Source organism: Diceros bicornis, chromosome X (assembly GCF_020826845.1).
Source record: "Diceros bicornis minor isolate mBicDic1 chromosome X, mDicBic1.mat.cur, whole genome shotgun sequence".
Taxonomy (NCBI): Eukaryota; Metazoa; Chordata; class Mammalia; order Perissodactyla; family Rhinocerotidae; genus Diceros; species Diceros bicornis.
In genome coordinates this window covers 133487955-133560043 of record NC_080781.1, presented here as the reverse complement: position 1 = coordinate 133560043, position 72089 = coordinate 133487955, and positions in this window count along the sequence as shown.

Below are 72089 nucleotides of genomic sequence, written 5' to 3'. Positions count from 1 at the left end.
ATTTGTGAGTCATTGATCTCTCCTCATTCCAGTTACTGAGGATCAATCAGGGATTTATTTACATGTGCCCCACCCGCTTTACACATGCTTTTCAGGTGGCCAGGTCCAAACAGCTCAGTGTTTGTAGGGACATTAGAGGTTATGTGGTCCAACCCGTATCTAATGTCTGAATACCTGGCAATTTTCATCAAGCTTCTGTTTGAATATATCAAATGACAGAGAATTTACTACCTCATCAAGTATGGATTCCATTGTTGCACATCTCTAAATGCCGTGTTTCTTTTGTTGACTTAAGATCTGTGTGATGTAATGAAAAGACCATTGGCTGTAGAAGAGGACAGAATTAAAGTCAAGATTCAGTCTCCTCTCACTTGACTCTTGACAAGTCACTTTGTCTCTCTGAGCCTCAGTTCTACCAATTTTAAAACAAGGATAATACCTTCTTTTTCATGTCTGACCCTACTTCATGGGATGATCTCGAGGATTAAATGAGACCATATGTGATGAGTGTATGTCCATTGTGTGGCAAGTGAAAGGAGCTCAACAATACTTGATTTAAAATGTTTTAAATGTAGTTTTAACTTTTCTTTTGGGAGTCTAGTGACTACATATAATCCATGCTCCTTGTCATATCTCCACTAAAATAACTGAAAATACTAGCTGTGCCCATCTGGAGTCATTGCCTCACCAGCTAAAACCCTGGCCATCCTTAAAGGCTTTCCCATGCTGTGAGTTTAGACCCTTCATGTCTCTGATTGACATTCTCAGTACTTGCTCTATGTTGTCAAAGCAACCCTGAAAATGTGGGTCCCAGCCACAGTCTCCATGCATCATGCAGAAAAGCCTACCCATTAGCCAGTGTCCCTCAGCCCCAGCCCTAACTTATGAGACAACCCCTCTGCAGAGCCCCCATTGCCTTGTTAAAAAGCTCTTCAGCCATATTATGGCCTGATAACAAAGAAGATGGCCTGGATCCTCAAGGGATAGACCACTTGCCAGCATATCTTTAATTTTAATACTTCAATTATCCTCTAGTGCCTCTTTATGGTTGCCATCACTTTCTGCTAATTTCTTGATTATTCTGCCCAGGCAGTAGTAGAAGCAAATCTTCTTCCAAGTTCCCAATTTTCATATTCCTTAACTGTAATTAGCCTTTATCAGACTCCAGATACTTCTCATCAGAATCCAGTCTTTAAATTGCAGACCTATTGGAAAATGAGGGGCATGGTTTAAGCAGCCCAGGATCTGGAGGCCCTGTGGAAATGAGCTATTCACCAGTGGAAACCTGGCTGATTTTATGCCAGTCAGTCCTTAAAAAGGGCATGAGGCTGGTGGAAAAACCTGAGACCAGGGGCTAGGCCACTTTCCTCTGTCCTTGGCTGGTTGGGTAACCTTAGGTAAGAAACTTCTCTCTCTATGGAAGTGAGGATAACACCTGCCTTACCTGTTTAAGATTTTCTATGAAGGCAAAAATGAATTCATGGATGAAGAATTGCTTTGAAAAGCACAAGTTCTATATTTATGCCAGGCTTGCATTACCATTAATAATCACCATTCTAGCATTTGATGGGCTGGTTGTGAGTGCGATTATAATCTTTCTTCATATAAATGGGCCACTAGCCATGAGGCTGTGGCTCAGGGCCTCAGCTCATCTGGATCTGCCAGTGTTGCTGTGAGTCTAGAGTTCCAGGCACAGACACCTTGGCAAGGGCTTGCCCACTCAGCCTTCACCTTACCCATCCTGCCTCACCAGTGTGTTTGAGGTAATTACCTGAGCTCTAATCCTTCCTGTACACACCACTGTTAACCTGCCACTGGCCCTACCCAGGGCAGAGCCACTCCTACTGTGTTCAGAGCTGGAGCTCTGGATATCCTCCACCCACTGCCAGGACTCCATTTCTCTGGCTTCTCCATAAGTGGTCAACAACTTCTCTCTGATTTCCTCATGTCCTGGTCCATCCTGCATCCAACACACCTCTCCAGCTTCATGATACACCCAGACACCCCAGAAATAATGTTTAACCAGATATCTGGGCACCCTCTAGCCCAATCAAGTTGACACATAAAATTAGCCATCACAAGTCCTCCCCTTGTCAACTTGGCACCCATTCACATATTTATAAACCATACTTATTCTCCAAATAAAGACAATAACAAAGTCATAAATCCATCTAACATGATATAACTATTCTGCGTACAACGTAAAACACACTAACCCCTTCCCTAAAAGAGGAGATAAAGTCCTTGAGTGGTGTTTACTCTTCTCCTTTATCCTTTAACTTAAATACTATGATGTAAAATTATAACTGTGGTAACCTGTGCAATTTCAGAGCTTCCACATGACATCTGTATACCATGAAGCACTTGATGCTCTACCAAGTGTCTTCACTTAGGGCATTTCAAGTGTGAAACATCTAGTACTCTTCAGAAGTAGCCAGAATGCCAACTTCTAGAGAAGGCTTTTGGTAATGCAAATGTCAAATTCTCCTTGCCTTTTAATAAGCTGGACAGGTCGCATTAGAAGGTTCCCATAGGACCAACAGATACTGCGCTGATGATTGCAAAGAAGAACCACAATGCCCCCAGAGATGTTTGTTACACTTACCTCAAATCAGACTGAATAACAAACAAAATGGATTTTAATGACCAACTCAGAGTCTCTGGGTTTCGGGAGGGCTTGTCTATCTGTTCACAGATGGGGAAGGGGAGGCTATATCAGCAAATGGGCTACAAAAAGCAGGTCTGTGATATAATTTCATTCCCTAACTCTTTGTTTCAGTATGATCTGTGACCGATTTTGTTGTTGACATGTTTTGTTTGTCACGAACCTAGCTATTGTAAAATTCTCTGAGGTCAGAAAAGTGCAAGATAATAAAACCTTAGGGAAAAAGTGGGCCACTGGCTCAGAGAATGGGTGTGTGAAGCGCATTCTAGAGCCTTTGCTACTTTAAGTCACACAACTTGACCTTTAACACAGCTCTCATGGGTGGGGAGGCATCATCTTCCACATAGGTTCCCACTGGGAATGTGGTCTTCTTCCTAATCCTGAGTCTGGTTTGGGGGCAGGTTATAGGCCTGGGATGGCCATGCCTCAATTGAGAAGATTGAGGCTTGTGTCAAGTTGCCATGACAGAGCTGTGAGCTTGCAGAGCTTCTAAACTTGGTCTGCAGTAGCAATGCCTTTGCCTCAACCCAGAGATTCATAATCCCCAGAGGAGTTTTCAGATCTCCAGGTAATTTTGAGCATTCTTTGATACCGAAAAGTAATGCATGTTACATATTCTTCCCCAGAATCTATTATTTATGCAAAGTGCAATTCTTGGTATAGCAGAGGGAACATTATCATACAATGAGATTTTTTGTGGCCCTTTTGTGGCTGGTAACATATAAAATTTCTCCTTGAGCCCAGATTCAAACTCTAACTTAATTTACACATTATTGAAAACATTACAAAGCATAAATCAGTTCAATTTTTAAAGTTCCTGTATGATATTTTGAAAGCAGCCAAATTCCCCTGCTTGTCTGGACTCTTTCCCACCGCCTGCCACAGCTCGTGGCAGGTTAAATAACTGGTGAGAAAAAGCAGGTTTTCAGCTGTGGCTCAGATTACTCTGTCACCCTTCCTGCGTGGCAGACAGATCCCTGCTGACATGGAGAATGAAGACAAGAAAATTACTTCATTATAGTGTGTCCTGATCAATTACAAACATCTAGGAGTTGGGTCTGTCCATCTGCTGCTGTGGTCTGGCCCTGGACATAGCTCTGGGTTATGAAAACAAGGATTGTGTTGCCTTAGCACCCAGGAATTAGCAAGCGAGAGGTTTTCAAATCCCCAATCAGAGTCGTTCTTCTGCAGTATGTTCCTGTTGCAGTCAAGGTGCTCAAGCTGGACAGCCTTTAGAAATCATCTAATTTACCTCTTCACGTTCCAAAGGTTCAGAGAGGGAAAGTGGCTTGCTCGAGGTCTGGCTTGTGCAAGGTCACAGCATAAGTTGATAGTGGAATTAAGTCTACTTATCTCCCAAAGAACATGCTAGGCCTCAAACACTGTAGCCCCAAGTGATAGCAGTGATGTTTAGTTATACCAGTAAATGCTTCCTTTCACTTTCTTCCAGCATCCAGGATCACCAGACCCTGTAGAGCTCACCTCTTTGATAATGGCTGATAGTTCTTAGGGTATAGGAGCCTGGTTTCCTGGGAGTCCGGGTTTATCCCAGTTGTTCCCAGGTCATTCTTCATAACATCAAGCACCTTCTAAGCACTTTATGTTTATTTGCTCACTTAACTTTGACAACAACCCAATGAAGTAGGTGCCATTATTTTCATCAGTGCTTAGAGAGGTGAAGTAAGTTACCAGAGGTCACACAGCTATTAGGTGGTATAGCTGGGATTAGAATCAGGCTGTCTTATTTCAGAGCCCACATTTTTAACCACTATGCTACACATGTCAGCCATTCCTTACCTGAAACCCTTGGAACCATGTGTGGTTCAGACTTTTAAAAATTTCCAATATTAGCAAGACAATATATTGTAATATATCATATATTACATAGTACTAGAGCAGCAGCCCATAATCAAACAAATGGTGTTTCTGCAGTGAAACATGAATATTTACATTATGTAGGATAAATAAAGACTATAAATCCCCCTTGCCCTCGGTTCAAGTCAGGTTTTGCCACAAAATGAGTTAAGGACAAATGTTCCATGCTCAGATCTTTTTGAATTGTGGCAATGCAGCAGGCAACTAAGGACTCATACTGCTGTTCTCAGCACAGCTCTCAGATTGCTCCTCTCTTGTTTGTCCCTACAGCTGGCTGCCTGAGTCAGGGTCACCATCACCTCTCACCTGGATATTGCAATAGCGTGTCCTTGGACAACAAAGCTGACAATGAGAGGGCTTCTTGAAGATAGGAGACTGGCTGGCATTACCAGGGGCTTTCTGGCCTTTGGCTATGTTGAGTTGATGACTTAGACCCAGGTTTTCCCAGGTCCTATGCTTTTCCTTTAGAGAATCATTATTCCTGTATTCCAGAGTGTCAGTTGCCAACCATGTTTCATCACTGGACAAAAGGAGACTATCAACTTAGCCACTATCTGATTTAGTTTGCTCTTGAGCCATTGAATTGCCATTCACCTGCTTCAAGTGAGACGGGTCTGTACCACAAGTGGCTACAGGGCGAAGGAGGCTGGGTCATATTCATCTGGCTTAGTGAGTCATCAAACGCATCAAAAGGCCCTGACTCTGAGCAAGAGAAACCTTTGCAGGACCCAGAACCTGTGATCTGAGAGGGGTGTACAGCACTCTATATTTAGCAGCATGGTGGTGTCTTTCTTGATGCCGCCATCTTTGGCCTTCTGAAGTTGAAAGTTTAATTCCTCTTGCTGATAGTATGAGTGGCATGAGTGAAAAAGATTGTTCACATGTGGACAGCACTGTCCAGAGCACAAAGACTGTCCCTTCATGGCTGCATGTAATCCTGACAACAGCCCTGAGATGGACACAGGCTCCAGCAACCACAGTGCAGCCTGGCTGGATGGCTGTGGAGTGCACTCAGAAATATTATATTATTCATAGAACAAAAAAATTAAACTGTCGTAGCTAAAATCTTATATTCTTTAGTGTGTACTGTAGTGTTTTGTTAAATTATGTCCTACAGAAGACCTACTAAATTCAGGAAATTCAATGTGTGGTTGAATAATGGTTACATTTTTTAATAGCAGATGAAATGATGTGGATATTAAAAGATTACAAATAGATTAAAAATATTATTATGGAGATGACAAAAAACATAAACATCTGTAAACAGATAAAAAAAAAATGTGTGCAGAAATGCTTCTATTTTACTAAAACCAGAGTGAAAACTAACAAAAGCTAAATGCAAAGTAGACAACTACAAAGAACAAAGTATTCCTGGGCAGCCTACACAGGAAGAAATATAAATATATGATGAATAAATATACATAGAAAGGTGACTCAACAGGTGAAGCAGATATAATATCAAAGTATTGCAACATTTAAAGCATTTTTATATATTCAAAAATAAGAGTATAGTTTAAATAAATGCAGCTTATTATATATCAATTATACCCAATTATAACACATGAGAAGAAAATTATAGAGATGGTCATCCAAAGAGGCTCTCTGTGGACACTTTGGTAAGAGGGGACCATACGAGGAGAGAAGTTAACACATGACATTCTAGCCTTCAAGAAGGCCCAGGGGATCCTACCCATGAACCACCCACCACTTATAAATGACATCCTCTGCAACCCATGGCATTTTAATTCTCAAGAAAATTTCTCTGAGGGCATAGTAGTTCAAGGCTGAAGTAACTATTTTTACAAGGTCTGTATCCCATGTCTTGTACATATTTGCAACTGAATAGTAGCTAAACTAGGTCCTTCGGTTCTCCCCTCACCTAGGAAGTCCTGGAGGCAATGAGTGACTTTCCCAAGGCCCTGAGGCCAGCCCATGCAGAACTGAGACATACCTTTCTTACCCTCTCCAGTACCAGCCTCATTACTACAGCCCCAGGCATCCATGTTATGCCTTCACTTTTGTCAACACTCTTTCACCTCTGTGAAGTCTACTCTTAACGTGGTGATGACCCTGTGAGGTATAAGACTGACATTATTATTCCCATGCTACAGATTAGGAAATTGAGGTCTGGAGGAGTTAAGGCACTTGCCCAAGATCTGACCAGTCAATGTCTAATATGAATACTAGACTAAAGCCCTTTGCATTCTACCACATTGCTTTGATTTGCAGTGCAGCACATGTGTCTCTGATCTCTGAGGGCAGAGCAGGACTATGACAGTCTCTTAGGGGCATTAGCTTACACAGTGTCGCCTTGCATACTGTAGGTACTCAACCATTTTTCTTTTTCTTTGTGCTTGAGAGGAGAGTTGAAATGTTTCAATGCTTGCTCATTACAGCCATTCCTCTTTTATTTCATAAAATAACAAACCATCCCAACAAGGTTACATCTTTCTTGCCTTTAGGGTTATTCGTATAACTGGAACACTTTTTAAAATATTTTTTTTCCTGATCACTTCACAGTAATGTCAGCCTTTCAAAATGTCTTCATTGTCTCCTCAGGCTGACACTTCCAAATTTACCATTTATACCATCCAGCTGTCATTTGCTTTTGATGAAATGACTTGACTGCAAAAACAAAAATTAAATTAAAAAGATTGTTATACATTTTGATTGAAACCAAAGAAATGGGTTCCTTTGGTGAGCAGAAATCTTCTATTACTGATGCATTCATTCATTTGTACTCTTTACCCTAGGAGGTTCACTGGGGACCCTGAATTCTGTGCAGACTTCCTCTGCCTGCTAATGACTACTTCCAGAAGTTTGAGCAGCTGAACCATGACAGAAAATACCACAATCCGACTAGGGAGAGGAACATCTATTTCCAACTCTCCTGTGGGAGTCTATTGTCATGGCTCCCTCCTTGCCCTCTCTCTGAGAAGCAGTGTGGAAAGCGGTGAAAGAGCACAGACTTTAGAGTAAAATTGATTTGGGTTCCAATCCCTGCCCTTCCTCTTGCTAATTGTGTTATCTGAAATGAGTTACTGAATCTCTTCAAGCCTCAGTTTCCACGTGAGTATAATGAGGTTAATACCACTATTGACTTTATGGGATTAAAGGAAATAAATGTGAGTAGAGAATTTGATCCAGTACCTGGTGCTAATGGATGGTGCCCTTATTCATAGTATGAACAAGGTCGTGTTGAGTTTGTCTAGTTAGGCGTTAGGGCCATGGATAGGGCTGGACTGTGTAAGCCTCTGCTTGGGTGGTACTATGTGTGAGTTTATTTCCAGCAGTGTGAAATTGCTGAGTCAAGGGTATGTGAGTTTTAAAGTGCCATAGATAGTGCCAAGTTGATCCCTAGGAAGATGGCATCTATTTACACTCTCACCAACACTATATGAGAGTCCTGTTTTCTCTCATCTTAATGAGCACCAGGTATAACATAGCTTTGTGTTTTGCCAATCTACTAAGCAGAAAATGGAATTGCATTGCTTTGATATACATTTCTGTATTTATGAGTGAGACCATGTTTTCTTATGCCCACTTTAAGAGAACCATCCATCTGGGTACTGTGGTTGTTGGGTTGGGTTGCATTCAGATGACGCCCTATAGGGTTAAGTGTGGGGGATGCCAGACAAAGGTGGTCTTTGGATCATTGCATTCCTCTGTGCACAGGGACGTCAAAGGCCTGAGAGAACTGTTTCCCACCTCAGTTGGGCTGAGTGTTCTGCAATCCTGTCAGAGCGTGTGCCAGCTCTCCCGCCTCTGGTCCCAGGTGGAAGGTGGAGAGGCAAGGGAGAGTTTAAAATCACTCAGCTAAGAAGTCACACAAATGACCTGAATTCCCAACTCTGCAATTTACTCACCATGGGACTGTGGGCAAGTCACCTACACTTTCTTAACCAAGCCATACATTTCTTTTTTGGTGGGATCAAGAAGGGGTTAGAACTTCTCATATTGGAGTCCCGCTATATTTAGAGTTGTCAGATAAAATACATGATGTTCAGTTAAATTTGAATTTCAAATAAATAATGAATATTTTTTTTAGCATAAGTATGTCTCATGCAATATGCTTTTTTTTTTCTAAATTTGGAAACACTGGCTACAGTGCCATTTCTATATATACATTTTGCATCCTCATATCAGTTTCTCTGAGCCTCAGTCTCCGCCTCTAGAAAATGGGGCTAATAACATCAGCCCTGAAACCCTCACAGGGCTGTTGTGGGGATCATATGGGATGATGCATATGACATTGTTTGGCAAATTATAAAATACTAGTCAAATATTAGATGGTAGTATCAGTATTCATATATATAATATGTAGAACTGGCATTACAGAGGGGTTCCTCAAATGAGAACCCCTCTTCCTTTCTTTGCCCCCACCAAAATACATCGGGAGGTGGTTGAGAAAGTTTGGATTGCATCTCAGGGACTGTGGTGTCATAGAATGAGTCACCATTATCCTCTCCAACACAAACATAACAATGTTTCATATTTTGCACTAAATAAGCACTTGGGTTTAAATATAACTCTTTCTGTTAAATCGATATTTTAAAAAAATGTCTGCATGGGGTAATTATTTTCCCTAAAGAGCACCAGGAATACATTGCAGCCTCCTTCCTGCTTAACAGTGTGTAGTAATAAAAGGTCTATCACCCTCAGAATGCTTATTATGGTGACAAATCACTAGAAGAAGGGGGAAATGATTTAGTACCTGCTCAATTCCGTTTATTTAGATCCTGTACATTCTGAATCTGAGGCATGCAGCCCTGTTTGGAGGGCAAGCAGGAAGCAATGGTTTGGGGCAATGATACTGGGTCAGTTTTCCACCTGGATATCGTTTTCAAATTGTAGCCGAGCAATTAAATTTTTTATTACTGAAGTTCGATCACCCCCCCTCCCGCCACCACCTCTCCCCAAATAGCAATTCTCTTGTCTTCTCCTCGAAGTGAGCCCTGCTATAACTTTAAGAGCATGAAAGCAAACCTTGGGAGGAGGTCAGTGTGCAGGGCACCCAGCAGGTTTGATGTGTCAGTGGATAAATGATGGGATCACATCTGGAACAGTTTGGTGAATAAATAAAATGTGAAACCTCATATATCACTGCCCACCTTCCAATCTGTAAGGGAAAGAGCAAATAAATTCTCTAATGACCTTGTAAAGCACATAAAAGATATTGAATAAACTCTAGAAATTTTGTGGCCAAAAGTGTCCATATTAAATAACAAATTTAAGAGTGAGAAAATGCTTGAAATATAGGATGAGCCTTCCTCATAAAGTGCTATTTTATTTTATGTGTTATTTATTAGCCCACACTTGTATAGCTCTGAATAAAATAATTTAGATTTCAACTCAGTGTTGTAGAAACACTCTTCCTTTAGATATGTTCCCAGAGGAGTGTTACATTTACACCTAGGGAAGGTTCTCGATTTTTATGGCTCTGCCTGCCACGAGATTCTGCCATCTTCAGCCATTCTTAATTTATGCATACTTCCAGTGCCATTAACTTTATGAAATTTTTGGGACAACATTGTACAGGTAATTCCATCTGCCAAATATTAATCAGAATTGAGGTGCAGCTGAGGGCTCCTCAGGACAGATTTGGAAGGGGGAGGAGGCCGGAAGTGACATGTCTTGGCTCTGTCAAGGATCCATCACATATAGTATTTACTTAAAGGGATCATCTATGTGCATTTCATATTAAACAGCAGTTGGCGAGCAGGTGGTGTCCTGGCCCCTGCCCCAGGAGACCTGGATTCTAATGTCAGTTCTGCCCCTAACTTTCTGTGTGACCTCAGACAAGATTCTTCTCTCCCTACCTTTACTTCCTCATCTGCGAAATAAATGAGGGTGGGCCTATGTGCTTGTCAAGGGCCCTCCCAGCTCTGGCATTTCTCAATTCTCTGATTTGTCAGGTGGGACAGGCAGCAGCTGTCTGACCAACAAGTAAGTTTGATGAGGATACTGAGAGACAGAGGCAAGTGAAGTCCTTCCACAGTCCTTTGGTGACCATAAAAGGGAAGAGGAAGATTGTTTGAGCCAAACCTTGGGCTCTGTCATCATTTTTAAATATCACACGCTTCCACACAGCTCTGTGGGTAGATCCAGCAATTCAGAGCAATGGACACATTTCAATCAGTGTGAAGCATTGTTAATGAAGGTGGGGTTGCTCTGGAGGATCTGACTGAAATATACATGTGTCGGATCAGTATTGTCTCACAACAGGCCTGAGGACATGGGGAGCCAGCTGCCCTCTCTCTCTCCTTCCCCAGCTGATACCTTGGGGCCACTTCTCTTACAGTAAGTGTGCCCAGTTGAGGCTGACCACCCCAGAAGCCTGGCTCAGGCCCTTGGAGGAGAACACAGTTTGCTCTCTTTCTCTCACTCTGTTCCTCCTTGTCCCACTAGGATGGCTGATCTAGGGGAAAGCTGCTGACTTGTAGGTCTCCTCTTGGTTGTTGTAGAAGGATTTGATAATGTGATAATGAGGCCCTTGGTCACGGCCCCAAGTGGCCTTCTCTTTCGCATGTGTTGAACACATCTGCAAATACTCAGTTAAGGATGCAATTAGGCAGTTGTTTCCCCAGATGACAGATGGTCAGCTAACTCCCATAATTGCACCAGCAGTTGAGTATTTACAGGTGTATTCTGGACATCTCTAGCATGAGACTGCTGTGGGAACCACAGTTATACTCAGAGAGAAAATTTGTCAGGGTCCTGTAAACTATGTCGCTAGTTACACTGTTGCTCACTTCTGTGCTTCCAAGTGGGAAATTTTTAGAATCCTGTCCAATTGACTTTGCCTCTCTGAGGTCCCAGTAATTGTGTGCCCCAAGAGTCTTGGAATGGGAACATACACTCTGTTGAAGTTGGGTTCGAGGGGGAAAAGCCGGCTCTCTGCCTTCCAAAGGGATTTGTAGGTAGCACAAGGTCTCTCCTTGTCTCTCAGCCTTCGTTGGCTCATTAGGATCTTTCATCTGTGTTCAATTGGGAAAGGGAAAGGAAGTAAAGCTGAAATCCATTTGTTGGGAGAACTGATTTCCAGGTCTATCTTTGGGCATGTCACTAGACCTGCATTTGGAGAGAGTGCCATCCATTACTGAGACAGGAGTATTGTTACTGTCCTCTCACCCAGCACTTTCTTAAGAGTGTGAATAAACTGGAGCTGTTGGGTGGTGTGAAGAGCCTTGGTGAGAAACCTAAGTCCAAGTGCTAGCTCTGCTTCTGGCTGCCTGTGTGACCTTGGGCAAGGCACATGACCTTATTTCCTTGTCTATCTAAAGTGGAGATAATACTGCCTCCTCGACAGAGTTGTGGAGATTAACTGAGATGATGTCTGTGAAGTGCTGTGCAAACTGTGAAGTACTGTTCCAGTACTTTACACATGGCCACTCCTTTACAGGGCGGTATTGCTACATCCTGACCCTGTGGGCATTTCTCTCATGAAAATTATAGTGTTTTCTGTCCAGATGAGGAAATAGTGTATGTAAACACAGATCCTGGTACCTTTGCACATAGGAATCCACATGTTGAATTAATGCACGAACAAAGCATTATTTCTTGGATTAAAAATAAGTAGTTGGACGCGAGTGGAGATCAGATAGAATGCACATTTTTCACAATTTTAAGTTGATCTCAGGGCAATGCCCACTATGTGTGGCATCTCTCCCAGTGTGACCAATCACAATGTGCACAGACTCAGCGAAAGGGAGAGGAGGGGGCAGTAAGGGACAGGGTGATGGTGCAAGTGAGAAATGTTCTTCAAGTATTCAGAGTTAGATGCATCACCCCCACCAACCCCCAATGTCCAACATTGGTGGAAAAGTTTTACAGGGCATGGATTGATGTGTATTTGGCAAGTTATTTTGATGTTATGCTCTTTGCACAAATCCAGGGCCAATAATTTCTTCCTAGCATGAAGAAGCAAGACTTGCTTTGTCCTTGCCCACTAAGGGGCAGAACTCAGTCTACACAGGCCAATGACACCACAACCCATGAAATCAAGTAGCAAATATTGTGTAGGGTTACTAAGAAGGGACTGAACGTTTGGCTGAGGTTTGGTGTTGACTGATGACACGATTCCAGTTCTTTCAGCATTGCTGCAGCTGCTTCTTTGAGCTAAGCCCGCGAGTGGCCTGCTGTGTCAAAATACCTCTGAATTGTGCTGCTATGGTGATGAGTTTGTGTTGAACTGTTCACCCTCAGAGGTTAGCCTTGCCTGTCATGAGAGTGCCTTTATTGTGGGGTAGGAGGTCTTAACCTGGATTATGCCCTGGCCCCTTTGGTGGTCTGCTGAAGCCTATATCAGGCCCATATCAGAAAACAGTCTTTAAATGCATAAAATACATGAGATTACAAAGAGAACCAATAATACTGAAATTAAGTTATAAAATGTTTTAAAAAAAATTCCTGATACAGTAGCATATGTACTTCTTTATGAAAGAGTTGTGAACAACTACTATAATTGTAGAGTAGTGAGTATAAATGGCCTTTGGAGATATCTTCAACAACTCTAATGTGATTTGCAAATATCTCTAATCTCTGTTAGAAACATGTCACAAGTACTTACTGCTAATACTACTGTGGCTGATTACCTACATTCATTAATTGAGGGAAATTCTAAATTCTACTTAGAAGTTGGTGAAATTAACAGTGTAACTTTTGTCCAGTCCAGGTTCCCAGTTCACAAATCAAGAACCCGTGGTAGCCCTGGGCCAGGGGGCAGGAGCCTAGGCTACTAGTTCCCTCTTCTCCCTCTTCTGAGCAATATGGCCTTGGGGAGGAGGGCTGGTTTCTTAGGAAGGGTCCCTCCTGGGCCTGCCAACTTTTGTTCCTGTTCCAGCTCTGCCAATCATTTTCTCTGTCACCTAGGTCAAACCATTTACCCAGTTTAAACTTCAGTGTTCTCCTTTCTGATGAGAGATGGGTGGATTAGATCATCTCTTGAGATCCCTTCCAGTTATGATATCTCTATGATTCAATGATGCCATTGAAAAATTTCAGTCATACGAATTCTGGGGAAAGTGGATTATAGGAAAGAACATGGAGTCTGGCATCCACAGTCCTGGGTTAGAAGCACAGATTTTCTAATTACTAACTGTGTGATCTTGGGCAAATTACTTGACCTGCCTCTGCCTTAGTTTCCTTATCCATAAAATGGGAACAATTGTAGTATCTACTTCATAGGGTTAATGTGAAGCATCAACCAGAGAATGTTTTTATTTGTTTGTTTATTTCTCAGCTGGTTCCATAAAGGTCCTGAGAGGACTTGATAATGCATACTCAGTTCAGCATGTGATGCATAGTAGGCCCTCAGAAAATGTCCAGCCAGAAAACAGCTGGCCAATGATGTCCCATTTGTTGCCTCAAATACCTCTTTTAGAGTAGGAGTCATGGATCCAGCTGCCTCTGTGTAAGGGCACCATACATCGGCTCCAATAAGCACCACCACCTATGTTAACACCCTCATTTTATAAGTGAAACAATTGAGGCTCTGAGGCTGAAGGACTCATCTCTCTGTCTCTCTCTCTCTCTTTTGTGCTCTAACAAAAATGGGCACTCTGACATTTTTCTTCAATTTCTTAATTTCATGAAAAAATGCTAAAGCTAATTTTATTCTCTTCATTTCCTTTAAAGGTATCATAAAGCATTAATTTTTTTGAAAAAGGCATAAAAGTTGGGGTAACCATCTCACTTTTTCATTTCCTGCAACCCTAGAAGCCAATAGTGAAATTTTGAGCTTCCTCATGGCTTCCTTGCTCTGGTAAAGAGTGAAAATAGCTATCAAATGAGACGAGTGATGATTTTATTAGTGAAATTGTTATCAAAGGCATCACAAAAGATTTAGTGATTAATTTTTAAAAATTAAAAAGAATGCCCTCTAAGATCATGACAGTTAATGAGTTGTCTCATTTTCAGATCCTGGTGTCAGGGGTACTCATTCGTTTAAAAAAAAATAAAAGCATGCAAATAGAAGAAAATACAAATACTTAATAAGGAAGTTCTGATTCAGCTACTGCCATGCTGACCTGAGAAAAAGAACCAAGGAAGGCCAGGGACCTTTTGCTTTCATGTCTTGTTGGCTTTTAAAAGTCTCAGGAGGTACCTGTGATTTCCAGTGCTCCCTTCCATTGCAGAGCAAGCTAGTTACAGGAAATCTACAGCTGCTCTTGAACTCCTGGCTTTGGGAGCCCTGGGCCAGATTGCACATTGCCTGTGTTTCCAGATGGATTGCAGAGGCTCACAGTTCATAGGTTCTCCACCCCCACAGCCCAGGAGAAAGGCCTCTCTGGCCTAAGTACGACCATCCCCACCACAATCACTGTCACCATCACTGAACCGTCGTTGGACCATAAGCTGCAGCTCCTCTCATCCTCATGGCCAGCCCCATGCTAAGTTCTTCTTTCTCCTAGCAGCTCATGGGTTTACTATTTGGCAGAAAAGTGGCATCTTCAAGGGTCTCTGGAATTGTCAACACAGGCGGAGAATGTTTCATGCACACTCACATGTCTCAAAGCAGCAGGGGAATTGATAGAAATATGAACAATGAAATCAAGTCTCTTTTGCTCTCTTAAAAAGTGTGGCTGGGGAAGGAGAATGATTATCCTCATGAGAATCGTCCTTGTTAGGTTCTATTACAGTAGAAACATTGTCCTGGTCAGGGGCCTGTTTCTAAAACATTCCCAAGACTTTAAATTTTGAAACCAAAAAAAAAAAAAAAAGGAAAAGTTTCCTATTAGAGTCTGCCAAGGCAAACACATGGCCAGTCCTCCAGAAACTAGAAATCACAGGATCATGCAGCCGGTCTCAAGGGGATCATCACAGGCCCTAAATGGAAAATGATTTTTCATGCAGAATATGAGAATATGGAAAGCAAATGTGGTACCTTCCCCCAAGGCCTCCCAACCTCCTTGATTGGGATGATTTATTAAAGCATCAGGCAGGGAAGGACAAAATTGCCTTTAGGGACCAGGTAATTTCATGTTTTAGTTGCTGGTAAATAAGTCAGTCCCAGATAAATGTACCCATCCTGTGCTGTGAAGGTTTCATTTGTGGAGGAATAAACACCAATTCTTTAAAATATTCAGGAGACTTCCATGCCAAGTCCACTTGCTCTCTGTATCTGGGCATCTGAGCTGTCTGAGATAGTCTCCACAGTTTATGGCCCCTTTGGAATAACTTTGAGAAAGTCTTGCCTGAGCGGACCTGCTCAAGTACTTGTCATCATCCACAAAGGAGCCACTATAGAAAGGCATCCTTTTTCTACCATGTGTAGCAATTGGGCCATTCAACTAATGCTCATGCCCACTACCCCCCACCCTATATCCAGCTGTAATCTCTGGCTGGGGTCATCTTGGAGAGTTTTGCTTGGCCCATGAAGAAGAGATGGCTGCAGGACTGCCACCATCACTCTGTTGATGTTACTCATTCTGGTTCTTGCTTAATAACAGGCTCTTTTAATCTACTTTGCTCATCTCAAAAGCCACATTCTTCCTCATTGGTCCTGGACCAGTAAGATATGCCTCACTGGGCCAGAATGATGTTTTTTCTTCCCATCCCCTGTTGTTTTTTTTTTATGTTTTTATTTTATTGCGGTCATATTGGCTTTTAACATTGTGTAAATTTCAGCTATACATTATTATATTTCAGTTTCTGTATAGATTGCATGGTGTTCACTCCCAATAGTCTAGTTTTTATCTGTCACCATACACATGTGCCCCTTTACCACTTTAACCCTCCCCCCACCCCCTTTTCCTCTGGTAGCTACTAATCTGTTCTCTTTATCTATGTGTCTTTTTGTTTATCTTCCACATATGAGTGAAATCATATGGTATTTGTCTTTCTCTGTCTGACTTATTTCACTTAGTGTAATACCCTCAAAGTTCCTCCATGTTGTTGCAAATGGGACGATTTTGTCTTTTTTTATGGCTGAGTAGTATTCCATTGAATCCTTATACCACATCTTCTTTATCCATTCCAGCCATCCATTGATGGGCATTTGGGTTGCTTCCATTTCTTCGCTATTGTGAATAATGCTGCGATGAATACAGGGATGGGTAAATATTTTTGAATTGTTGATTTCATGTAATTTGCATAAATAGCCAGTAGTGTAATAGCTGGATCATATTGTATTTCTATTTTTAGTTTTTTGAGAACTCTCCATACTGTTTTCCATAGTAACTACACCAGTTTGCATTCCCACCAGCAGTGTATGAGGGTTCTCTTTTCTCCACATCCTCTCCAACACTTGTTATTTCTTGTCTTGTTAACTATAGCCAGCCACATGCAAAAGAATGAAAGTAGACTGTTATCTTACACCATACGCAAAAATTAACTCAAAATGGATTAAAGACTTGAATATAAGACCTGAAACTATAAAACTCTTAGAAGAAAATATAGGCAGTACATTCTTTGACATTAGTCTTAGCCATATCTTTTTGAATACCATGTCTCACCACGCAAGGGAAACAAAAGAAAAAATAAACAGATGTGACTACATCAGATTAAAAAGCTTCTGCACAGCAAAGGAAACCATCAACAAAATGAAAAGACAACCCACCAACTGGGAGAATATATTTGCAAATCATATATCTGTCAGTGGATTAATTTCTAAAATATATAAAGAACTCATACAGCTCAACAACAAAAAAATGAACAACCCGATCAAAAAATGGGCAGAGGATATGAACAGACATTTTTCCAAAGAAGATATACAGATGGCCAACAGGCACAGGAAAAGATATTCAACATCACTAATTATTAGGGAAATGCAAATAAAAACTACAATGAGATATCACCTCACACCCACCAGAATGGTCATAATTAACCAGTCCCTGTTTTCTGACATGAGTACTATGTAGGTCCAGAGTTGCTGGACAGTTGTGTAGATTGTACACTGCACCACCCTAAGGGACGCCCTTCCCTTAGTAGATAGCAAAGATTTATATATTTCTTAGAGGAATTTTCCAACTTATGTAAATAAAGTGTCTAGTTCAAGGGGTGCCTTTTTTCTTATTTGCACAAAGACTAACAGCAGCCTTAGGGTAGGCCATTCCCCCATAACTCAACTGTGTACTCCAAGATGCCCATCAAACCATTCAACATTAGGAAAAAAGGGCTTAGTAGGGAAAACAGAGTCATAGAGTGGAGAAGGGAATTGCCCAAAGTTGCACAGCAGAGCTGAGTTGGAACCCTAACCTGGCTTCCTGTCCTCTGCCCTTTCCAGTGCACCCATTTGGCCCCTCTCACCTGCACCTTCTGTGTGGTTGGTCTATACCAGGGAAATGTATGTCATAGGTTTGACCCCAAACCAGCCCCTCTCATGTGAGTATTCCAGGATGCAGCCAACATCCTTTCTACATCCTCTGTAATTTGATAAATGTCTACACAGTTTTAGACTGCAGACTATAATGTTTTCCTTAGAACTTTTTCTCCCATCCTTGGTGCCTACAGACCGAAGATTCCCAATTATGCAGGCTGTTATCCCATGACAGTCTGTCCATCAACCAAAGCACAGCTCTTCTCATATCTCCCCATTGACCATGGGTTAACATCCATTTTCTTATCTTGACAAATATGGCCCTATGTGATCTGACTGCCGCCTACTTTCTATCCTCACTCATAGAAAAATTAGATGTCTCTGAGAGTGGCCAGCTAGCCTGTTTGCTTTCCCCTGAACATTTTCCATTATTTCCTGGTTCCATGACTTCAGCTACTCGATCTTACAGAAACGTCCTTCCTAACCCTTATTTGTCTGCTAAAGGATTACTGGACCTCCATGGCTAAGTTCCAATCCTTTCCTCACCATGGAGCCTTCACCTTTCTTTCTCTTCAGCATGTGCCACCCTCCCCCAAAGAGCACTCTGCGTCCCTCCTGGAGCACTTATTATACCAGAATTCTTTATGTACCTGTCTGTGTCCCCACTAGACTAGGCAGTGGGCTCAAATGGGGACAGGGACCATGCCCGTCTTACTCACCACTCTTAGGACAAAGCTTATCATAGACCATGCCCTCAGTAAGTGGCAACTAGACTAAGAGGAATCGATCAATTTGCTTTCATCTATTTATTATTTTATTCAAACTGTTTATCAAGTACTTATTCTGTGCCAGACACTAGGGAGTCAATGGTGAGCAAGGCAGATGTGCTGCCTGCCCATTTGAGCTCATAGATTATGGGAAAGACAGGAAAGTACCACTTACCAAAGAGTTTGACAAGTGTCACTATAGAGTGTGCACAGGATGCCGAGGAGTACATAAACCTACACTTCCTAGAGAAAGTGACATTTAAATTGAGATCTGAATGATGAGTAAGAAGTAGCTAGATGAGGAAGGTAGGAAGAGAGAGTGTTGAAAGCAAAAGGAACAGCATGTAAGAAAGGCTTGAAAGTGAGAGAGAGCACAACTCATTCAAGGACTTGAGAGGAGGAGCTCTGAGCCAGCACACTGGGTGGTGGGAAGGTATGAGGCTGGCAAGGTGGGCAGGGTCCAAAACATTCAGGGCCTTTTAAGCCATGGGGTGGAGTCAGAATTTGTCCTAAGAGCAAATGGGAACCTTTGAAGGGTTTTATGTAGAGAAGTGACACTCAGATTGGCCTGTGATTGCTTCTTCCCCCATTACCTCTTCCATGTGGCACAGTGGAGGGAGCTAGGCCCAGTCTGGACACTCCCTGGGTTTATTTGATGGTCAACACCTGTGTTCTCTGGGCCCACTTCCTGTTTCTGAAGCCAACTACCTTTGATTTTCTTACCATTACCATGAGAAGCCATTTCCCTCCACTCCACCTGGTCTCTCCTAATGAAACAGCTTAGAAAAGGCCTCTTCCCCTATGGTTGAATTCTAATTCTCCTTGCTGAACCTCACTGCCTCTGCTTCCCTAGTCTTTCCTTCCCCTGAGTGGCGCTTGGCTCTGGCCTCCTTTCATTATGATTGCTTCTCCAACTCTGGCCTGCCCCAGACCTGCCTCCTGTCAAAACCTCCGATGGCGCCGATTCCATCTTCAGACTCCTTGTGACTGTCAGCCTGGGCCACTTTGCTCTTTGTTCCCACATCTAATTAGAATGTTTTGAATTGTAACCTCTTCGGGCAAGGACTGGCTTTTGGTACTTGAAAGTTGTGTTTACATCTATTCCAATCTCTAAATAAGTGCTCCCAGCAATATGCATAGCAATTCCCACAGTTAACATTGAAAAATCGTTGCCCAGGCCCCTCTCTGTCTTTGTTTCCTGTATTTGCAGGGGCACAAAGCACAATTTATGGGTCCTGAGGCACTGTCTTTGTGGCTGGACTGCTCTGGCTCATGAAAGCCTTACTGGCAGCAAGCCTGACTTTGACCAATTATGCTCTCAGAAGAACTTCTTCAGCTCTTACAGACCTCGAGTTTAAAGTTTCCTGTTGATGTTCAAAAAATACAAACCATTAAAAGATACTCATTGTTATCTATATAGCAAAGCTTTGGGAATAGATACACCACCCAACAGTGGAGAAATGGTTTGATGCATTTTGGCACATCCACTTAAGATAGCACACTACCTTAAAAAATGATGATAGTGATGATATAGAAACAGGCAAGCAAATCCATGATAAGAGCAAGGGGCAAGCAATGAACTTGTGTGTACAACTATCATAGCTGGGAAAGGTTATATACTTGTGGACAAGAGCTGGAAGAGAATATAAAAGAAAAAATAATTATAACCAAAGTACCCAGTAAATTACAGTTTTGAGATAGATACTTTTATGCACATTATTTCATTTAATGCTCACAAAACCCTGGGAGATCGGCACAATTATCTTGCTCATTCTGCAAACGAGCACAACTGAAGCTTAGTGAAGCTGAGCAGCTGCAGATCACATTTCTAGGGAGTGGCAGATTCAGGACTCAAAAACTGTTGTTTTTCAATTATGACATCCTGTTTGATTTGTTTAGCTGGTGGAATCACAGGTAAATTATTTTGCTTTCGACTTCTATCATATTATTGGCACAACAGTAATAATAACAAATGGTAAGTTAACCAAATAACCAGAAAAAAGGAGTTCAAGGACATCCTTTATCAAGGAAGTCAGTGACTGTAACCAAGCAACCATGACTATGAGAATACCTTGTGACCTTTAGTTTTCCTCCCATGTTGGATATTTCTTATACACTACCCCCTCATCTATTTCCCTGTAGCAATTAGCAAGAAAGCCATTACTTTAAAAAGAAAGGAAGAAAAGAAGGAAAGAGGGAAGGAAAGAAAGTAAAATGGATGCAAGAACTTGTGATTCCCATCCTTCTTTACCTGTCCCCTTTCAGACTCACTCACCAGTTTAGCAAGTTGGGAGGAGCTCTCCCACCAGGCCTCTGGTCCTGTGTCTCAGGTAATCTGCCCCTTCTGCTTTCTTCCTTTCTCCCAGGACTTGTCCTCATAGATTTGAGGACTCTGCAGTCCCCTGTAGTCCCCAATACAACTGCAACCATGAAAATAAATAGCTAGACCACCAAAGTCCTATCGGAGACTGTTTCCAGCTTTGAAATATCTGCATTTCTTTCCAACCAAGGCTCATTAAGTGTCAGGCCCCATGCTATGCTGTGCTGTGAGAGTTGCAAAGCTGAAACCTATAGGGCCTGTGGCCTGTAAAGGAACATCAGGGCTGAAAAGCCATAGGTTGAAATCCAGGCTCACTTCCTAGCCATATGGTCCAGGTTATATGGGGAGGTAGTGATGGAGCTAGGCTAGAAAGCATCTGTCAAGTAAGCGACTTTTTTAAAAAAACTGAAGACTATCCTTTTCCAAACTTTAAAAAATAACATTTTATATATAAAATATATTTTTAATGTAAACCAGTCAAAAATTATCTCTATATTAATTTGCCTGAGTAAAGTGCCTAGTAGGAAAGGAGACCTTTTCCTATTTGACTCAGTGCCACAGTCCTTTTTGCCCCTGCACTGGATGACCTCAGATTGCATGATTCTTCTTCTTCTCCTTGATTGCCAGCTATAGTATGGGGTACAGATGCTGAGCACACAGGCTGGGGCTCAGACTATCACTCATTCAGACTCCAGTTCTGAGGCTTTTTCACTGTGTATTTTTGGGCAGTTCATCTAATATCTCTAAGCCTCAAATTCCTCAACCCTTAAAAAGTATGGAGATGGAGGAAGATGGTGGAATAGGAAGCCCCAGATCTTGTTCCCCTACAGAGACACCAAGTTAACAACAATATATGATCCAAAAAGCCTTTATGAGAATTCCAGAAACAAGTTAAGAAATTACAGTACACCAAGGCAAGCACAAAGCCAAGAATAGCCACATTTAAATGGGTAAGAAAAGCCACTGCATTTTAGCTGTGATAGCCCTTTCCTAGGCTGGCACAGATCATCAGGATCAAGAGAAAAATCCCAACTCCTAGCTTCTGCATTGGGAGGGAAAGAGAAGAGTGAAACATATATTCCATGTTCCAGCTTTTGGGGAGCTGCCTGAAGGACTGGTTTCTATTTCATCTGACTCAGAGCAGTGATAGAGAACTGGCATACTTTGGATGTCTGAGAGCTGCTGAGAATGAAGGAGAGCTCAGTAGCTTGTTGCAGCAACAGAGAACCTGCAGTACTGCAGACAGACACCAGAGGCAGCAAGAGATTATGAGCTCCTTAAAAAGAAACCCATAAACCTCTCTAATTGGGAAATTACATGCACACCCTCAGATAAAATGCATCCCGGAAAAGGTTTGAGAGAACACCAAAATCTCTAGCCAGGCTGATTGATGAAGATCTTCCCCTATAGGAAGCCAGTTCATGAAGACTTGGAGAGGTGGTTGTTTTTTCAAATGCACAAATCCCAGCAAAAAATAACAAGGCATATGAAGAAACAGAGAAACATGGCCCAATCAAAGGAACACAATAAATCTCCAGAAACTGACCCTAAAGAAAGATATGTATGAATAACCTGTCAAAGAATTCAAAACAATCATCTTAAGGAAACTCAATGAACTACAAGAGAACACAGAGAGACAATTAAACAAAATCAAGAATGCATGAAGAAAATGAGAATATCAGCAAAAAGATAGAAACTATAAAAAAGAACTAAACAGAAATTCTGGAGCTAAAGAATACAATAACTGAATTGAAAATGCACTAGAAGGATTTAACAACAGACTTGATCAAGCAGAAGAGAAATCAGCAAACTTAAAGACAAGTCATTTGAAATTATAAATCAGAGGAACAGAATGAGAAATGAATGAAGAAAAGTGAAGAAAGCTTAAGGGACTTATGGGACATTATCAAATGGGCCAATACCACATTAAGGGAATCCAGGAAAAAGAAGAGAGAGAGAAAGGAACAGAGAGCTTACTTGAAATAATGGCTGAAATTTCCCAAATCTGAGGAAGGAAATGCACATCTAAATTCAAGAAATTCAACTGACTACAAATAGGATGGACACAAAGAGGCCCACACCAAGACACATTATAATACAATTGTCAAAAGTCACAAAGAAAGAATTTTGAAAGCAGTAAGAGAAAAGTGATTCATCATATACAAGGGAGCTTCCATAATACTGTTAAAGAATTTCTCAACAGAAACCTTATAAGCCTGCAGGGTGTGAGGTAATATTTTCAAGGTGCTGAATGGAAAAAAAGATGACAGCCAAGAATATTATATCCAGCAAAAATGTCCTTCAGAAATGAAGGAGAAATAAAGACCTTCCAGATAAAAGCCAAGTGAGTTCATCACCACTAGAACTGCTTTACAAGAAATACTAACGGAAGTCCCTCAAGTTGAAAGAAAAGGATGCTAGACAATAACAAAAATAATACAAAATGTAAAGCTCTCTGTTAAAAGTAAATATATAGACAAATACAGAATCCTGTAATACTATAATAATAGAGCATAAATCACTTTTAATCTTGGCATAGAATTTAAAATATAAAAGCATAAAAAATAACCTAAAATATAAACATATGTTAATGGGTACAAAATATAAGAAAATGTAATTTGTAACATCGATAATGAAGTGGGAAGATGTAAAGAAGTAGAGATTTTGTATGTGATTGAAGTTAAATTGCTATCGATTTAAAATAGATTGTTATAACTGTAAGGTGTTTTACATAATCCCCATGGTAACCACAAAGAAAAATACCTATAGGAGATGCACAAAAGAAACGAGAAAGGAAACAAACCCTGTCACTACAAAACAACCAATAAAACACAAGGAAGACAGCAAGAGAGGACAAGAGAGTCAAAATAACTACAAGACATAGAGAGAAGAATTAACTAAATAGCAGTGGTAAGTCCTTCCCTATCAGTAATTACTTTAAATGTAAATGGACTAAACTCCCTGTTATGGACTGAATTGTACCCCCCCATTCATATGTTGAAATCCTAACCCCCAATGTGACTGTGTTTAGAGATATGGACTTTAGAGAGGTAATTAATATTAAATGAGGTCATAAGAGTGGGGCCTCAATCCAATAGGATTGATGTCCTCATAAGAAGAGGAAGAAACACTAGAGGTCTCTCTCTCTCTTTCCACGTCAGCGAAGAGGAAAGACCATGTGAAGACACAGAGAAAAGATGGCCAAAAGATGCCAGCAAATTTAGACTTGTAGCTCTAGAACTGTGAGAAAATAAACATCTGTTTTTAAAGACACAGTGTGTGATATTTTGTTATGACGGTCCAAAGAGACTAATACACTCCTCAGTCAAAAGACATAAAGTGGCAGAATGGATAAAAAAGGAAAAAAAGAAGATCCAACTATATGCTGTGTACAAGAGACTCACTTTAGAGTTAAGGACACACATAGGCTGAAAGTGAAAAGCTAGAAAAAGATATTCCATACAAATGGTAATCAAAAGAGAGCAGAGGTAGCCACACTTTTATCAAGCAAAATAGACTTTAAGACAGAAACTGTCACAAGAGACAAAGAAAGACATTATATAATGACAAATGGTAGCTGGGAAGATATGACATTTATAAGTATATATGCATCTAAGAGGAGGGCACCAAAATATATGAAGCAAACATTGACAGAATTGAGGGGAGAAATAGACATTAACACTCTAATAGTAGACGTCAATAGCTACTTTCAATAATGGATAGAACAAACAGACAGAAGATCAATAAAGAAACAGAGGATTTGAACAGTACTATAGACCAACTGGACATAACAGACACATACAGAACATTCCACCCAACAACAGCAGAATGCACATTCTTTTCAAGAACCCATGGAATATTCTCCAGAATTGATCATATGTTAGGCCACGACAAGTCAACAAATTTAAGACGAATGAACTCATACCAAGCATTTTTTCCAACCATAATGGAATGAGACTAGAAATCAATAGCAAAAGAAAAACTGGAAAATTCACAAATATATGAAAATTAAATACAACCTTGAACAACCAATGAGTCAAAAAAGAAATCAAAAAGAAAATTAGAAAATACCTTGAGACAAATGAAAACAAAAATAAAACATACCAAAACTTATTGGATGCAGCAAAAGCAGTACTAAGATGGAAGTTTATGGCAATAAACTCCTACATTAAAAAAGAAAAAAATTCTCAAATCACAATGTAACTTTACACCTCAAGGAACTAGAAAAAGGAGAGCAAATGAAACCCAAAATTAGCAGAAGGAAAGAAAGAAAGAATAAAAATTAGAACAGAAATAAATGAAATAGAGAATAGGAAAACAATAGAAAAAAATCAACAAAACTAAGAGTTACTTTTTTGAAAATATTAAGAAAATTGACAAACACTTAGCTAGACTAATAAGAAAAAAAAAGAGAAGACTCAAATAACAAAAATCAGAAATGAAAGTAGACATTAGAAACTATGCCACAGAAATAAAAAGAATCAAAAGAGACTACTATGAACAATTATACACCAACATATTGGATACCCTAGAAGAAATAAATTCGTAGAAACATACAACCTATCCAGACTGAATCATGAAGAAATAAAAAATCTGAACAAACCAAAACTGGTAAGGAAATTGAATCAGTAACCAAAAACCTCCCAACAAAGAAAAGCCAAGGACCAGATAGCTTCACTGGAGACTTTTAACAAATATTTAAAGAGGAATTAAGGCAAAACCTCATCAGTCATCTAAAAAATTGAAGAGGAGGAAATACTTCCAAATTCATTTTATGAGATCGTTATCACCCTGATAACCAAAATCAAACAAAGATACCACAAGAAAAGAAAACTACAGACCAAAATCCCTGATGAATATTAATGCCAAAGTTCTCAACGAAATACTAGCAAATTGAATTCAACAAAACATTAAAGAGGTTATACACCGTTACCAAGTGGTATTTATTCATGGAATGCAAGAATGTTTCAACATATGAAAATCAATCAATGTAATACACCACAATGACAAAATGAAGAGCAAAAAGCACATAATCATCTCACTGATGCAGAAAAAGCATTTGACAAAATTCAACACTTTTTCACGACAAAATTTTAACTCAAAAAACTAGGAATAGAAGGAAATTACCTCAACGTAATAATGGTCATATATGAAAATTCCACAGATAACATCATGCTCAACGGTGAAAAACGGAAAGCTTTTCCTCTAAGATCAAGATAAAGACAAAGGTGACTCTCTCGCCATCTCTATTCAACATAGAACTGGAAGTCCTAGCCAGAGCGATTAGGCAAGAGCCTTAGCTTCATTCTGCGTTTCCTACCTTCTAGACAAAAATTAATATTCCCAGTCATGGAATTACCCCAGAAACCTGACAGCATCCAATCCATAGCAGAGCCCACTTTCTTGAACCCTCCCCTAAATCACCTAATGCAGGCCAAAATCTTATAAGTGCTGTCTATCCCTCTCGTCCTGTGACACCACATAGTTCTCCATGGTGTGTGGTCACCTCATTGCAATGAGTCAATAACCCTGATTTCTTTCCCTATGGATATGTTCCTGCTCGTCTCTGTCTGGAGGAAATTGAATGTGTTGACCCTGCCAAATGTAGACTGGTATCTGCTGAGGCATTTGTAGTTCGGATGCTCTCCTGTAATAAGAGTGTGTTTCATTGAAACCCACCTCGTCTTCAAAGTTCCTGGATTTACCCAGTTGGAAACAGTCTGTCTTTGCCCTTTCATAGCACTTGCAGTGTATCCCATTATCACACTAGTCTCATTCTCCCTGGAGTATATTCTGGGAGACATCAGAACCTAATGGGTAAGATCATCAGTGTCAGAGTCACAGGGCTCTGAATTTGAATCCCAAAACTTCCCTTCATGTGCTGTGTGACTTGGGCAAGGCATTACATCTGTAAAACCTCAGTAGCTTCTGTTATTAAGTGAAGAAAATGATAGTACCTAACTCGTTTGTGTTGTGAGGATTAATGAGATAATGTACACAAAGCATTTAAGCTAGCGCCTGGCACACAGTAAATATCAAATGCATTGAAGCTGCTATTATTATGTTTACTTACACAAAATTTTTCATCCCTGAAGAATTTTGGACCTCATGGGGAAAAAAAGAATTAAAGAGACTGGGGTCATGAATTATGTTAAGAGCCTCTCCAGGTTGATCTAGGGCTGGGGAGACTCCCACCAATTGGTCCTCCCTCCCCTTGGACAACCTCTATTTGCCCTACACTCCACAGTGATAGAGGTGTTTCCCATGCCTCTGCCCTAATATAGAACCTTGGCTGGCCTTGGCTCTGTGTGAGGTAATCACAAGGCCAAATATACTGATCTTGGCCTTGTATAACTCTGCCTTAGCTTCTTTCCTTTCTTGCCAGGGCTTCATTGTGAGACTCTCAACTCCTCCTTTGCCTTTCTCTTTACCTCCCTTTTCTTTTTCCTTCTTCTGGTTTCCTCTTTTTTTTTTTTTGTTTTGTTTTCAAATTATTGCCAATAGGAATGACTGCTGATTCATGTGTGCTGGAACTAAAACTAACACTGATGCTAAAAAGGCCCAAAGTGAATTTGTATTACTTAGAATGGTATATGAAGTGTCGTAACTGGGAGAGATAGCTGTGCTATATACAAAGCTGGATGAACTAAGTCCTCAAAAGCGGTTCAAGCAAAGTGCCATGGGAGCTCAGAGGAAGGAGTGTTGTATGTGGGGATTCATGGAGGCTACATAGAGAAGGCAGGCATTAGACAAGCTGGTGGATGAACAGAAGAGGCCAGAAAGACAGGACAGGAGGCCCTTCAGAAGACGCTTGCAACAGTCAAGAAGTATTGAGTGACTGACTTAGGGAAGTGAGTGCAGGTGGGAATGGAAAGGAAAGGATAGATCAGAGAGACTTGAGCCACAGAATCCACAGAACGTATCAAGTAACATGCTGGAGGGTGTAGAGCCTATGACTGAGCTCTGGGATTCAATGTTAGGAGATCTATACCAGTCATAAGCTGAGTGCCCTTGGGCATGTTACTTCCTCTCTTGTTCCTCAATTATCTCATCTGCAAAATGGGGGCAATAAGTATCTCCTTCATAAGATTGCTGTGAAAATTAGATTTGATGAAACACCATTCTGTTTTCTTATCTTCTGATGTAATAATTCTGTAAAAAGTTTATTGGTATTATTACCAGGACAGCAGAGTTAGGAGGAGAGTCCATGACTGCAGTAGTTGGAGATCTTGGACCACATGAAACTACATCTTTCATCTTCGCAGGATCACTCTGGTAAGTTCTCCCAATGGTAGGGGGCATTCTTGTCCCTGTGGGAGACATTCCTGGAGCACCATCACCCCAGGGCTGTGGAGGATGTTAAAGGGCTTGGGACAGGACTCCTGCATGGTCATAGCCAGAGTGACGCCTGATGGTTGGTTCAGGAGAGCTTCAGCCTGGACACACACATGCCTATGTCTGTGGAAATGAAGGCAGGTGTCATTCTGCCAGTGATATCTTGTGGGGGAACTCCCCAACCAACCCATCTCCTCAAATTCTCTAAAGCTGAAAGGGAAACATTCATACACAATATTTGTAAAGAATATCTTTATAGCTATTTAATAATAGCAAAGCATGTGACTGCCTTATTTTGAATTTCTTTTGCTGCATGACTAATTGGGACTTGAGGGAAGTATCGGGCAGCACACCTATTTCATCTGTTGTGGTGATCTCGGCTCTCCAGAGAATATGTTCACTGTGTGTGAAGAGGAGAAACATGGACATCATCATGAGTGACTGCTTGTTGTTTGCTTTCCCCCGATCAGGTTTAGCACATCAACCTAGTAAAGCATATGCTGAAAGTCATTAGTGTTGGTTTTTAAAAGGGATTAGCAAATAGGTTATTTTATATTGTTATGACCTGGAGTTTCCAATCCCTTCAAAATATTGTGAAATATTTCATGCACACAAAATAATAATAAGAAGAAGAACCCAACATCCACCTTATTTTTGTAATTTAGAGGTCCCCTGTGTGCCCTATCCCTCTATCCCTATCCAGTGGTAACTTTTCTCCTAAATTTTGTATTGATCATTCCTTTGCTCTTCTTTTTCTTTTTTGTGCTTACATATACATCCCTGACCAGAGAATTGTTTAGTTCTGCCAGTTTTTGAACTTTAAATGAAACTCTACTCTAGGGAATTTTCTGTTGCTTCTTTTACTCCCTTGTCATTTTTGAGATTTTTCATGTTGATGCATCTAACTGTAGTCTGTTCTTACTCTGTGTGACTGCCCCCTTCCTCAGAGTTCTGCTGTACACAGCTTATGAATCAATATACATCAGCCCAGGCTATAATGTAACCACTGTATGAATAAACCACAATTCATTTACCCATTCTACCACTGACCAATAATTGGACTGTTATCTAGTTTTGGGCTATTCGGTGTAATGCTGCTATGAACATTTATGTACACGTCTTATGGTACAAGGTTTTCTAGGGCACATAATTAAGAGTAAAATTGTGGGATCATAGAATATACCATGTTCAACTTTACCAAGTAATGTCAAGATATTTTCCAAAGTGGTTGTGTTAGCTTAGGTCCTCCAAGAAGCAGAATTATGAAGATGGGATTAGACATGCAGCAGATATATTGAGGGAATGCCCATGAAGGATAAAGTGGAAAGAGCAAGTGTAAGCAGCAGGAGCCTTCAGACCTCACTGCAGGTCTGGCCCCTGTAAAAGGAGAGAGAGAAGGAAGCAGAACTGGGCAGGAAGAGTCTCAGACTGCAGCACAATTCTGAGAAAGTCTCAGCCAGGCTGATGAGGTTTTCCTGTGCCAAATTCACCTGTTAGAGAAGGCCTGTATCCCACAGGAATAGTCCACTCCTAGTACACCTCTAGTGCTCAGTCACTGGCTGGGAGCCACCCCGAGGAAGTGAGGCCTTGGGGCAAACATGGTGGTAGATCCAGAAGTTTGGTAGCTGGGCTGTCAGTCAGCCATGGTCTCTGCAGCAGGCTCTCTTGAAGGGAAGCTGAGTAGCACATTTCTATGGCTGCCACAGTCATTGATTGCACCAATTTACACTCCCCCCAGCAGCAGATGAGAATTCCTGTTTCTCTAAATCCTTGCTGACAGTATTGTCAGACTTTCTAATATTTGTGAATGTTTTGTGTGTGAAATGATATGTCATTGTGGTCTCAATTTGCATTTCCCTGATTACTAATGAGAATAAGCACCTATCCATAAGAGTATGGGCCATTTATGTTTCATCTTCTAGGAAATGCCTATTTAGTTCTTTTGTCCATTTTTTTTTTTAACTTTTTTTGTGTGTGTGTGAGGAAGATCAGCCCTGAGCTAACATCCATGCTAATCCTCCTCTTTTTTTGCTGAGGAAGACCAGCTCTGAGCTAACATCTATTGCCAATCTTCCTCCTTTTTTTCCCCCAAAGCCCAAGTAGATAGTTGTATGTCATAGTTGCACATCCTTCTAGTTGTTGTATGTGGGACGCGGCCTCAGCATGGCCGGAGAAGCGGTGCGTCGGTGCGCACCCAGGATCCAAACCCGGGCCGCGAGTAGCGGAGCACGCGCACTTAACTGCTAAGCCACGGGGCCAGCCCTGTGCATTTTTTAACCTATTGGGTTATTTGTATTTTTTCTGATTAATGTGTAAGAATCTTTTATATATTTTGGATACAAATTACTTGTTGGTAATAGATGTACAAATATCTTTACCTAGCTTATGGCTTGTTTTTCTCCCCTTTTTATTGTGTCTTTTGATGAAGCAAATATCTTAATTTTTAATGTATTTGTTAGTTGCTTCCTTCATCGTTTGTGCCTTTTGTAACTTGTTTTTAAATTTCTCTACTCTGAGGTTATAAAGATGTCTACCAATATTGTTTTCTAAAAGTCTGAATAGTTTTACAGTTCACATTTAAGTTTTTATTTACTCCACTTGTAACTGATTTTTAAGTATGCTGAGATAGGGATAAAATTTTATATTTTTCTTTATTTGAATAATGAACTGTCTCAGTACTATTTATTGAATAGTATTTCTCCCAATGGTCTGCAATGCCAGATCTGTCATATATCATTTCCATATAAGTATGGGTTGGTTTCTGGGATATCTACTCTGTTCCACTAATATATTTGTTTATCCTAAAGCCAATCCTACACTGTCTTATACGGTGTAGTTAAAATTATGTCTTGATCTCAAGTAGGGTAAGTCTCCCTACCTTGTCCTTCTTTAAGAATATATTGACTGTTTTCAGATATTTGTTATTTTCATATAAAATTTAGAATCAATTTAGCTTCCCCTGGGAAAAAATAGGAATTTTTATTGGAATCACTTTGAATCTATAGATCAATTTAGGAGAATTACATCTCTATAATATTGTCTTTCTATCCAAGAACATCCATTTCTCCATTTATTCAGTTTGCTGTAATGTCTTGAAATAAAATTTTATGAGTTTCTCCACAAAGTGCTTACACATTTTTTGTCAGAGCAGTATTTTTAAATACTGCAGACCTAGGAACTTTTTGCATTCTTTAAAATTTTTGAGGACTCCAAAGAGTTTTTGTTTGTATGGTTTATAACTATTGATATTTACCATATTCAAAATTAGAACTGATTCAATTTTTAAATATTTGTTTATTTTACAACAACAATAATAAACTAGTTATTTGTTTTAATGAAAACATTATTTTATCAAAAATAATATATTTTCCAAAATAAAACACGTTTAGTCAGAATTGCATTAAGTTCTTTGAAAATCTCTTTAATGTCTGGTTTAATAAAAGGTAGTTGGCTTATCATATCTTCTTTTGTATTCAATCTGTTGCATTATAGTGTTTTGGCTGAAGTATATAAAGGAAATGTAGCCTCAAAGAGATGCATAGTTGGAAAATTGGGGTATATTCTAACAGGCTTTTTATATGATTGTGGATATTCTTCTTTGGTATTACACTAAACTCAACAAGTGGTAGTTTCTTAAAATTTAAAATATGATTCTGAAGCCATATCAATGAATTTTTCATACTCGATTATATTAAAATCCATTGATCTCACTCATACTTTGAATGGATCTTTTACCCATGCCTAAGTTTGTAACATTATATATTTGGGATTTTTTTGTAAAATACTGGTGAACTTAATTATGCAGATCTTCCAAATGTTGATGCATTTCATTATCTAATATCTGAAATTCACATTCATTAATATCACTTCCCAACTCATTAGAAAAATCCTTGAGTACTTGGAAGCTATCAAATTCAAGGTGGCATATTCAAGTTTTCCAAAATTCTAATCTCTACTTTAAAGCTGGAATTTTATCATGAGCAAAAAATACTATCAGTTGTTTTCCTTGAGATGATAGGCTTTCTTTGTTCATTTTCAAGCAAATGTCTCCTAAATATCCAAATTTGAATAAGCATAGTTTATCTCTGATCCATTCTTTCAAGTAAAAGTGTTATTCCATGAGAAATGCAGCCAATTCAGCTCACAACTCAAAGATGAGACACTCATTAGACTTTGGTATGCAGAAAAAGTGCTTTTATATGTACTTATTTTGTCACACAGAATATTTAAAAAAGACAAAGGTCAAGGTCAATGCAATTAATATATTTTAATGATTTATCAAGGATGTTCTTATATGAAATTGGCTTTTTTTTTTTACTGGAGGTATGTGACAGTAAAGAATACAACAGCTACTAGCACAGCTTTGTGCCACTGTCTTGATTCACTAAAATCACAATAAATAAATTGATATAAGAAGTGATTTCCAAAAATTATTATTTCAGACAAAGACATCCTCATGAATTTAGTCAACACAACAGTTTTTAGTCTGAAAGTATGATATGGAACAAAGTTGAACTGTGCATTAAGTTTAAATGAACCCAAAACATTTTACTTGGCATAAATATAGCAAGGACGGGGGATGAAGAGGTAGCTTCTTCTATAACCCTTCATTCTGTTGTGCATGTGAGCTATTCCACATATTTCAATACAGTCTAGTATTTTGCCATTATTTTCCTCTAAAGGTGATTTTCTGTGGTGCAGCATCAGTACAAGATGACCTTGAGCCCTCCCCTGCCCAAAATATTGAAAAATAGATCTAGAAAATGATGTACAAAGAAAATAAGAATGGGTATAATAAACCTTTAATACTTTACACTTTACATTCAAACTACATCTATTTTCACATTGTTATTTATTACTTGCATATACTTGTTTTCATTGCTCAGTTGTTTAATTTCATTGTTCAATGTAGGTGATAATTGTTTGGCTATCTTGGATTGGGATGAATGCATAATATTTTTTCCATTAATTTTAATTAGCTCATTTAACAGCTTTTCATTTGGCAGTGGGGTTTTCAGGAAGAAATTAAAGTCATTAAGTTAAGGATAGATGTGTGCTGTCCTATATCTTACTTATATTCATCAGAAGTGTTGTCCAGGATATCTAATGCATGGTACTACTGGAAACTGACGTTCCCTAACTCTTCTTTAAACAAAAGTAATCAACTGATATATCGATGTTGAGTATTCTTATTTCTTACCACAAAATCTCATCCTCATTTATAATCAATTCACACTGACATGTACATACATCTTTATTGATTTATATCCCTATACTTTCCAAAAAGGTTTGCAGCAGCTTACAGTGAGATAATCTATTCAAAGCTCCTAGAACATTATCTGGAAAAATCATAAGAACTCAATAAATGTTTGTTGTTACAAAAGATATACATTGAAATCATTAGGAGGAAACTGGAAAGTCAAATATATGCAAATGAAAAGGGAAAATAAGCTAACATTGAGGGCTAACAGTTACAGTGATTGAGCATTAAACTTTACTCTGAGTTTCCAGGCAACCAGAGAAAACATGCTATAGAGTTATTTTCTGACAGAAGGAAGCCTACCAATTTCTTCAAGGAAATCAGAAGATGGTGGTGTGGTTTTTATACTGGGAACACTGAAAAACATAATGGACAATATCTTACATGATAGTTTTGCAGTAAAAACAGCAGCTTTTACTATCCATCTTTCTATCCATTTAATATATTATTTTTTATCCATCATTCTATCTATTCATTTAGTAAATATTTTGGCATTTTCTTTGTGTAGTATCCTTGATAAAGGCCAAGGACATGACAATAAAGCATGACTCAGTGAAAGTGTTTCTACAGCAAGATAAACAAATGAGGCCAAACATAGGGCTTTCCAGGAATCTAAATTAGTAAAGGTTAGAATTTACATTACCTAGAGGTGTGTATGAATAGCATGTCTCATATATTACCTTCTTTAATTTTCATACTTCTCTGCTAGAGTTTTATTAGATTCATGGCATACAGTTCAAGATTGTGGCTCTCTAATATCTCCAGTATTCTGTTTAGTTGATTAAAGTAAGATTGACATAATTTAGCTAACAGACAAGTTTGGTGATGCTATTAAAGTTGACTTTACTGACCAGTATTTTTATCAAGATAAAAGTTCACCCTGTGGACATAATTTCTCTCACAATGAAGCTCATACTATGGGATAAGTACTATAACCCACTCTCATTGTGCAGATGAGGCAATTAAGGCACAGATACCTTAAACAACTTACCTAAGGTAATGCAGCTAGTAAGCAGCAGAGCCAAAAATTGAACTCAGATAATTTGGCTTTGGTGTCCGTGCTTTAAACATGATGATGCCTCACGAACAGATGCTTCATTGAGTTCCACAACCTAAGTTACAGCAGAAATTATCTTGGCCTAGAAGAATTTCAAAGTGGATATTATTGCCTTCAGCCATAGAAAACACTCATTCATGCTCCTCAAATAAGTTCTGGGGATCTAATATGATGATTGTAGTTAACAATACTGTATTAAATACTTGAAAGAGAGTAGATCTTAAATGTTCTCACCAAAAAACAAACAAAAACCTGGTAATTTGTGAGGTGATAGAGATGCTAACTAACCTTATTGTGGTAATAATTTGGCCATATATACTTGTATCAAATCATCCTGCTGTACCCCTTAAATTTACACAATGTTATATATTAATTATATTTCTTTTTTTTTTTGTGAGGAAGATCAGCCCTGAGCTAACATCCATGCTAATCCTCCTCTTTTTGCTGAGGAAGACCGGCTCTGAGCTAACATCTATTGCCAATCCTCCTCCTTTTTTTCCCCAAAGCCCCAGTAGATAGTTGTATGTCATAGCTGCACATCCTTCTAGTTGCTGCATGTGGGATGTGGCCTCAGCATGGCCAGAGAAGCGGTGCGTCGGTGCACGCCCGGGATCCGAACCAGAGCCACCAGTAGCGGAGTGCGTGCACTTAACCACTAAGCCACGGGGCCGGCCCATCAATTATATTTCAATAAAGCTTGGGGGAAAAGGTAGAATGGGGCCAACTTATGAAGAGTAACAATTAGAGTTTGAATTGTTTTCTGTAAGTTGCTCAGAGCCACGGAAAATTTTTGAATAGAGAAATGTAATAAGAAGAGTGGCCTTCTTTCCCTGGGGTTGAAAACATTTTCATCTGGGGTTTTTTGGAGATTTTCCAGGTCTCCCTTGGTTTTTGAAGTAGTTGTTTTCATTGTTGTTGCCTCCATCAGACTGCAAGCTCTGCGAGGGCAGAGATTGTGCCAATATCATTACTGCAGTTCATTCAACCTCCCACCCCCACCCCAGTGCTTAATCCCAAGGGGGCTGCCAATGGATGTTTACTGCGTGGAATGGGAAGTAACTTTTGCTATGACAGTTTCTTTGGTGCCTGTGACATAGGACAACCCCCTTCCTTAGGCCCATAAATTCAGGGAAAAGGCAGAATCTCCTTGAGTTCTGAGTTACTTCCTAACTAGTGAAGCTGAAGGAAGGCACATAAAATTGCCTGTAAAGCAGTAGCCTCATGAGTTGCAATTATAATAAAGAGCAATGACTCAGCAGACCCCAACACACACCCACAGGTATAGAGGCCCTCTGACACGGTTTCTCAGAGAGCAGGCCTGGCTCCAGTACCCACGGGGAAGATACAAGTCTGTCTTAGGATATTCTTTTGGTAGACTCTTGCTCTTGATCCCACTCCATGTGACCCCCCTGGTTCTGTTTTATACACAAAGTCAGCGTACAGAAGAAAGAGCATACAAGCCCTAATCTTTCAAGTGTGCCTGTTTCAGAATGCCATACCAGCCAGTCTAGGAAAATGTTTACTCCTTGTCACCCTGATTTCTCAAAGTGTGCGTGTGATTTATTGCGGACAATACTCCTACTGGAGTCTACCCTTTTTCTGGCCAACATGTTGGAAAGCTACTTTGAGTCACTGCCCTGGATCTGGTTCCCTCAAAACACTCTCTGGGATGAATTAAACATTGATGGACTCTAAGCCATGGACTTTTTGCTCCACTGTACCAGTGTGATATTTCACAGATTGAAGGGTCAAATCCATTTATCAGCTGATGTCTAATGAGCTTGGCAGACACTTGCACTACTAAGCATAAGAAAATTCTGTGTGTGTGATGATGTAGTCAGAGGAGAATTTAGTGTTCCAAAAAAGTGACCTCATACTTCTGCAAACTAATTTTCAGACAGATTCTTCTCTACTAGAGATGTATTGATGATAATTGTTTGAATATACAGTAGAAGCACTACACCATGAGACCTGCTCTTTGATAAGTTCACAAGAATCAGAAGGCTAGAGTCGCAATATGGTGGTAGCTTCCGCCAAAGTGCCAGCATTTTCCTCTGGCAGGAGATTCATAGCCTTGCTGCGAGCAGACAGGGGATCGGGACTTGAGCGTCAGTGGTTTCCACCTTTGTGGGAGGGGTTGAAAAGGAAGACACTACCAGTTACTAAACTCCTGTTACATGACAGGCATGAGGCTAGGCACTTTATGTGTATTATTCAATTTAGTCCTTACATTAATACTGCAAAGCAGATATTATTCTCTCTGTTTATGAACTGCTTTTAAAATGACAAATGATAACCCATCACATCAACAAGCTAAAGAAGAAAAATTATACTGATATATCATTGATGATTACATCAATAGATACAGAAAAAGCATTTGACAGAATCCAACACCCATTCATGATAAAAAAAAAATATAATAACTCACGGCAAACTAGGAAGTAGAAGGGAACTCCCTCAACTTGATAAAGAACATCTACAAAAGCCCTACAACTAATGTCATACTTAATGATAAGAAACTTGAAACTTTCCTGCAAAGATCAGGAACAAGGCAAGGGTGTCCCCTCTCACTACTCCTTTTCAACATTGTACTAGAAATCCTAACTAATGAAATAAGACAATAAAAGAAAATGAAAGGCATATAGATTGGGAAGAGAGAAATAAAACTGTCTTTGTTTACAGATGACATAAAAATCTGTGTAGAAAATCTGAAAAATAGTCAGGGGATTGCTGGGAAGATGGTGGCATAGGAGGACTCTGAACTCACCTCCTCCCATGGACACAACAAATCTACAACTACCTGTAGAACAATTACCTCTGAGAGAGAACTGGAAATTGGATAAGAAGAACCCCCACAACAAGGGACTACACTGACAGAGGTGGAAGAGGCAGAAATACCTTTCTGCTGGGGAAACAACCACATTCTAGCTGCAGCGTTTCACAGCCAGGAGCAATCTTAAGATACAAAGCTTTTCCTGGAGGAGTGGGGGATCTGAGCAGGAGAGCTATGCCACAATAAGCAGCCTTTGAATTCAGCACAACCAAGACAAGTGCCATAATACCTGGCTCTGCTGGCTATTAAAACCAATGGGGAATACCCCCAGAAAAGCTGTTGAACATAAGAGAAAGAAAAGCCTTATCTTAAAGGGCCTATGCACAGATTCACCCATTCTGGAAACCAACACAAAATCACCAGAAAGAAAGGTGAACAGTCCTTTGGTAAAAGAGACTCACTTGATAAGCTCTGAGCACATCTCAGAGAGATAAGAGATGGCTGGGCCCACATCCCCAGGGAGTAAGACACTGGTAGCAGCCATTATTGTGACCTACTACAGGTGTGCTGACACAGACACTGGCAGATACCATTGGATTTCTTCCTCTGACCTGTTAGTGCAGAGGTTTGCCCTACCCACTAGAGCACCTATTTAATCCAGCTGAGCTAGGGCAGGCAGCCCACCCTAGGGACTGGCTCCACCCACCAGCAAGCCTGGGGAACTTTTGGGTCTGCATAGGCAAGTTGTGTGGGAACTCTGCAGCAGGGCAAGTGGGTCCACCTCAGTGGGGAAGGGCAAGCACTCAGGGAAGGAATGCATTGGTGGGGTGTGTGGGCCCATGGGCAGTGGGGCTTCCTGGCTGCAGCAGACTTGTGCCACTAACCATCTCAAACAGCTACACAGGGCATTTGCCCCACCTTCCAACACCTGAAAATATTGTGTGCTGCCACACCTGAGGCCAACCCCACCCAGCTGTACTCCAGAGAGAGCTGACATTGGTACATTACTGTTAACTCACAGGCCAAAGGCCTATAGCAATTGTGAGCCCCTGAGCCTAGCAACCAGCTACACTGGGGACCTGATGTGCTTAACAGCAAAAAAGAAGGAGGTGTGTGCTATTAGACCTTGCAGCCAGCTGTGCTGGGACTCACCCCACCAAACAAAGTGACTAAAGTGACCATAGCAGCTGCATGCAGCTGAGCCTTACAGCCAGCTGGTCTGGGGGCCAGCCTAGCATTCCCGTGCACCCATAGCAAGAGCAACCAGACCACAACAGTAGGGCACCCACAGAGAGGACACTCCTGGAACATTTGAAACTGGTAACAGAAAGAAACACACTGCTGGGCCCAATAAGGCTCTCTTACATAAAGCCACATCTCCAAGATCAGGAGACATAGCTGATCTACCTAATATATAGATATAAGCAAAAGAAGTAGGTAAAATGAGGAGACAGAGGAATATGTTCCAAATGAAAAAAACAGGACAAATCCTCAGCAAAAGCACTAAATAAAACAGAGATAAACAATCTACCTGATAAAGAGTACAAACTAATAGTCTTGAGGATGCTCACTGATCTTGGGAGAAGAATAGATGAATTCAGTGAGATCTTCAACAAAGATTTAGAAAATATAAAAAAAAGAACCAATCAAAAATGAAGAATACAATCATGGAAATGAAAAATTCACTAGAGGGACTCAACAGCAGAGTAGATGATTTGGAAGGATGGATCAGTGAGCTGGACGAAAGAGTAGAGGAAATCACCCAAGCTAAACAGAAAAAAGAATTAAAAAGAATGAGGACAGTCTAAGGGGCCTCTGGGACAACATCAGGTGTACTAACATCTGTATTAAAGGTGTCCCAGAAGGAGAAGAGAGAAACAAAGGGGTAGAGAACCTATATAAAGAAATAATAGCTTAAAACTTTCCTAACCTAAGGAAGGAAACAGACATCCAGGTACAGGAAGCACAGAGAGCACCAACCAAGAGGAGCCCAAAGGGGCCCACACAAAGGCACATTATAATTAAAATGTCAAGAATTCAAGATAAAGAGAGAATCCTAAAAGCTGCAAGAGAGAGGCAACAAGTTACATACAAAGGAAACCCCATAAGGCTATCAGTTGACTTCTCAGCAGAAACCTTACAGGCTAGAAGGGAGTGGCATGATATATTCAAAGTGCTGAAGGGAAAAAACTACAGCCAATAACACTCAACCCAGCAAGGTTATCATTCAGAATGGAAAGAGAGATAAAGTGTTTTTGAGACCAGCAAAAACTAAAGGAGTTCATCACCACTAAAAAGTGGCCTTACAAGAAATATTAAAGGGCCTTATTTAAGTGAAAAATAAAAGACCACAAATAGGAATAAGAAAATTATTTTAAAAAATCACTGGTAAAGGCAAATATGCAGCAAAGATAACAGGTCAACCACCTATAAAGCTAATATGAAGGTCAAAAGACAAAAGTACTAAAATTATCTTTTACCATGATAAGAGGTTAAGGGATAAACACACAAAAATGAGATTAAATATGATATCAAAAACTTAAAATGTGGGGGGAGAGGAGTAAAATTTTAGAGCTTTTAGTAAGAGGTCAAACTTAAGAGACCATCAACATAATCTAGATAGCTATTTACATAAGTTACTATATATGGATCTCATGATAACTGCAAACCAGAAACCTATAATAAATACACAAAAAAATTAAGAAAAAGAAACTCAAACATAATGCTAAAGAAAGCCATCAAATCACAAGGGAAGAGAGCAAGACAAGAAGAAAGGAACAGAGAAGAACTACTAAAACACCCAGAAGAAACAGTATAAAAATGGCAATAAGTAAATACTTATCAATAGCTACTTTAAATGTCAATGGAATAAATGCTCCAGTCAAAAGACATAGGGTGGCTGAATGGATAAAAAAACCAAGACCCATATATATGCTGCATGCAAGATACACACTTCACACACAAAGACACAAACTGAAAGTGAAGGGATGGAAAAAGACTCCTCATGCAAATGGCAATGAAAAGAATGCTAGGGTAGCAATACTTATATGAGACAAAATAGACTTTAAAACAAAAATTCTAACAAGAGACAAAGAAGGTCACTACATAATGATAAAGGGAACAATCCAAAAAGAGGATATATCACTTGTAAATATCTATGCACCCAACATAGGAGGACCTAAATGTATAAAGCGATTATTAACAGACATAAAAGGAGAAGCAGACAGTAACACGATGGTATGAGACTTTAACACTCCACTTACATCAATGGCTAGATCATCCAAACAGAATATCGATAAGGAAACATTGGCCTTAAATGACACATCAGACCCGATGGACTTAGTAGATATATACAGAACATTCCATCAAAAAACTAAAAAAACACATTCTTTTTGAATGCACATGGAATATTCTTAAGAATAGATCACATATTAGGACACAAAACAAGTCTCAATAAATTTAAGAAGATTGAAATAATGTCAAGCGTCTTTTCTGAGCACAACATTATGAAACTAGAAATCAACTACAAGAAGAAAATTGGAAAAGCAACAAATATGTGGAGATAAAACAAAATGCTACTGAACAAATACTAGGTCAATGAAGAAATCAAAGGAGAAATCAAAAAATACCTCGAGACAAAAAAATGAAAACACAACACAGCAAAGTTTGTGGGATACAGCAAAAGCAGTAGTAAGAGGGAAGTTTATAGCAATAAGAGCCTTCCTCAAGAAACAAGAAAAATCTCAAATAAACAATATAACACTGCACCTAAAGGAACTAGAAAAAGAAGAACAAACAAAGCCCCAAATTAGTAGAAGCAAGTAAATAATAAAAAACAGAGTGGAAATAAATGGAATAGAGATGAAAAATGACAGAAAAAATCAATGAAGCTAAGAGCTAGTTCTTCGAAAAGACAAACAAATTTGACAAAACTTTAGCTAGATTCATCAAGAAAAAAAAGAGAAAGGGATCAAAAAAAAATAAAATTAGAAATGAAAGAGGATAAATTACAACAGACACCTCAGAAATACAAAGGAATAAAGGAGAATACTATGAAAAACTATACACCAACAACTGGATAATCTAGAAGAAATTAATAAATTCTTAGAATCATGCAACCTTCCAAAACTGAATCAAGAAGAAATAGAGAATTTGAATAGACAAACCACCAGTATGGAGATTGAAACAGTAATCAAAAACCTCCCAAAAACCAAAAGTCCAGGATCAGACAGCTTCCCCATGAATTCTACCTAACATTCAAAGAAGACTTAATACCTATCCTTCTCAAACTCTTCCAAAAAAATTGAAGAGGAGAGGAAGTTTCCTAACTCATTTTATGATGCCAAAATTTCACTGATACCAAAGCCAGAAAAGGACAACACACAAAAAAATTACAGGTCAACATCACTGATGAACGTCATTGCAAAAATACTCATCAAAATACTAGCTAATACATTAAAAAGATTGTACATCATGATCAAGTGGGATTTATTGCAGGGATGCAGGGATGGTTCAACATCTGCAAATCAATCAACGTGATACACCACATTAACAAAATGAAGAATAAAAATCACATGATCATCTCAATAGATGCAGAGAAAGCAGTCAACAAGATACACATCCATTTATAATAAAAACTCTGAATAAAATGAGTATAGAAGGAAAGTACCTCAATATAATAAATGCCATATATGACAAACCCACAGCTAATATCATTTTCAATGGAGAAAAACTGAAAGCTATTCCTTTAAGAACAGGAACCAGACAAGGATGGCCATTTTTTCCTCTCTTATTCAACATAATATTAGAAGTCCTAGCCAGAGCAATCAGGCAGGAAAAAGAAATAAAAGAGATCCAAATTGGAAAAGAAGAGGTGAAACTGTCACTATTTGCAGATGACAGGATTTTATACATAGAAAGCCCTAAAGAATCCACCAAAAAACTATCGTAAATAATAAATGAATACAGTAACGTTTCAGGATACAAAATCAACATACAAAAAACAGTTGTGTTTCTATACACTAACAATGAAATAGCAGAAAGAAAAATTAAGAATACCATCCCATTTACAATCGCAACAAAATGAATAAAATACCTAGGAATAAATTTAACCAAAGAGATGAAAGATCTTTACACTGAAAACTATAAAACATTGTTGGAAGAAATTGAAGAAGACACAAAGAAATGGAAAGATATTCTCTGCTGATGGATTGGAAGAATTAGCGTTATTAAAATGTCCATACTTCCGAAACAAATCTATGGATTCAACGCAATCTCTGTCAAAGTCCCAGTGACATTTTTCAAAGAAAAAGAACAAAGAATCCTAAAACTTATATGGAACAACAATAGACACTGACTAGCTGAAGGAATACGGAGAAAAAAGAACAAAGCTGGAACTATCACACTCCCTGATTTCAAAGTGTTCTGTAAACCTATAGTAATCAAAACAACATGTTACTGGCACAAAACAGACACACAGATCAATGGAACATAATTGAGAGCCCAGACATAAACCCACACATCTATGGACAGCTAATTTTGGACAGTGGAGTCAAGAACATACAATGGATAAAGAAAAGCCTATTCAATAAATGGTGTTGGGAAAACTGGACATATGCAAAAGAATGAAAGTAGACCATTATCTTATGCCATACACAAAAATTAACTCAAAATGGATTAAAGACTTGAATGTAAGACCCAAAACCATAAAACTTCCAGAAGAAAACATAGGCAGTATGCTCTTTGACATTGGTCTTAGCAGGCAGGAATACCATGTCACACCAGGAAAGGGAAATGATAGAAAAAATAAACAAATGGGACTACATCAAACAGAAAAGCTTCTGCACAGCAAAGGAAACCATCAACAAAACAAAAAGACAACCTAACAATTGGTAGAAGATATTTGCACGGGGTTAATTTGATATATATTTGATAAGGGGTTAATTTCCGAAATATATAAAGAATTTATACATCTCAACAACAAAGAAACAATCCCATTAAAAAATGAGCAAAAGAGCTGAACAGACATTTTTCCAAAGAAGATAGACAGATGACCAACAGGCACATGAAAAGATGTTCAACATCACTAATTATTAGGGAAATGCAAATCAAACATACAATGACATATCACATGTCAGAATGGCTATAATTAACAAGATAAGAAATAACAAGTGTTGGAGAGGATGTGGAGAGAAGGGAACTCTCATACACTGCTAGTGGGAATGCAAACTGATGCAGCCACTATGGAAAACAGTATGGAGATTCTTCAAAAAATTAAGAATAGAACTACCATATGATCCAGTTATTCCACTGATGGGTATTTATCCCAAGAACATGAAAACATGAATGCGTACAGATATGTGCACACCTGTGTTCATTGCAGCATTATTCACAATGGCCAAGACTTGGAGGCAACCTAGGTACCCAACAAGAGACGAATGGAGACAAAGAAGATGTGGTATGGAATACACATATGGAATACACAATGGAATACTACTCAGCCATAAAAAAGGATGAAATCTGGCCATTTGTGACAATATGGATGGACCTTGAGGGTGTTACGCTAAGTGAAATAAGTCATAAAGAGAAAGTCAAATACATATGATTTCACTCATAAGTAGAAGATAAAAACAACAACAAAAGCAGCAAATTAACACATAGATACAGAGATTAGATTGGTGGTTACCAGAGTGTAGGGGGGAGGGAGAAGGGTGAAAAGGGTGATAGGGCACATGTCTATGTTGATGGATGGTAATTAGTCTTTGGGTGGTGAACATGATGTAGTCTACACAGAAATAAAATATAATGATTATACACTGAAACTTATATAACGTTATAAACCAATGTTACCTCAGTAAAAAAAAAAAAGTTAAAAAAAACAAAAACTGAAAGAATTGTCAAAACATCCTGGAAATAATAAGCACTTACAGCCAGTTATAGGATACAAGGTTAATATACAAAAGTCATTCACTTGCCAGCAATTATATATACCAGCAATTAACAAGTGGAATCTCAAATTAAAAACACATTGCCATTTACATTACCACCTCCAAAAATGAAATACTTAGGTATAAATACAACAAAATATGTACAAGATCTATATGAGGAAAACTACAAAACTCTGATGAAAGAAATCATAGAAGAACTAAATAAATGGAGAGATATTCCATGTTCATGGATAGGAAGACTCAGTATTGTCAAGATGTCAGTTATTCCCAACTTGACTTATAGATTACACATGATACCAATTCAAATCCAAGCAAGCTATTTTGTGGACATTGACAAACTGATTTTAAAGTTTATATGGAGAGGCAAAGGACCCAACTCAATACTAAAGAAGAAGAATCGTCAGAGGACTGACACTACCTGATTTCAAGTCTTACTATAAAGCTACTGTAATCAAGACAGTTGGTATTTGTGAAAGAATAGACAAATACATCAATGGATTAGAATAGAAAGCCCAAAAATAGACCTCCTCCGTAAATATAGTCAACTGATCTTTGATAACGGATCAAAGGCAACACGGTAGAGAAAAGATAGTCTTTTCAACAAATGGTGCTAGAATAACTAGATATTCACATGCAAAAAAAATGAATGTAGACATAGATCTTATATCCTTGACAAAAATTAACTCAAAATGAATCATTGACCTAAATGTAAAACATAAAAATATAAAATTCCTAGAATATAACCTAGATGACCTTGGGTACGGCAATGACTTTTTAGACTCAGCCAAAGTCATAATCCATGAAATATATAATTGATAACTGGACTTCATTAAATTTAAAACCTGTGCTCTGTGAACAACAATGTCAACAGAATTAGAAGATAAGCCACAGATTTGGAGAAAATATTCACAAAAGACACATCTGAGGGGCTGGCCCAGTGGCGTAGTGGTTGGGTTTGCACGCTCCATTTCGGCAGCCCAGGGTTTGCAGGTTCAGATCCTGGGCGTGGACCTACACACTGCTTATCAAGCCATGCTGTGGCACCATCGCATATAAAGTGGAGGAAGATGGGCATGGATGTTAGCCCAGGATCAATCTTCCTCAGCAAAAAAGGAGAGGATTGGCAGCAGATGTTAGCTCAGGGTTAATCTTCCTCAAAAAAAAAGAGACACATCTGATAAAGGACTGTTACCTGCATATCAAATTATACAAATAACTCTTAAAACTCAACAATAAAAAAATGAGTAATCTGATTTAAAAATGGGTCAAAGATGTCAATATACATCTCACCAAAGACAATATATGGATGGCAAAAAAGCATATGAAAAGATGTTCAACATCCTATGTCGTTAGGGAATTGCAAATTAAAACAACAATGAGATACCACCGTACACCTATTAGAGTGGCCAAAATGCAAAACATTGACAATACCAAATACTGGCTAGGATGTGCAGCAATAGGAACTCTCATTCATCGCTGGTGGGAATATAAAATGGTACAGCAACATTGGAAGACAGTTTGGCAGTTTCTTACAAAATTAAACATAATCTTACCATACAATCCAGCAATTGTGTTCCTGGGTACTTACTCCAATGAATTGAAAATTTTTATCCACACATGAACCTGCGCATAGCAGCTTTATTCATGATTGCCAACACTTGGAAGCAACCAAGATGTCCTTCAGTAAGTAACTGGATAAATAAACAGTGGTACATCCAGACAAAGGAATGTTAATCATCACTAAAAAGAAATGAGCTATCAAGTCAGGAAAAGACATAGAGGAACCTTAAATGCATATTACTAAGTGAAATAAATCAGTCTGAGATGACTAAATACTATATTATTCCAACATTCTGGAAAAGGCAAAACTATGGAGACAGTTGTAAGAGCAGTGATTGCCAAGGGTTAGGAGGGAGGAGAGGATGACTAGGAAGAGCACAGAAGATTTACAGAGTAGTGGAACTATTCTGTTTGATACTACAATAGTGGATACGTGTCATTAAACATCTGTCAAAATCCATAGAATGTACAACACCAAGAGTAAACCCTAATGTAAACTATGAACTTTGAGTGATAACGATGTGTCAGCTTAGGTTGATTGATAGTAACAAATGTCCCACTGTGGTGTGGGATTTTGATAATCTAGGGAGTTGTGCACGTCTGGTGGCAGGGAGTGTATGAGAACTCTGTGCTTTCCACTTGATTTGCTGTGAACCTAAAACTACTCTAAAAAATAAAGTAAATTTAAAAAGATTATAATGAAACAATAAATGACAGGGCAGGGAAGAAAATTTAAGAAACTTCTCTATGATTACACAGTAAGTGTTGTTTAGAAGTCAATCTACTGGTGAACTTGCTGGTCTTCTGGCTTCAATATGGGAAGAGGGGTCTGTGAACTACTTGTGCTTGTTCAAAAATTGTATAGAGATATGAATTCATTTTTCTGGATAGAATTTTCCTAGCTTTAATGAAAACTCCCAGAAGGTTAAGAATCACATTGAATTCATGATACTGGAAATAGCTCCAAGGATAAAGGCCGGAAGCCAACTTTGGAAACTATTTAGTGTAATCAATTTGAGAGTAACGGTTACAACATGTTCCAACCTGTCTAGGTTAGGATTGGTTGGAAAAGTACAAGAAGCACATCATTCCTGTTTGTGACTGGGTTAGCACACCATGTCACAGGAACTTCCTAAGGCTGATTTTCTCAGGGAAAACTATATTCTCCAAATATAGGAGTCTCTTATGTGGTCATTGGAGATGCTACCTTGAAAAATCCAAGTGAAATTTGATTTTTAAACTCTTCTCATTCAATGCTAAACTTATTGAAGACCACCGAGATTTCAGTTATATTATCTCTCTGTACTGGAACAAGAAATACATAAGCAACTGAGAACAAATACTATTACATGGTGTTAGAGCAGAAAAGGACTTAAAAATTCCACCTCTCTCAGTGTACATAAGAGATATTGATTCTGAGAGAGGAAGAAGAGCTTGCCCATAGTCACTCAGCAAGTTACAGGCTGAGTCAGGAATATTGCCTCCCAGGCCAATATTCTTTTCTAAAAGGTGACTTCTCTAACTTTCTCACTTGTTATATCCAAATGATTACTGGACATATCTACTTGGATACTCCTCTCACGCAGTTCAAAAACAACATACCTAAAACCGAACTCATTACTTCCCGTCTGCTCCTCTCAAAACATCATCTATTACTTCCCATCTCCACTCTCCCTTGTCCTCACAACCCCTCAAGCTACTTCCCTATTTCTCTGCTCCCCTTTTGTTCCAGTTATCTATTGCTGCATAACAAATATCTCAAAATAGTGGCTTAACACAACAACATTTATTTTGCTCATGAATATGCAATTTGTGTAGGGCTCTGCTCTGCTTGGCCTCAGCTGATTATCTCAAAGGCTGGAGGCTGGAACCATCTGAAGGCTCACTCACTCACATGTCTGGTAGTTGGTGCTGTCTGTCAGCCAGAAGACTTAACAACCTGGGCTATGGCTGGAAAACCTACGAGTAGCCTTTCCATTTGGCCACTTGGCTTCCTCACAAATGGTTCCAAGGGCAAGCATAAGCACCCCAAGAGAGAAATGGAGTGGGAAAGTGAAAGTCACACTTCCTTTTATGACCTAGCCTCACAGTGTTACTTCTGCTACATTTTGAAAACATTTACAAAAGCCTGACCAGGTTCAAAGGGAAGGTAAACATATTCCACTTTGATAGGGAAATAACAATGTTTTGCAAGAGCATATAGTCCAGAAATATTGCTAAGCCATCTTGAGATCATTCATCATGGCACCAATCTCTAGGAGTTGCTTCCTATTTTGGGATTTGGAGGCTACTTGTCTACTTTTCCAGAACTATAAAAAAAGGTGTCTGGTGTTAATATTAGCAAGGCTAATCTGATTTCTTCATTTTCCTCCATAAGATTTAACAATATGCCCATTAGAATATCAAAGAGAGGGACCTTGAATACTCTTTCTAACAGGCAGAGTTACATTCTCCAAGGACCTATATTCAAATCTACTCTCAATGCCCATAGATTTTATACTATTATGGTACGTTCTGTAGACTGATAAGGTAATGTGAAAAGCAGTGTTCGTGAATGTTTTTAATAAGTTTATGACCTTCCATTTTAAAAGAGATCCTATTCATTTGGGGAATTCACACATGTACACACTCACACGCACACACACAAACACTCACTCACATATATTCTGATTGATTTGTTAAAAATATTGCTACTTCAATAGATGCTACAAAATATTCTATCAGATCTGTTCTTCCTAAGTGGAGCGTTAACTTACTGCAACGTGAAAATAGAAACAGAAACTTTATCGAGATGGTTAATTGAAAAGTATTATGACTAATAACTTGTTAGCAAAGTATTAATAAAGTAGAATTTTCAGAAATAGAGTGATAAGTCTGCTCTACTGTGTATAGTTCAGGCAGTACATGGAACTAGGGCTAATAGACACCACAACAAGTATACAGGGATGACCCCTGATATGTATCTGCTAACTTGCAACCCTGCCTGGAGTATTATATAACCATAGGCCCAGTGCATCATCAGAGGAATATGACCCTGCTCAGAGGAGAGTTCTCAGGGTTAGGAGGGGTCTCAGAACTATGTTATATGGGGAAGAGTTGAAGAACCTAGGGATGGTATGGTAGACTAAATTGTTGCTCCCAATTCTTCACTCCTCTTCAGTATGTAATACATTTACAACCTTGCTGTAATCCTGTGGTGGGCAGAGTGTTACTTTCCTACCCCTTGAGTTTGATCTTGGACAATATGATGTTAGTGCATGTGATGCAAACAGAGCTTAAAATGTGCTTATGAAACTTGGTTGCTCTCTTGTACTCCTGCATTTCACCATAAGAACATGCCCATGTAGCTGCTGGCCCAAGGCGAATGGGAGACCTGTAAAGCAGACCTGGATTCAACCCACAACTTAGATCCAAGCTCAGCTGAGCCCTACCCAGGTCACCTGAACCCCAGCCAATCATGGATGTGTAAATGCAAACCAAATGTCTATTATTGCTTTGTGCTGAGTTTGGGGAGGAGGGTTCATTATGCAGCATTACTGAGGTAATAGCTAACTAGTATAGATGATGGTCACTTAGATGTTACACATTACCAGTACCATATTATAACAAGGTACCAGATGGAGTAGAGTAGAAAGAAATTTCAACTATATGTCCATCTAAGGTCTCTTATAACCCTGATATCCTCCAGTTTCATGGAAGGATGCGAAGTTTTCTGAAGTGAGCAAATGGCTATTGATCCATCAATATTCACAATTCTAATTCAATCAGAAAAACACTCCGTTGAGTTCAATGAGTTAAAGTAGATATCAATCTTACTCCAGCTCTTCAAAATCTTTCAGATTTCTTACAAGTTTGAAAATAACTATCTAATGCTGCTGCTTTAGATCAACTTCATCACCTCCAAATGTTTGGTGAAGGCTCCCAAAGGCAGTGGCCCAAAACACTGAAGCTATGATTCAGGGAAGGTCAAGAGAATGAAGCCAAGGAAAGTGGCCTGGTCAGCTCTATAGGTCCCAGAGGGAAGCCATCCACTAGCCGTCCTTCCTCAGCTTTAACATAAGCTGGGGAGATGTTCTTCCTTTAGCATATTATATTTGACTCTAGTAAATCCCCAAAATCCACAAGGGAGGAATGGTAGATTGACAGTTATTTTGATCTCTATTTTTCATAAGGACTTTGGTCTCAGAATGTCAGTATATTAGTAGTGCTGCTAGAGATTTTAAAAATCCAAGGATCATCGGAATCTGGGTTAAATATATAGCTAAAGCATTTCTCCAAAACTTTCTAAAGGAGGAGAAAAGCAACAACTGTATAGCAATGATGACTTTGCAATCCACTACACTGCTAACTTAAACTAATTTTCAGAGATATTAAAATCTCAGTTAAGAGGATTTTTTATTTAATAGAAGTTAAATAGTATTTATTCTCAGCCTCCCTTGCTCCCAACCTCCCACTACTCCGCTACCCCCACCCCAAACAGGAACTCCTGCCTTAAGCCTTTGTGCTGGCTACAACACTAGACTGAAACAGATTGATTGAGCCCTCAAATGAATATACAAACCACACTAGGGCCAACTTAAATAAGGAAATGTTGTTTTTCAAAGTGCAGGCTTCAGACCACTAATGGATCCCTGATGGTCTATCAAAGGATTCCTAGAGATTTCCATAGTTTTAGTGGAAAAGGTAATGAAATTAATTCATTCACATATGCTCCCAAGATTTGAAATCTAAGATCAATTATAACTGTCACAGAAATTCCTTAGTGTTCCTAATAATCATTACAGTCTTGACGGACAAAATTTATCAACTTGTCTGACCTAATAATTCAGTTACAAGATGGCTCTTCACTTTCACATTTTCATGTCATTTGTATGTTATTGTTTGTGAGTGTGATATTTTTTGTTGTTCCTATTGTTCATTGTGTTTAATTATATCCTCAATTCAAAAAAATAGAACAAAGACTCTAAATGGTTCAATGAGATACAAAAGAACTGAAGAAAATGGTAACATAAATACAACTCAGAATAATATTGTAAGCTTAAATAGTGAGTAGGACTCAAGTCTGAATATAGACTGTGTATCTGTGTGTTCTAGGAGAACTGAATGTGTGATTGTGATCATTTCACATCAGCAGCCAAAAAAAAAAAGAAAAAAAGGAGAAAAGTATGACTAGGAAATATGCTGATGACTGTGTTTAAAAATAAAACTTTTTTAAAAGGTTGCATAAAGGCATCACAGCTTTCATGTTCTTTTCTAACAAAGCACACGACATTGAATCTTTCCAAAGCAAGTGTACAGTAATGTTGTCCAGTAATAAATTAATGATTTTTTTTCACTAAAAGCAAAGAACAGGCCAAACTAGGTGCATTACTCAAAGATTTGCTCCTTGTAGCAAAATCAGGATGTGACAGAGGCTGTTAGAGGTCACCCACATCCGTGTTACTCTCTTTTTGCAGAAAGAGAAACTGATGTGTTAGTAGGGTACATGGACACTTTGAATAAATACACAATTGGTCAACTTCTTTGCAGCTATATGTGGTCATGTGACTGAATTTTAGCCCATGGGATGCAAGGGAAAGTGATGTGTGCAACTTTTGGTGTGTCTTTAAAGGGAACGGACATGTGCCTTCCTCCTACCTCCCTCCATCAGCTGCCTGAGACGTGGATGGGGTGGTAAGCCATTTTGGACCATACAGGTGAGGGTAACACTTGAGAGAAGGCAGAGTTGTAATCTAGAAGGAGCCTATATCTCTGGACGACTTCCTGGAGCAGAGCCTTCATGCCACTCCTGAACCTTCTAACTCCAGACTGCTACATGAGATAGAAATCAACTTCTAGCTTGTTGAAGCCTTTGTTAATTTTGGTTTTTATTTCATGCAGCTAAACATATACTCAGACTTAGTACCCAGGTATAAGCTACTTGATTGCCAAGAAGGTAGTGATAGCAGCTGCAAATTTAATGACAAATATTCTGCTCAGAGAGAAAGAATGAAAGAAAAAGTGTTAAATGACACTGTCGAATGTTACAAAACATCAACGACAAACAAAAGGAAGAGCAATTACTATCACATGTGCATGAAAGCAGATATTTCACACTATAGTTAAACGAAACCACTGATGTATAGAGTATAAATCGACTCTTGGCATACGTGTGGGGCATATATGATTGTTGCATTCAATTACTTTTATTATTGTTCTTTTTATCACTGACGACCCAGAGTATGGAAGGAGAAAGGTTTTTTTCTTCATTTAGTTAATGATTATTTTGTGAGTGATGGTTTTAACTGGGGAAAACAGTGCATCTGCATTAGTACTGATAGAGAATCTGCAATGTGTACAGCGAGGTAAGGGGTTGTAAAACAAAGAATTAGAGGTTGTGCTTGAATGCTCAAGCAGATTTGTTCAGAGAAAACAACTGATGGTCAACAATTTGTCTCCTGATCGTGTCTCAGTTTTGAAAGAAATGGTGGCAATCATGAATAGGATCAAAATGTGGCCTCTGACTTCGCCTTTTTTTCTGGCTTCTGCGAGAGGAATCAAGCAATGAATACAAGCCTCTGCTTTTTTATAATGAAGTATGCTGGCTGTCAAGGGGTAAGATGTTACAAGCGTTTTTGCAGCAAAGAATGAGATTTCCTCAAGACACTGAAACAATACCAGTAAAGACCATTCTTTGAGAGACTTGCACAAGTGTGGCATTTCAGTGATAGATTCTTAAACTAGAAGAGTCTGAATCGACCCCTTCGGGGTTAACCTGGCACGGTGTTTTACGTGAAGGTTAAAATATAGGGATTTCTTAAAAACAGACTGGTTCAAGCAGCTTGATCTCCAAGAGTTGGGATTCTTTCCCACCACTTACTGATTATCTTCACTTGGGGAAGAAGGCAACCATGACATATTATTAGATGTGGTGGGATGATTGATACATAAAATAATGACGTCACATATTTTCTGTCCCTACAATCCCTTTATTTGCAACATCACCCTTCCCCAGTCAAACTAGACTTTGGCCTCCACAGCCTCAGGGAAAGGAATGTCACAGCTGAATTATAAAAACAAAAGAAGTTAACTTTTTTTTTTTTAAACCACTTTATAGAGGACTGATTGACATATGAGAAGCCATATGTATTATATGTAAACTGCTTGGTGAGTTTGGAGATAAGTATACATCCATGCAACTATCACCACAATCTATGCCATAAATCTTGACTTCTGAGCTTCTAGCTGATTTTACTCTTATATGAAAGGAGAGGAGACAAAACCGTTCTGGACAGAAAGAGCTGGGTGAGAGTTTAGAGAGGAAGCAGTAGAGTCAATTTTGTACAGGAGCCTGATGTGTACCTCATTACCTCTTCCACCAAGTAGAGTCCCAGGATAGGCATGGCATAATCCCCTTCAAGTTTAGAGATCAGACCCTTGAGTGCAAATCGAAAAGCACTCTATCTAAGCATGAGAGGGACAGGCTTAGTTTATATGACTCTGATTCACAGGGGACGGAATCCATAAGTTCTTGTATCCATACCCACACCCCCAGAAAAGGCCCCAAATGTAGATTAGAGAGAAATACATCATCAATTTTCTGCTTTCAATCAGATCATTTGCATCAACGAATATAGCTACTAAGTTCAGCATGTGAACACATTCCATCCTAAAGCAATGCCTCTGCTCTGGTTGAATGTTTGTGTCCCCCTAAAATTCATATGTTGAAATCCTAACTCCCAAAGGTGATGGTATTAGGAGGTGGGGTCTTTGCAAGGTGATTAGGTCATGAAGTTGGAGCCCTCATAAATGGGATTAGTGCCCTTATAAAAGATACCCCACAGAGCTCACTAGCCCCTTCCACCACATGAGGACAGCAGTCTGCAACCCAAAATTGATCCCTCACTTGCCCATGCTGGCATCCTGATCTCAGACTCCCAGTCTCCAGAACTGTGAGAAATAAATATCTGTTGCTTATAAGCCACCCAGTCTGTGGTATTTTGTTATAGCAGCCTGATCAGACTAAAACAGCCTCCTTGACCTCACATTCCTGTCAGACCTCTGTCCCATTTCTCCATTTCCCTTTATGGCAATATTCCTCAAAAGAGCTGTCCACTTTCCCTGTCTCCACTGTTCTCCTGCTAGTCTCTCTTGTACCCACTTCAGGCAGGCTTTGACCTTACCACTCCACTGAAATTGCTCTTTCAAGGCCACGCATGACCTCCACATTATCATATCCAATGGTCAATCTCAGTCCTTATAATACTTGCATTTTTCCTTATCTTAATAAATGTCAATTTCATTCTTCCAGTTGCTCTGGCCAAAAATCTTGGAGTCCTTTCTGACTCCTCTCTCTTTCCTATATCTAGTCCATCAACAAATCCTATGGGCACTACCTGCAAAAAATATCCATAAACTTACCACTTATCCCCATCTCCACTGCTGCACCCCAGTACAAACTACCATCATCTTTCACCTGGAGTATTGCAAAGGTCTTCTAACCAGGACCCTGCTTCTATTTTTGCTACCCATAACAGTTTATTCTATATATATGTATATAAATATGTATGTATATATATTATATATGTGTGTATACGTATGTATGTATATATGTAATATATGTATGTGTGTATATACATATAGGTTATATATGTGTATGTTTATATATGTATGTGTTATATATATGTAATAATGATTACTATATTAAATCATGAAATATTGGCATAGAAATAGACATATGGATGAATGGAACAGAATTTTATATATATATTTATGTATATATATATATATATACACACACACACATATATATATGTAAACTTAAGAATCAGATAATCATGTTACATTAAAAATCCCCTTGGGATTTTCATGTCAGTTGCATTAAATATATGTTATTTAGAGGAAAACTCAAATCTTTGCAATTTTCACTTTTCCTCTCCAGGAATATGATACATCTCTCTTTCAGTCTTGTCTTATTTGTCCTTCAGTTATTTTTGTATAGTTTTCTACATATAAGAATTTCTGTTTATTCCTGGGCATTTTCTATTTTGTTTTTATTGCTATTTTGCTTAATTTTTTGTTTATTAATATTTGCTATTGTAAAAGTGATCTTTTTATCATTTGCACTTTCTAAATTGTGATAGCTAATGTAAAGAAAACCTACTGATTTTTGTTTATTAACATTTTATCTGGCCACTTTAATGAATACTCTTATCTTTTTAGTATATTTTTTAGTTAAGGGTTTTATATAGAGATAAAATACAATCTTTGTATTATTAGACTTTTGTTTTTTTCTTACAAATATTTACACATCTTTACTTTTTTTAATCACCTTATTCCATTGGTTGGTATTCCTAGCATAACTTGGGAGCCATCTTAGAATTCTGCCTATCACACTCCTGATACTTCCTTATTACTTATGATATTTGTTATAGTTTTATTTGGGGCATGTTTTATAAAATACAGAAGGTACCTATAATTCATAGCTTATTTTTTATCAAAAAAGAATATAAAATTTTATCAGCAATATTTTAGCACCTATTGAGATGATCCTGATATTTACTTCCTTTAAAATATTAATGTAGTAGATGAAATCAATACATTTTTAAATGTTAAACTAACTTTTCATTCTTTGGATAAATCCTATTTATCAATTAGGAATTACTTTTGGCTGCTAATGATAAATACAAGAGTGGCTTAAATAAATTAGGAGTCAATTCTGTCACATAAAGGAAGTTCAGAACTAGTCTGCAGGCTATATGAAGTTATCAAGGACCCAGCCTCCTTTCTGCTACTTCACCATCCTTAGCCTGCAGTTCCATTCTCCAGTTTGCCTTATTATCTGAGATGGCTGCGAGTACTCCAGCTAACACACCTGTGTTCCAGGCAAGAGACAAGATGAGTGTATCAGTCAGGGTCTTGGAAAGAAACATATGGGGTAACTGGGCAAATTTAATGGATGGACTTTTCACAAATGTGTGGGTAGGGTGAAGGGAAATGAACAAGGAATGGTAAGGAACCCAGGGATTAGCAACAGCAGGGAGCCATTACCACTCCTAAGCTTGAAGGGATAAGGGGAGGGAATGGTTACAGAAATCCAGAGAGAGCCACAGCTATAGTTGTAAGAGAGGGCTGCCTGCCCAGATCTGTGGTCTTTGGTAGATGGAAGCAGCCACTGTCAACTTGTGGCCTGATGGGGAGGGAGCCCAGAGAATAAATACCCTGATATCTCTGCCCTTCCAGGCTCCACCTCCTGCAGGTGCCTCTCATTGGCCAAACCCAACTGGAATCCAGAAGGCAAGGATACTTGCTGATGGGTTCCTTACAGGTCGGCTTCCTGGGCTACAGAGCAGACTGAGAAAGGGTAGAGTGGCTCTGGAGGAACAAAGGCAGAACAGATAGCACAAGGGAGGGGGAGGATGAGAGGGATTAGGCCAACTGCCTCTCCCCACTTTCAGGGCTTTCATGGAATCCCCACTCAGAAATTCCACTTACATCTTATTTGCTAGTACTGAGTTACATGATCCCATATATCTGTAGGTGAGATTGGGCAATGTGGTTGGTTTTGGGGTTTTTTGTTTTGCTTTTCAGCTGGGCACATTCACCATCAAATATATTACAAAGAAAGAAGAGGAGAATGAATAACGGGTAGGCAACTGACAGTTTTTGCCACAGCCTACTTGATCTGCTGCTGCAATCAATTGCCAATATTTTACTTAGGATTTTAGATCTGTTTTCAGAGATGAGATTGGCTATAGTTTTTCATTTAGTGCTAAACGTGTCTTTTGTGGATATTAAGGTAGTGTAGCCTTGTAGAACATGAAAGTAAACTGGCCATCTCATTATATGCTCTGAAACAACTTACATCATGTGGGAACTTTCTTGATTTCCAAAATAAATCTCCTCACTAACTGTACCCATATCTGCTTTCTCATTCCTAATTTGTTTAGGTGTGTCTTCTTTCTTCTTTTCTTGACATAATTGCAAATATTTGTCTCTTTTATTTATGTTTTTAAAGAAGTAGCTTTTAGTTTCATTGATAAAGCCTAATTTTATATTTCATTAATGCGTGCTTTATCTTTATCAATTACTTTTATCACTTTATTTGACACCGTTTTGCTGTGTTTTTTTACCATCTTGTGTAAAGACTTAGGCCATTTATTTTGAATATTTCGTATTTTCTAATAAATTATATAAGACATTTCCCTCTGAATTCTACATTGGATGCATCCCACAGGTTTTGGTATATAGTTTTCCCGTTATTGTTTATTTCTAAACAGTTTATAAATTTTAGTCATTATTTTTTACTTTAACCCAACAATTATTTAGAAAAGCATTAAAATATTTTTTGTCCATTCTTTTTTAGTCCATTTCTAACATTATTGAATTAGATTGAAGAATATGACCTATGCGATCTCTACCTTTGAGAATTTGTTGAGATTTTCTTTGTGGCTTAATAGGTTGTTAATTGTATTTTTGTTCACTCAATCTGCTGATTTCTTAGATGGCTAAGTTAAAGTTTCTCACTATGGTTGTGGATTATGAGTTTTCAGTTTATCGTTCCATTTATAATAATTTTTGTATATTTCCAAGCCATGTTGTTAAATGTGTAGGAAATTCATCTTTGTGTCTTTATTGAGTATCATTCCTTTTGTTATTACAAAATATCCATTTTGTTACTTTTAATATCTTTCATCTTGAATTCTATCTTATCTGATATTAACACTACGGCATATGCTTTCTTTTTGTGAACATTTGCATGGAATATCTTTTCCATTCCTTCATTTTCTACCTTTGTGTGTCATTTTGTTTTAGGTGCATTTCACAGAAACAGTATGTAATTGGATTTTTACACCAAATCTGGGCATTTTTGTCTTTAATAAAGGGATTTATTCACAATTATTATAGTTACAGATCCATGCTGTCTTAATTTGTCTTTTATTTATGCAAGAATTTTTTATTGTTCTTGTTTTTCTCACCGGGCTTTTTGTTGCCTCTCTCACATTTTCCTTATTTGATGTTTTTTTTTTTCTGTAGTGGTTTGGGAGTTATACATCCCTACTTCTATTGCTGTAGTGCTAACTCTTAAATTCTTTCCACATAATTAATCTTATATTTTTCAAGTTAACATCTAGAGCTAATACTAACAATTATAGTAATAATAGCTAACGTTTATTGAGTGCCAGACACTTAGAAGTGCCCTAGAAATATTAACTAATTTCAGCTTCACAGCCCTTCTGTGAGGTAGTTTTAACTGTCTCCATTTTACAGATGAAAAAAATCTGACGCAAAGAGAGGTAAGCAAATTTCCCAAAGAGGTTAGGATTTGACTCAGCCAATCTGATTCTGCACCCCAGGTTCCAAACCACCACCAAGGTCCTGCCTCTCTATAGTGATAGAATGAGTACCGATGGCCTTTAGATCATAACAAGAACTTGAGCATGCGTTCACTGACTGCCCTTCCCCTTTTAGATCATTTGATATTGAATTTATAACTTATTCTCATTTTTCTTTCTAAAAATGCTATTCATTAACTATTCCTTGGACTCAACTATAAGCTTTCACAGATTTCTTTGTTGACTTCTCTCTCGTATCCCCATCATCTTTTATTCCTTTATTTATTATTCATTGTGTTGAACTACAACATCAAGAAATCCAAAAGTGACTGTGGATTGTAAGCTCTTTGAGTCCAAGTATGCCTGAAAATTACTTTATTTTACCTTTATGCACAAAAGCTTGTTTAGCTAGGGATAGAATTCAAGGTTAAAAATAATTTTCATTTTCATTATCTCATTATCTTCTAACACCCAGTATTATTGATTAGAAGTCCGATGTGAATCTGATTCTTGTTCTTTTGTATGTTATCTATGACAGCATTTAGGATTTTTTCTTTATCTTTGGGGTTCTTCAATTTCATCATGATATATATGTGAATGTCTTTTTCACTCATTCTCTTTGGCACTTGGTAGTCCCTTGCATCTCAAAAGTGTCATATCTTTCTTTATCTCTGGGAAATTCTCTTCTACCATTTCTTTATTCTTTTCCCTCTATCATCTCTCTCATCTCTTTTTCTAGAACACTTATTGGAAACAGTTCCCCAGTTAATTACCCTGACAGTTATCCTGGATCCTCTCCAGCTACTTGCATATATTGTTTGTGAGCTTGAAGCCATCTCCTGTGTATATGTTGCCCTTAGTTTCAGTCCAATCTGTTTTCTATCTTCCAGGGATTCCTTAACATTTCTGATCTCCCAAGGGCAATCTCTCCTGTTTGTCAGCACTGTTTTACATTTATTAATTTCCTATAAAACATATTTTTATGTATTTTCTAATGATGTTGGACAGAAGGGGTTGAAGATGTATGTTCTTAATCTGCTATCTTGAGCTAAGCCTCTACATTTATTTTTGTCTTATGTAGAGTACATGATTTATGTTGTCTCACGACCTTTGGAGAACTAGGCGGGTTAAAAACAACAAATACAAGAACAAGTAAACATCATAGAAGTTATCAAGATATTACCTGTTCATTTTCATACAAGTATTTACCACAAACCCCTGAAACTCTGAAAGCAGCTAGTCATGTGTTACTTTGCAGTAGGGGCTTGTGTCTTAAACCGTAGGGGCTCCAGAGGCAGAAATATGGTGGTCTCTGCATGATGGAAGATTATTTCAGATCCCTCAGGCTCACAAGTGGGAAGAAGAGGTAGACCTTAAGACTTACCCATCAAGGGACTACATCTATTTGTTTCATTGCTCTATTACTTGTGCCTGAGCCATTTCTGCTGTTCAGTAAATTAATGGACAGAACTCTTTGATCAGTGAGAAGGTGTCAGTTTTGCCCTCATGCTTCTCTTTTCCTGCTCTTACATAGATGCCAGAATGAGATTTTGACCAGTGGCACCCTATGGATACAATCTCACCATGTGTGAATTCTTCTTCCAGCAGTGGTCCAGAATACTTCCTCTATCCATTAGCGAAAACCAAGAGCTAATGTTCACTTACTGCTTACTCTGTGTCACTCTACTTCTATTTTTTTTTTCCTGTTTTTGATTATGGAATGCTCTTTTTATTTATTTATTTTTTAAATTTCAGGTGTACATCATTACATTTTGATTTCCGTGTAGATTACCTCATGTTCACCATCCAAAGACTAATTACAATCCATCACAATACACATGTGCCTAATCACCCCTTTTGCCCCCGCCCTCTCCCCTTCCCTTCTGGTAACCAGCAATCCAGTCTTGTCTCTATGTGTTCCTGTGTTGTTGTTCTTATCTTCTACTTATGAGTGAGATCATGTGGTATTGGACTTTCTCCTTCTGACTTATTTCACTTAGCGTAATACTCTCAGGGTCCATCCAGTTTGTCAAAAATGGAGAGATTTCATATTTTTATGGCTGAGCAGTATTCCATTGTATATATATAGCATATCTTCTTTATCCATTTCTCCCTTGATGGGCACCTAAGTTGCTTCCAAGTCTTGGCTATAGTGAATAATGCTGCAATGAACATAGGGGTGCATATAGCTTTACGCATTGGTGTTTTCAAGTTCTTTGGATAAATACCCAGCAGTGGAATAGCTGGATCATACGGTATTCCATTCTTAATTTTTTGAGGAATCTTCATACTGTTTTCCATAGTGGCTGCACCAGTTTGCACTCCCACCAGCAGTGTATGAGAGTTCTCTTTTCTCCACATCCTCTCCAACACTTGTTGTTTCTTGTCTTGTTAATTATAGCAATTCTGACAGGCGTGAGGTGATATCTCATTGTAGTCTTGACTTGCATTTCTCTAATAATTAGTGATATTGAACGTCTTTTCATATGCCTGTTGGCCATTTGTATATCTTCTTTGGAGAAATATCTGTTCACTTCTTTTGCCCATTTTAAAATTCTGTTCTTAGTTTTTTTGTTGTTGAGTGGTATGAGTTCTTTTATATATTTTGGATATTAACCCTTTATTGGATATATGGTTTGCAAATAACTTCTCCCAATTGTTAGGTTGTCTTTTTGTTTTGTTGATGTTTTCCTTTGCTGTGCAGAAGCTTTCTGGTTTGATGTAGTCCCATTTCTTTATTTTTTCCATTGCATCCCTTGCCTGGTCAGACATGGTACTTGAAAATATGCTGCTAAGACTGATGTTGAAGAGCATACTGGCTATGTTTTCTTCTGGAAGTTTTATGGTTTGGGGTCTTACATTCAAGTGTTTAATCATTTTGATTTAATTTTTGTGTATGGTGTAAGATAATGGTCTACATTCATTCTTTTGCATGTGGTTATTCAGTTTTCCCAACACCATTTGTTGAAGAGATTTTCCTTTCCCCATTGTATGTTCTTTGCTCCATTGTCAAATATTAGCTGTCCATAGATGTGTGGGTTTATTTCTGGGCTTTCGATTCTATTCCATTGATCTGTGTGTCTGTTTTTGTGCCAGTACCATGCTGTTTTGGTTACTATAGCTTTGTAGTATATTTTGAAATCAGGGAGTGTGATACCTCCAGCTTTGTCCTTTTTTCTCAGGATTCCTTTGGCTATTCAGGGTCTTTTCTTGGTCCATATAAGTTTTAGGATTCTTTGTTCTATTTCTGTGAAAAATGTTGTTGGAACTTTGTTGGGGATTGCATTAAATCTGTGGATTGCTTTAGGAAGTATGGACACTTTGACTATGTTAATTCTTTCAATCCAAGAACACAGAATATCTTTCCGTTTCTTTATGTCTTCTTCAATTTCTTTCAACAATATTTTACAGTTTTCAGTGTACAGATCTTTCACCTCTTTGGTTAAGTTTATTCCTAGGTATTTTATTCTTTTTGTTCCAATTGTAAATGGGATAGTATTCTTAATTCTCTTTCTGCTACTTCGTTGTTAGTGTATAGAAATGGAATTGATTTTTGTATGTTGATTTTGTATCCTGCAACTTTCTCCACATTCATTTATTACTTATAAAACTTTTTTGGTGGATTCTTTAGGGTTTTCCATATATAAAATCAGGTCATCTGCAAATAGTGACAGTTTCTCTTCTTCCTTTCCAATTTGGATCCCTTTTGTTTTTTTTTCCTTGCCTGATTGCTCTGACTAGGACTTCCAATACTTTAAATGAGAGTGGTGAAACTGGGCATCCTTGTCTGGGTCCTGTTCTTAAAGGGGCAACTTTCAGTTTTTGCCATTGAGAATGATATTAGCTTTGGGTTGGTCATATATGGCCTTCATTATGTTGAGGTACTTTCCTTCTATACTCATTTCATTCAGAGATTTTGTCATAAATGGATGCTGTATCTTGTTGAATTCTTTCTCTGCATCTATCGAGATGATCATGTGATTTTTAGTCTTCATTTTATTAACGTGGTGTATCACATTGATTGATTTGCAGATGTTGAACCATCCCTGCATCCCTGGAATAAATCCCACTGATCATGGTATACGATCTTTTTAATGTATCGTTGTATTGATTTGCTAGTATTTTGTTGAGGATTTTTGCAATGATGTTCACCAATGATGTTGGCATATAATTTTCTTTTTTTTGTGTTGTCCTTGTCTGGTTTTGGTATCAGGTAAATGTTGGACTTGTAGAATGAGTTAGAAAGCTTAGCCTCCTCTTCAGTTTTTTGGAAGAGTTTGAGAAGGATAAGTATTAAGTCTTCTTTGAATGTTTAATAGAATTCACCAGAGAAGCCATCTGGTCCTGGACTTTTATTTTTTGGGAGGTTTTTGATTACTGTTTCGATCTCCTTACTGGTTATTGGTCTATGCATATTCTCTATTTCTTCTTGATTCAGTGTTGGAAAGTTGTATGATTCTAAGAATTTATCCATTTTTTCTAGATTATCCAATTTGTTGGCTATAGCTTTTTGTAGTAGTCTCTTATAATCTTTTGTATTTCTGAGTTGTTCATTGTAATTTCTCCTCTTTCATTTCTGATTTTATTTATTTGAACCTTGTCTCCTTTTTCCTGGTAAGTCTAGCTAAAGGTTTGTCAATTTTCTTTATCTTTTCAAAGAACCAGCTCTTAGTTTCATTGATTTTTCTATTGTGTTTTTTATTCTCTTTTTCATTTATTTCTGCTCTTATTTTCATTTCCTTCCTTCTACTGATTTTGTGCTTTGTTTGTTCTTTTTCCTGTTCCTTTAGTTCTACTGTCAGATTGTTTATTTGAGTTTTTTCTTGTTTCTTGAGGAAGGCCCTTATTGCTATAAACTTTCCTCTTAGAACCACTTTTGCTGTATTCCATATATTTGGCATGTCGTATTTTCATTTTCACTTGTCTCCACGTATTTTTTAATTTCTCCTTTGATTTCCTCATTGATTCAATAGTTGTTCAGTAGCATTTTGTTTAATCTCCACGTATTTGTGGCTTTTCCAATTTTCTTCCTGTAGTTGATTTCCAGTTTCAAACTGTTGTGATCAGAAAAGATGCTTGGCATTATTTCAATCTTCTTAAATTTATTGAAAATTGCTTTGTGGCCTAATAAGTGATCTATCCTGGAGAATGTTCTATGTGCATTTGAAAAGAATGTATATTCTCTGGTTTTTCGATGGAATGTTCTGTGTATATCTACTAGGTCTATCTGGTCTAATGTGTCATTTAAGGCCAATGTTTCCTTATTGATCTTCTGTTTGGATGATCTATCCATTGGTGTAAGCGGAGTGTCAAAGTCCCCTACTATTATTGTGTTACTGTCTCTTTCTCTTTTTACACCAATTAATAATTGCTTTATATATTTTGGTGCTCCCATTTTGGGTGCATAGATATTTACAAGTGTTATACCCTCTTGCTGCATTGGTCCCTTTATCATTATGTAGTGCCCTTCTTTGTCTCTTGTTAGAGTTTTTGTTTTAAAGTCCATTTTGTCTCATATAATTATTGGTACCCTGGCATTCTTTCCTTTGCCATTTGCATGGAGTATCCTTTTCCATCACTTCACTTTCAGATTGTGAGTGTCTTTAGGTCTGAAGTGTGTCTCTTGTATGCAGGATATATGGGTCTTGTTTTTTATCCAGTCAGACACCCTATGCCTTTTTTGTTTTTTGATTTTTTGTTTATTGCAGTAACATTGGTTTGTAACATTGTATAAATTTCAGTGGTACATCATTATACTTCTATTTCTGCATAGATTTCATCATGTTCACCACCCAAATACTAATTACAACCCATCACCACACACATGTGCCGAATTATCCCTTTTGCCCTCCTGCCTCCCCCCTTCCCCTCTGGTAACCACCAATCCAATCTCTGTCTCTATGTGTTTGTTTGTTGTTGTTATTATCTACTACTTAATGAAGGAAATCATACGGTATTTGACCTTCTCCCTCTGACTTATTTCACTTTGCATAATACCCTCAATATCCATCCATGTGGTCACAAATGGCTGGATTTCATGGTTACTTATGGCTGAGTAGTATTCCATTGTGTATAGATACCACATCTTCTTTATCCATTCGTCCCTTGATGGACACTTAGGTTGCTTCCAAGTCTTGGCTATTGTGAATAACGCTGCAGTGAACACAGGGGTGCATGTATCTTTACGCATTGGTGTTTTCAAGTTCTTTGGATAAATGCCAAGCAGTGGAATAGCTGGATCATATGGTAGTTCTATCCTCGATTTTTTGAGGAATCTCCATACTGTTTTCCAAAGTGGCTGCACCAGTTTGCACTCCCACCAGCAGTGTATGAGACTTCCCTTCTCTCCACATCCTCTCCAACACATGTTGTTTCCTGTCTTGTTAATTATAGCCATTCTGATGGGCATGAGGTGATATCTCATTGTAGTTTTGATTTGCAATTCCCTGATAGTTAATGATTTTGAACATCTTTTCATGTGTCTGTTGGCCATCTGTATATCTTCTTTGGAAAAATGTCTGTTCAGGTCTTTTGCCCATATTTTAATTGGGTTGGTAGTTTTTTGTTGTTGAGATGCATGAGTTCTTTATATATTTTGGAGATTAACCCCTTATCAGATGTATGGTTTGCAAATATCTTCTCCCAATTGTTAGGTTGTCTTTTTGTTTTGTTGATGTTTTCCTTTGCTGAGCAGAAGCTTTTTAGTTTGATGTAGTCCCATTTGTTTATTTTTTCTGTTGTTTCTCTTGCCCGGTCAGACATGGTGCTAGAAAATATGTTGCTAAGACCGATGACAAACAGCGTACTGCCTATGTTTTCTTCTAGAAGTTTCACAGTTTCAGGTCTTACATTCAAGTCTTTAATCCATTTTGAGTTAATTTTTCTGTATGGTGTAAGGTAAGGGTCTACTTTCCTTTTTTTTGCATGTGGCTATCCAGTTTTCCCAACACCATTTGTTGAAGAGACTTTCTTTTCCCCATTGAATGTTCTTGACTCCTTTGTCAAAGATCAGCTGTCCATAGATGTGTTGGTTTATTTCTGATCTTTTGATTCTATTCCATTGATCTGTGTGTCTGTTTTTGTGCCAGTACCATGCTCTTTTGGTTAATATAACTTTGTAGCATATTTTGAAATCAGGGAGTGTGATACCTACAGCTTTGTTCTTTTTCCTCAGGATTCCTTTAGCTATTCGGGGTCTTTTGTTGTTCCATTTAAATTTTAGGATTCTTTGTTCTATTTCTGTGAAAAATGTTGTTGGAACTTTGATAGGGATTGAATTGTATCTATAGATTGCTTTAGGAAGTATGGCCATCTTAACTATGTTAATTCTTCTAATCCAAGAGCAAGGAATATCTTTCCATTTCTTTGTGTCTTCTTCAATTTCTTTCAGAAATGTTTTATAGTTTTTGGTGTACAGATCTTTCACCTCTTTAGTGAAGTTTATTCCTAGGTATTTTTTTCTTTTTGTTGCAAGTGTAAATGGGATTGTATTCTTAATTTCTCTTTCTGCTACTTCGTTGTTAGTGTATAGAAATGCAACTGATTATTATATGTTGATTTTGTATCCTGCAACTTTACCATATTAGTTTATTACTTCTAAAAGTTTTCTGGTGGATTCTTTAGGCTTTTCTATATATAAAATCATGTCATCTGCAAATAGTGACAGTTTCACTTCTTCCTTTCCAATTTGGATCCCTTTTATTTCTTTTTCTTGCACGTTTGCTCTGGCCAGGACTTCCAGTACTATGTTAAATAGGAGTGGTGACAGTGGGCATCCTTGTCTGGTTCCTGTCCTTAGAGGGATAGGTTTCAGTCTTTCACCATTTAGGATGATATTAGCTGTGGATTTGTCATAGATGGCCTTTATTATGTTGAGGTACTTTCCTTCTATACCCATTTTATTCAGAGTTTTTATCATAAATGGATGCTGTATCTTGTCAATGCTTTCTCTGCATCTATTGAGATGGTCATGTGATTTTTATTCTTCATTTTATTAATGTGGTGTATTACGTTGATTGATTTGCGAATGTTGAACCATCCCTGCATACCTGGAATAAATCCCACTTGATCACGGTGTACAATCTTTTTAACGAATTGTTGTATGTGATTTGCTAGTATTTTGTTGAGGATTTTTGCATTGATGTTCATCAGTGATATTGGCCTGTAATTTTCTTTTTTTGTGTTGTGCTTGTCTGGTTTTGGTATCAGGGTAATGTCGGCTTCGTAGAATGAGTTAGGAAGCTTCCCCCCATCCTCAAATTTTTGGAAGAGTTTGAGAAGGATAGGTATTAAGTCTTCTTTAAATGTTTGGTAGAATTCACCAGGGAAGCCGTCTGGTCCTGGACTTTTACTTTTGGGGAGGTCTTTGATTACTGTTTCAATCTCCTCACTGGTGATTGGTCTATTCAAATTCTCTATTTCTTCTTGATCCAGCTTTGGAAAGTTGTATGATTCTAAGAATTTATCCATTTCTTCCAGATTGTCGAATTGTTTGGCATATAGCTTTTCATAGTATTCTCTTATAATCTTTTGTATTTCTAAGGTGTCTGTTGTAATTTCTCCTCTTTCATTTCTGATTTTACTTATTTGAGCCTTCTCTCTTTTTTTCTTCGTGAGTCTAGCTAAAGGTTTGTCAATTTTCTTTGATTTTTCAAAGAACCAGCTCTTGGTTTTATTAATTTTTTCTATTGTTTTTTTTTTTTTACTCTCTATTTCATTAATTTCTGCTCCAATTTTATTATTTCCCTTCTTCTACTGATTTTGGGCTTTGTTTGTTCTTCTTTTTCCAGTTCCTTTAGGTGCATTGTTAGCGATTTTTCTTGTTTGTTGAGATAGACCTGTATTGCTATAAACTTCCCTCTTAGAACCACTTTTGCTGTAGCCCATAAATTCTGGCATGTCGTATTTTCATTTCCATTTGTCTCCAGCTATTTTTTGATTTCTCCTTTGATTTCTTCATTGACCCAGTCGTTGTTCAGTAGCATTTTGTTTAATCTCCACGTATTTGTGGCTTTTCTGATTTTCTTCCTATAGTTGATTTCTAGTTTCATACCATTGTGGTCAGAAATGATGCTTGGTATTATTTCAATCTTCTTAAATTTATGGAGACTTGTTTGGAGCATAATGTGTGATCAATCCTGGGGAGTGTTCCATGTGCATTTGAAAAGAACATGTATTCTTCGGTTTTTGGATGGAATGCTCTGTATATGTCTACTAGGTCCATCTGTTCTAGTGTGTCATTTAAGGCCAATGTTTCCTTATTGATCTCCTGTTTGGATGATCTATCCGTTGGTGTAAGTGGAGTGTTAAAGTCCCCTACTATTATTGTGTTACTGTCTATTTCTCTTTTTATATCTGTTAATAATTGCTTTATGTATTTACGTGCACCTACATTGGGTGTGTAGTTACTTACAAGTGTTATATCCTCTTGTTGGATTGTTCCCTTGATCATTATGTAATGCCCTTGTCTCTTTTTATAGTTTTTGTTTTAAAGTCTATTTTGTCTGATATGAGTACTGCTACCCCAGCTTTCTTTTCATTGCCATTTGTGTGGAGTATCTTTTTCCATCCCTTCACTTTCAGTTTGTGAGTGTCTTTAGGTCTGAAGTGTGTCACTTGTATGCAGCATATATATGGGTCTTGCTGCTTTATCCAATCAGCCACTCTATGCCTTTTAATTGGAGCATTTAGTCCATTGACATAAAGTAGCTATTGATAAGTATGTCCTTACTGCCATTTTTTAACCTTTTTTTTGTCCTGAGTGTTTTAGTAGTCCTTCTCCGTTCCTTTCTCCTTCTATACAGAATTGATGGTCTCTTTAGTTTGACCTCTGTCTGAAAGCAATACTCTTTAACTCCCCTCCTCCCTCCTTTTATGTTTTTGATATCATATCTGACCTCTTTTTTGTGCATTTGTATCCATTACCCTTCTATCATGGAAATAGATAATTTTTCCTATTTGTGGTCTTCTCTTTTCCCCTTAAATCAGTTCCTTTAACATTTCTTGTAAGACTGGTTTCTTGGTGACAAACTCCTTTAATTTTTGCTTGTCTGGGAAATTTTTGATCTCTCCTTCCATTTTGAATGATAACCTTGCTGGGTAGAGTATTCTTGGCTGTATGTTTTTTCCTTTTAGCACTTTAAATATATCTTGCCATTCTCTTCTAGCCTGTGAGGTTTCTGCTGAGAAGTCAGCTGATAGCCTTATGGGGTTTCCTTTGTATGTAACTTGACTTTCTCTTGAGGCTTTTAGGATTCTCTCTTTATCTTTAATTCTGGACATTTTGATTATGATGTGTCTTGAATGGGCCTCTTTTTGTTTATCTTGTTTGGGGCTCTCTGTGCTTCCTGTAGCTGGATATCTGTTTCCTTCCTTAGGTTAGGGAAGTTTTCATCTATTATTTCTTGAAATATATTCTCTGCCCCTTTGTCTCGCTCTTCTCCTTCTGGTACACCTATAACACGGATGTTAGTGTGCTTGATGTTGTCCCAGTGGTCCCTTAGACTGTCCTCACTCTTTTTAATTCTTTTCTCTTTTACCTGTTCAGCTTGGGTAATTTCTTCTAGTCTTTCGTCCAGCTCGCAGATCCGTTCTTGTGTATCCTCTACTCTGCTTTTGAGTCCCTCTAGTGAATTTTTCATTTCCAGTATTGTATTCTTCATTTCTGATTGGTGCTTTTTTATATCTTCCATTTCTTTGTTGACATTCTCACTGAGTTCATCTATTCTTCTCCCCAGATCAGTGAGCATCCTTAACACTCTTTGTTTGAACTCTCTGTCGGGTAGGTTGCTCATTTCTGTTTCACTTAGTTCCTTTTCTGGGGTTTTGTCCTGTTCCCTTCCTTGGAATGTATTGCTTTGCCTCCTCATTTTGCCTCTTTCCCTGTGCTTGGTCTACGTATTAGGTAGGTCAGCTACGTCTCCTGCTGTTGGATAGGTGACCTTATATAAGTGATGCCTTAGGAGGCCTGCAGTGTGCTTTTCTCAGTTCTCAATGTTCCAGGGGTGACCCCTATGTGGGCTGCGTGTGTCCTTTGGTTGTTGCCTGTTTGCTCTCCCTGTAGGCGCCCAGGGAGGCCGAGTTATGCTCCTGGCCAGCTGTTGTAATGCTCAGCTGCTTGTAGTTATTGTGGGCCCTTCAGTCTCTTTATCAGGTGTAGGGAGCCCCAACATAGTTGGCTGCAACTTCTAGTACCACATTTGTGTTGCAGTATTTCTTTTAAGTGAGTAGGCCCCCAGTGTGGCAGGTTGTTAGGGTGAGGGGCTTACAATTGCTATAAGCCTCCAGCCTTTAGTTCTCTTGTCAGCTCTCTGAGGATTGCAGCTAGGTGGGACTGACCTCAGGCACGGGAGCAACCAATTGTTGCAGGCTTTGGAAGGTGGGGCAAACCCCCATGTGGGTCTTTGAGAAGCACAAGTCTTCTGCAGCTGACAAGCCCTGCCACCCACAGGTCCACACAGTCCTGCCCCGTGTGCACGCCCCGACCTCCTGAAGTGGACCCAGTTGCTCCAAGGCGGGAGCCCCACACTCCCCCACTGCCCCACACTCTCCACTCGCTCCTTGTGCATGCCCTGCCCCACTGAAGTGGGCTCAGTTGGCAGGCTGCAGAGAATCCAGTCACCAATCTATGCAGGCCCAGAAGTTGTCTGAGGGCTTGTTGTTGGGTGGGGCCAGTCTCTAGGGTGAGCTGCCTGCCCTGGCTGAGCTGGATTAAATCAGTGCTCTAGTGGGTGGGGCAGACCTGGGCTAGCAGGCCTCATCGAGAACTCCAATGGCATCTGTGTCAGCACGCCCACACCAGGCCACAACAATGGCCGCCACCAATGTCCCAGTCCCTGGAGAGGTCTCACCTCTCACTGCAATGCACTCAGAGCCTATCAGGTGAGTCTCTTTTCACCAAAGCACTGTGCACCTTTCTGTCTGGTGATTTTAGTTTGCTTTCTGAACCGGGAGAGTTTGCGCCAGGCCCTTAAAAGCCGGTTTTAATTTCTTTGTGAACCAGATTTTCTGGGGGTACTCCCCAATGTTTTAGTAACAGGCCAAGTCAAATATTATGCCACTCTTCTCGATTGCGCTGGGTCCACAAAATGCCCACAGCGGGAGCCTGCCCCAGCTCAGGGCTCTGCTCCTCCAGGGAGGGCTGCGTACCTTTGGGCTGCTCCCGGGCAATCGTGAAGCTGGCGGCTTTTGAAGGCGGTGTTTTTTTCTCTCCAGAAGGGAGTTTCTGCCTCTTCCACCTTGATTAGGATTGTCCTTTGTTGCAGGAGTTCCTCTTATCCAGTTTTCAGTTCTGTCTCAGGGGTAATTTTTCCACAAATAGTTGTAAATTGGCTGTGTCCGTGGGAGGAGGTGAGTTCAGAGTCTGCTTACACCGCCATCTTGACTTGGAACCTCCTCCCCTAGGCCTTTTGATTGGAGCATTTAGTCCATTGACATTTAAAGTAGCTATAGATGAGTATGTATTTATTGCCATTTTGTTCCTTTTTTTCTGGGTGTTTTAGTAGTTCTCTGTTCCTTTCTTCTTCTCTTGCTCTCTTCCCTTGTGGTTTAATGGCTTTCTTTAGTATTACGTTTAGGTTCCTTTCTCTTAATTTTTTGTGTATTTATTATAGGTTTCTGGTATGTGATTATCATGAGGTTCATATATAATAACATACGTATATTGCAATCTATACTAAGTTGATAGTCTCTTTAGTTTGACCACTTTCTAAAAGCTCTACTCTTTTACTTGCCTCCTCCCACATCTCATGTTTTTGATATCATATCTAACCTCTTTTTTCTGTGTGTGTATCTGTTACACTCTTATCCTGGAGGAATAGTACTTGTGTCTTTTTATCTTCATATTATCTTCATAGATGGTTGATCTGCTACCTTATTTTGCCTTTACCAGTGATTTCATTGCTTTTCTTTTGATAATTTTCTTATTCCTATTTGTGGTCTTCTCTTTCCCACTTAAATAAGTCCCTTTAGCATTTATTGTAAGACTGATTTCTTGGTGATAAACTCCTTTAATTTTTGCTTGTCTGGGAAACTCTATTTCTCCTTCCATTCTGAATGATAACTTTTCCAGGTGGAGTATTCTTGGCTGTAGGTTTTTTCCTTTCAGCACTTTAAATGTATTGTGCCACTCCCTTCTAGCCTGTAAGGTTTCTGCTGAGAAGTCAGCTGATAACCTTATGGGGTTTTGTTTATATGTAACTTGTTGCCTTTCTCTTGCAGCTTTTAGGATTCTCTCTTTACCTTTAATTCTTGACATATTAATTATAATGTGTCACGGTGTGGGTCTCCTTGGGTTTATCTTGATTGGTGCTCTCTGTGCTTCCTGTACCAGGATGTCTGTTTCCTTCCTTAGATTAAGAAATTGTTCAGCTATTATGTCTTCAGATAGGTTCTCTGCCCCTTTCTCTTTCTTCTCCTCCTGGGACACCTATAATACGGATGTTCGTGGGCTTGATGTTGTCCCAGAGGTCCCTTAGACTGTCCTTGTTCTTTTTAATTCTTTTTTATCTATTCATCTTGAGTGATTTCCTCTACTCTTTCATCCAGCTCACTGATCCAATCCTCTGTATCATCTACTCTACTATTGACACCCCTGGTGAATTTTTCATTTCCAGTATTGTATTTTCATTTCTGATTGGTTTTTTTTTGTATTTTCCAATTCTTTGTTGAAGTTCTCATTGAGTTCATCCATTCTTCTCCCAAGATCAGTGAGCATCCTTATGACTATTTGTTTGAACTTTTTGTCAGGTAGATTGTTTGTTTCTGTATCGTTTAGTTCTTTTTCTGGGGTTTTATCCTGTTCCCTTACTTGGAATGTATTCCTTTGTCTTCTCATTTTGCCTCTTTCTCTGTGCTTATATCTATGTATTAGGCAGGTCAGCTAAGTCTCACGATCTTGGAAAGGTGGCCTTATGTAAGAGTTGCCTTATAAGGCCCAACAGTGTGCTTCCCTCTCATCA